We start from the raw sequence: 72,089 nt of genomic DNA, 5'->3' as shown, positions 1-72,089 counted from the left end.
TCGTGCCTCAGGAACTGCGGAAATCAGTTTTCCGCCTCAGTAGTACTGGCACTGGGCCTACGACACATTGGTGACAGTGAGCGCCGACAAAGGGAAGGCGAGCGACGAGTACCGTAGAGTTGTCACTGTGGTGCTGGTATGTCATCAGCAGCGTAGACTTCCGATGGTGGTCGTTAAGGCATACGGAAAGGTAGGAAGCCGGAGCTGGGTGGTCGCGGGGTGCCCACGAAGGCCGGCAAGCACCGGCGGCAGATGCGCGCTACATATCCCGGGGTACCGCAAGCATAGCATATTGGGCGGTTGTCAGCAGTGCGCCAAGGATTTGTACCCTGGTGCTGTGCACTGAAAAAGGGAGCCGCCGGCTGGCAGACGAGCAGACGAGATGCCCGTACCCCGGCAGGCGAGGTGCCCGTACAATGGCTTCAGCGTACGTCAGGGGCGCGGTCACGGGAGCCAGCTGACACGGAGGTGGAAGAGCTTCGGTCACTTGCTCTTGAATTATTTGTCGGATCGCTGTAGCGAAATATTGACAAGGCTTCTCCATGGTCGGCAAAATCGAGAGCTGTCGCGCGACCTCCTCGTGCACAAATTCTTTTATTTGCGTCAGCAAAGTTGTGTGGTTGTCGCCAATAACCAATGCTGCTAACGAATCTTCCGTAGGTGATGGGCACTGAGCTATGACGCGTTGTTTCCGTAGCTCGTCAAAACTTTGGCACAGATTGATAACTTCCGCCACGGTACGCGGATCCTTAGCTAAGAACATTTGAAAGGCGTCCTCATCAATGCCTTTCATAACGTGTTTTATCTTGTCCTGTTCTGCCATCGACGGATTCACGCGCTTACACAGGTCAATGACATCGTCGATGTGACTTGTGAAAGTTTCACCGTGATGTTGAGCACGCCCCCGTAAGCGTTGTTCTGCGCGAAGTTTGCGCACAGCGGGGCACCCGGACACTTCTGCGAAACTTGTTTTGAAAGCGCTCCATGTTGTGAAATCGTGTTTGTAGTTTCTGAACAAAAGGTTCACGACGCCGGTTAAGTAAAACAGCACGTTGTGCAACTTGGTGACGTCGTCCCACTTGTTATGCTGTCTCAACCGTTCGTAAGATGACAACCAATCCTCCACGTCATGATCATCGGTGCCGCTAAAGATGGCAGGATCACGCTGGCGCAACGCACCAGAAACGACGACTGACGGGGGCTGTGGTGCATCTTCCTGGGTGGTTTTGTCAGGCATGGTCGCAGCAGTCGGTACGGCCCGGCTTCGGAGTCCCAGTTTCCGAGGCTACCCAGCAGCTCCACCAAATAAAATGGGATTTATTGCAACTCGTTCGAGATATCGCAAGTAGCTCTTGATGACGAGTCCTAGCCCTTCGCCTCAGCAGCCCGAGCCCGAGTCTCGCGTCGCACGCAGCCGTGGCAGTCCGCACAGCGCCACATGCATATTACCCACTACAATAATATGCATATATATATATATATATATATATATATATATATATATATATATATATATATATATATATATATATATATATATATATATATATGCATACAGAGATATTGAGTGACCCAGCCAGTAGCCACATGAGGGTAGGCAACGAAAGCTTGCCTTTGATAGCAAAATCGGCAGATAGGCCTCCGGTAAATTTAATATCTCTTGTATTGCGGCTCGCCTTTGATACGAAGGTTCAGCTCACAAAGCCGAAAGCAGCGGAACCACGAGAGGTTTAAGCTTATTGTTCGGACATTGAAGACCTGTCGGATGCTTCGAGACGCAAAGAACGCCGTGTTCCCACCCAAGAAAACTCGTACTCATGCCTGCGAGTTGGGGGGGGGGGGGGGAATGCAGTAAGCAGCGAGCCTGCTTTTAGTGAGCGACGCGTCGTGGATCAAGGTACCAGCTGAGCGGAGGCAAGAATGCTGCGAGCCAAGACGCGAAGCGCGCTTCAACCGACTGCGGAATCCCTCTGCTGTCGGCGAAGGATTTCTCGAAAAAAAAAATACGGTGCGTCCGTAGGTTGAGAGACCTGGACCGAATGCTGGTCGATAGGTTGCGCTACCCTAGGGATTGATGGGCCCCTGCCAACGGAATCGTTATCTGGAGACGCTGTAACTTGTCGGCCACTATTTTCATTTTGATAAATACCGCGTTAGTCGGGAAGCTTCGTGAAGCACAAACCAAAGCACACGCACACGCCCACATACATACGCACAATAAAATGCCCCCATGAAGATATATCTCCCTGCAGAAAGCAAAAGCAAATGTAAAGTTAACAACTTCATGTGAAACCAGACAACTGAAAAACAAAATTTACACAGTAATATAATATTCTAGGATAATTAAATGAGCGACTTTAGCGAAGAATCACTCAAAGGCACCTGTGCTTACATTTGGGTGCACGATAAAAGACTCCAGATAGTTCAAATAATCATTAGCGTTCCACTATGGCGTCTATCATAAGTACAGTGTTGCTATAGGCCCGTTAGGCCCCGTGAACCAATCAGAATAGACCCTCTTTCACCGTCTGATATGCGCATGAAAGTTTCAGACGTGAAGAGTTAAAAATATCCAGCGAGAAACGCCAAACATGCTTCTGCCACGCATTGGCATTATTACTTTAACGCACTGTGACCAGCGGTGAATATAAATAAAACCTACTTCTTGACTCCCCTGAGGAAACCAGGAAAAGAAATAAAGCGGCAATGCTGCCTTTCATATCTGGAAAACAGAAACATATAGAACAGATTGAGTGATGCGTAAGACAGCTGCAGAGCGACGTTGTTTGAGTACAATTTTTCACAATGTGCGATCCTGCGCAATGACGCCAACATGATCGAGCATTTGAGAAATTGCGCTCCAGTAATAAGGAGATAAGGGCAGCTTTTTTTAAGAGACTCCTTCTTAGTTCCTTGCTGCGGTTTTGTAGGTATCTGTCACCCAAACCCTATCGACTGCGCGAGGGCACGTTGACGTGAAAATGCCGCGCTCTCAGAACTGTTTAATAATAATATTATTTGGGGTTTTACGTGCCAAAACCACTTTCTGATTATGAGGCACGCCGTAGTGGAGGACTCCGGAAATTTTTACCACCTGGGGTTCTTTAACGTGCACCTAAATCTAAGTACACGGGTGTTTGCGCATTTCGCCCCCATCGAAATGCGGCCGCCGTGGCCGGGATTCGATCCCGCGACCTCGTGCTCAGCAGCCCAACACCATAGCCACTGAGCAACCACGGCGGGTCTCAGAACTGTTTGAACACTTGCCACAGTATATGTGCTCTTGTGGCAACTTATATATATAATGTCTGATTCGGACCACACATTCTGCACCCTTTTCACACCCTTAACTTTCCTGATTATCTAATCAGCCCCGGTCGACCGTGGCGTTTGACTTAAGGCTGCGCGCTAGGTGCGCTCTTATTCACTCACCTGATTTATAACGTAGGCGCTTAGTAATAAGCCATTTAAACGGTCAGAAATCCCCAGTTCGAGGTCGTTCGACTGTAGAAAAAGCAATGGCACTTCGCAAATGACTGGGGGAAATGTACTGCGGACTACTAATCGACCAGAAATAGCCAATTGACGTCATATAACCTGTATAAAATACGGAGGACCCTTTCTTTCTCTTGTGGATGGCGTCCCTTCGAGAGATCAGACAGCTGCTGATCATGAAGAAAAGAAACGTCCACCAAGAATGGACACTTCATAACCCCTTAATGAAGGTAACTGCGCATTGTACAGTGCTTACGGAATGAAACGCGTCTATTTAGGGCTAACTAATGCGCATACTTTCGTTTCCACCAGCTGCAGTTCCTATCGCATCGACATAATTTTGGCACATGCACTTAGATCGAAGTCCGCGTCACCTTTGGTGACCAGATTCATGGTGACATGACATTGTACTCTCGAGTGCTTTGCACATATCCGGGGTTATACTAAAGGCTGCCTGTCGCATTTCATTGCTCAGCACTATACATGCGATGTGTTCTGTTTTATTCGACCGGTTGACAAACAAAAGAGAAAAAAAAACTTCGTTTACATAGCTACCCATCAGGGATGTGTTCTTCATGAACAGCATCGGAGCAATACTGCCAGAAATTATTGAAACCCTTGCTGTACTTTTCCCTTAAGCATAGGGAAGTTGTAAAAGAACAGAACAACCATGTCGTGCTTTATGTCCACCCAGGCCAAGTCATGTGTGCACAAGATGAGCAACTTCTTTCGTATGGAGGTCACGCGTTTATTAGAAGCAGGTTCTCCACGTGTTGCCGTAGCCGTACTTTCAGAACAGATGAAAAAGTGCATCGTGTTTTACAGTTTACGCGTATTTACAGAAGAATTCTCAGAGCAAGAAGAAGGAAGTCGTGGGTATACATTACATTTACTCTCTATACAGTACTTAAGGAAGACGCCTTACTTAAGAAAGTAGGGAGTCGATACGGAGTCAACGCTGCGTTTATGGCCCATAAGTTTGGAAAGATTTGCGTCGCCATGCAGAGAAAAAAAGACCAGTTGAACAGGAAGGAAAGACTTGATAGGTGCACTGCAGTTTATGCCAGCAAGTTCACAGAATGCCGTACGGGCGCAGTCTATGGTTCCTTTTAAGGGGGGATGGTAGGCAGAGCAGATAGTTTTGTAATTTTCTCAAGGTCCACTGAATGCCACTTTAAAACGTCTATTTGTTCAGTACACGCATTTGTGATTACGAACACTAAGCTTTGTTTGAGAATATTAAGAAGCATTCCAACTATAGCCTTTTATATTTACCCATATTACTACTTTCGTTAGCGAACATTCAACTATGACAAAAGCAATCAGTGCGCTGAAATTATTGCCAAAAATTGCTTACAATGTGAGTTTTTACTGAATTAAACAAATAACATTCGCATTGTAATTCACTTGAAAACAAGATTTCTAACCTTGATAATTTGGCAAGAAAATTATATTTATTTAACATAATAGACTTCAGGTGACAAGATCGATTTAGTTAAGTAGATACCTAAGACAAAATTCAACAAGTGAGCAAAATCTCCGGCTGAAAATTTAGTTGATTACGGAGATAATGTTCCATTCGTCTGCGAAAACAGTGTTTTCCAGAAATCGCGTTTAAGTGTTCCGTCGTGAAGCGTCAAGCCCAAAATTCAACATTGTCATAATTCGCCACATCATTTATCAGTCATTGCTTTGCAAAATACTTCCTGGCAATTACTCTAGCTTTTCTCTTTGGATTGCTTTAAAGTAGTTGAGCGAGACACCAGCGATCTTCATGTAGCTCGCCCATGTAACCAGTGTTGCCATATTTTTTTTAACCGTGTCGCAAAATTGAGACAAAGAAGTCGCTAAATTTCGACTAAATCCTGTAAAGCCGCTAAAATTGCTCGACATATATTCTACTGCGAGGAAAGAGGATAAGGCAAACCATCGCCACTCTGCGTTCAACAAACTTGTTCTGACGATTAAGAGAAACGTTCCTTGGTTTTATCACCTTGTTAACGTGCGAGCGGATACGCGTTAGCTTATTCCTTGCCGTGAGTTTCACGTCAACGTCGTACATAGTTGCAATATTTTTCAAATTATGTGTCAGCTTGTGAACATAAGGGATGAATGCCATTTTTCTTCCCCTTTCATTTGGCAGTTGCTTCAGGGCGTTGCACCAACAAGAGGTTTACTCTTCCAGCTTCACTGACGCACCGGTACGTCCTCGCGTTTCTGTCCCGCCATGTTCCCATGTTCGCCATGTTTCTATGGTCGGATAAGAATGTGAGGACCTCACCGAGAGAATTTCCCATTATCCGTGTAATTTTTTTTTCGTTCTTGCGTAACCAAATATAATTCGTTGTGTTCGTTTTATACAATAGCAGAAAAAAAAAGGAACCCGACGCTAAAGATGCGTCACCTCAAGAAAAAAAAAGACATAAAGCTTCATTAACAGGTAGAACATGTACACCCTTTCGTTAGGCTTTCGCGATTTCAAATGCACTGCCGAAATTTCAGACAATGTAGTCGTTAGTTGTGTTTATACATAAAAACGAAAAATCGCATCGTATGGTTGAGACATGGCATATAATTATTAGAGGCAGCAGATCTGTGAGTCAGCCCTGAATTATGTTGCACAAAGAGAAATTGTCATGCCTAAGCGGTTATCGCTCACTGAGGCTTAGGCACATACTTGTAAAGACTTACAGCAAGGTGCCGCCTTCTTTTTTTTTCGCTTCCTTCGTTTCTGCCACTATGCGACAGTTCAGTTGATAGTCGGTCTTTGGGTTGTCTTACACGCCGTGCTTGCTTAGTGGCTATGGTGTTGGGCTGCGAAGCACGAGGTCGCGGGATCGAATCCCGGCCAAGGCGCCCGTATTTCGATGGAGGTGAAAACACCCGTAAAGGACCCCAGGTGGCCAAAACTAATTGGGAGTCCCCCCTACGGCGTCCCCCATAAAGATATCGAGGTTTTGGTTCGTAAAACCCCGTAATATATTTTTTTAAAAACCATAACGACTTTCACAACACGATGTGGTTGTCGCGGCGAAGACCAATCCCGGATGGCTCTTACGTGAGAAAGTTTTAGAAGCATATGCCTAGCTTTTTACGTGATAAATTATAAGGAGGAGTTCTATAAGGAACAGTTCCTTTTAAAATTAAACAGACTAAAAAATAAAAGAATTCGCTTGTTATACATAACGTAATGTTGCCTGACATATTAAAAACAAACGTTAGTGCACTGCGGCACTTATAGAGGCTTACTGATGAGGCCGACATTACTTGCATGAAAGATGAAAATAAGTAATTAGCCAATCACCAAGCTTCTGCTAATTATACTTTTACTTGCTTGGTAAATCAATAGCTTTAGTAGTCAACATGACATTGTGAGTAGTTCTCGGCGCAAGTCCAGTTAGTAGAAGATCAGGGGTTAATGCCAGTTTCAAAGTGCCTATCTTCATAACTACGTCAAAATTTGTAACGCCCCATTTATTTGCCCCCAAACCCATTTATTTTCCCAGTGGGTCAAAGCCGGGCGCAACTGCTTTGCATTTCAGGGGAAACGTTGCACGTCGATGCCTGGTAATCGCGGATTACTCAGGATTCCTGCTAGGCAAATCACGTCGGGGATTTACTAGATTTAGTTCTGAACTTCTAACACGTACCTTAGCGTCAATAACTAAATGTTAATGAGTGATAACTGTTAATTAAGTAACATAAGCTTGTGATTATCACTGCAAGTAAAGTCTGCCTAATGTATGATCAAGCCGATGTTGTGAAATTGTGTTAGCTGTGACAGACGATTGAAAAAAAAATTTATTGAAGCGTAGGATAGTGAAGGTCATGAATTATTGGTTTGGGAAAATCGGTAAAGAGATTCTTATAATCCTCCAACTCTTCCTTCTTGTTTTGTGACAGATACGAAAGCACATCTACAGGAGCTACACAGACCTTTAATACTGCTTTAATACTACAAGGTACGGCTGTAACTTGCTCAGTCTACATTGCGAGTGCTGCTTGAGAACATTCTATTTAGCGACGTACTCACCCGAATATCTACTGCTGAACCAGCGGGCGTATGAGTGTGTTGATCACTGGACAATGCTGTTAGCAAACGTTGAAACAGTTGTGCTGCGCCATTTAGCAGCTGTTTCTTGTCTCGAGTGAGAAAAAGAAGACTACATTTCCTGTCAGTCCATTTATATTATACGATAATTTGTAAGGCAAATAGCGGCTGCACAGAGAACGAATGAAAGCGTTTCGGGAATTGCGCAACGTTAAAGGAAAATACGAAGCGTGCATGCCGTCTTATTGGTGAAGACATTCCTACAAGATTAGGGTAGAGGGCCGAGTTTTGTAGCAAGCATTCAACATCGTCAGAGACAACGGGGATGCAATATTGAGAACAATGTTGAAAAAAAAATGTAAAACACCGCCCTTGCACCCCGTACAGATCGTAAACAAACGAAGTTGAAATGTGCGGCCCCGTTGCTTATGTTGACGTCGACGTTGTCGCTACTCATCCTAGCGGGACCGAACCACCGGATCCACGGCCGACGCCGCCGCTGGCGGCCACACGGCGGCCACACGATCCGGCGGCCTCACGAGCCGCCGGATCGACCCGACATTGCCACTTGCGCTCCGCATCGCGGGTCCGAGCTTCTGCCGGGGCGTTGGTCCGACGCCGACGAGATCTCCCCCGCTCTTGCTCTCGGCCCTGTTGTTCGTAGGCCAGCTGCTCCTTGGGAGAACGAGGGATGCGCGACCGTCCCATTGCGAAGTCGGAGACTGCTGCGCGTGCGCTCTGCTGCGAGGGAGAAACGACGTCACTATCGGCGCAGCCAATGGCGCGCCGTACCTTCCGACGGAGGGTTTTTGTGGTCGGACCGTGAGCGTTTCGCCAAGGCATGCACAGCTTCGGTGTAGAAGGATTGCACTCGTCGTTGCTTCTGTACATGTAGTTGAAACAAGGAATTGACCGTTCAAGCTGCGCAAAGCCCTGCTGTTGTAATGTGACACTGCGACGGATAGCTACAAATTTAGTTATAAGCAGGATGATAAAGAAAACGTAAATGGTTCCATCTTATTGTATTAGCTAACCTTTGGCGTTTGCTTATTCTTATAAGCCATACTTGAAAAGGAAATTTTAGTTCGCTTCCTACCACTCGTGGTGAACAAAAACTGAAAAAAAGATGACACGGACACAAGAGACGTAGTCAAGCATTATCTTCCCGCACTTCACAAACACCCAGTCTCTTCCTGTGTCCGTAATTTAAGCAGTGTTTTTTCCGCCATAACTTCGCACAATCTCGCTGAGCTATCAGTATTAGTAAGTTTCTTTGCGTGCTGCAACTTTATTGATTTTATGCATGGCCAGCTGCTTCAGGGCCAAGAAGCTTTCCTCCACGCATACGGTTTTTTTACCTTACATATGCAAAAAATAACGCCATAAGACAAGATAGGGATGCGACAGAGAATCGCTCAATAAATTTAGTGGCTGTGAAGAGCAGGAATTTTATAGGAATGCTGGCTGCGTTTCCGAGTGGACTGTCATGGTGCGTGCAGCACGAGCTCCTGCACTACGCTTCTGTTGGCTGGTCTTTGTGTGTTCGTAACAGCATTTGGTATACGCAATTTTCTACACGGATGTAATCCTCAGTAAAATTTTGTATTTTAGAGAACGTCGCCATTGTTATGTAAAGTTTGCCATTCGCCGTATTTAGAATGTACCAGAAACAGTGCGGTTCACGCTGTGGACAAGCACGGAAATCTTAGAATGCTCTAAGCTCCTTTTGGTGCTAGATTTGAATTTTATTGCAGGGGTAATTTAAAGCGCATATACACAAATGCAATTTGCGAGACCCAAGAAGATTAAACGATAGGCGTTGAGGTCGGCAAAGTGAGTTATAGGAGAACCAATAGCTCCCCTATATTTCACCTCTCTCTCGTAATGGTAAGATAGAGAGAACCATAAGCTCACCTATAAGTCACCTATCTCTCACTATGGCACGCGAAGACAAACACTTCGACATTGACGAGTTTCACATGTACATGTTCCATATTCGGGGCCCGTGTTCACGAAACGTCCCTTTCTCAAAAGCGCTTTCTCGTAATCCTTTTGCCGTTAACGATAAAGACCGGTGCGATAAACAATCGCTCGCTGTGGCCAATTGCTGTCGATACTTACGAAAGGCAACTCTCCTGACGAGAGGTACTGAATATATTCCGTGAAATACCAGGCTTAGAGTAGTTGTCAAAGTGCAGCGAAACGTTTGGTGGTGCCGCCATATGTACACTGTACCATGCACATTGACTGAGTAAAACTATGGGTGGACGTCACGTGAGTGCATGTGGCATTTTTGACTCAGCAAATGGAAAACAATGGTTGGAATAGCAAACAGGCGGGATAGCAACCGTCATGCAGGCACGAACAAGTGCAAAGATTTGTTGAATTTGATTTGAACACTGCGTACGACCGTCCCTTATCGTGTGACCGTATTAACCTGTGGCAAATGTGACATCTCAATGAACGCCAAATGCGTGCACATCTCTCATCCTGCAAGAAGACGTTTTCGGACGCATCGTCACCCCTTGTAAGATTCTCAATTCTGAGTCGATCTGCAAGTGCACAACGTGAATAATGAAACATGAGAAGGATCACTACATAGAAATCAACGAGGCTTTTCAAATTGCAGAAAAATAAGCCCGTGCCCGCGAATGCACTGTCGAGCTTAACCATGTAGAAGAGTATAATATCGGATACCATACTTCCCACTTCGTGGAGCATCCTGAGAAAACTTAGCAGAGAACGACGTTTTCGCTTTCTTCGGCTCAATCTAATTGACTTCTTAAGGTAAAAAGTCACGGCGTACTATAATAATGCAGCTCTTTTGTTAGTTCGTGTTTATCCTTGTGACATATTCAGCGCACATCTAAGATGCACTCTCTGTTTTTATGAAAAGCGTTACGTTCCCAATTCAATGACACTCGCCAATCAATATGCAGGTGAAGTATAAGATTACGCAAGGACCAAGCAAATTTTAGGTACGTGTGCGTGTGTGTGTGTGTGTGTGTGTGTGTGTGTGTGTGTGTGTGTGTGTGTGTGTGTGTGCGTGTGTGTGTGTGTGTGTGTGTGTGTGTGTGTGCGTCTGTGTGTGTGTATGTGTGTGTGATGAAGTTTCATCACACCTCAGCAACGAAAGAACTCGTTCAATACAATGTTTAGACCAGGCTACGGATTTGCCCACCGAGGAAAGCGCCACGTATTTCGAGTCTTGGGGTGAGGCATTTTTCTCTCTTAGCGGTGGAAGTGAAAAGTTTATAAGGTCAATGCGACGGGTCACTGGGCGCCACACGAGTCGACTTTCCGCGTCCGCGTTTGCGCGCTGTGGGGTCCCGAAAACAAAAATTTTGAACAAGAAAAACAAGGAAAGCTCCCAGCCGAATGCCCTGCTTTTGCTGTGCAGTATCACTTTCTGCTCCCCGCTGTTTCGTTTGCTTTTCTTTTTTTAGGAAGGTGAAAGCGATTCCCAAACGCGACCTCTGCTGAAAGAAAAATGCATCGTTTAACGCGAGTCAGTGCACGCACTAAGTCATCGACTCTCCAGCACGAAGGTCAAAATGCCAGCAACATTTTAAAAACTCCGATTTGGTCGAAGGCAACCCAGTATGAACGCTTCAGCAGACATCAGATAGGCCGTGAAATGTCAGGGATATATGCGGAATAATTTTTGTAGTCCCGTTTCTTACTCTTTCCAGAATCGCTCTAGACACTTCTTATCCGCTTCAGTTTTTCCTTTCCGTCTGGCACCGTCTTGTTCCCATGATACGACAGGGCGTAAACAAGTGCTGGCACAAGCGGAACAGCAAGTTGTTACAGGAAACGAGTGGCTAAAGCTGATGGAATTGGCATGGTGTGCTAAGCCTGATAATGTTGGCTTTTTGTTTAAGTTTCGTTTAAGCACAGCGCACAGTATTTTCAATGCACGACCACTCTGACAAAATAAACATGGATAACATGAATGAAGTGAAGAGACAAGAACCAGGGGTATTGTATCCTGTATTTGTGTCACCTTTCGCAGAAGGCGACTTAACGTTGGCATGTGATTGGCGAGAGAAGAACCTCAAGCTATTTACCCCACTGTCGACGTTGCAGTGCCGTTGCTCTATAAGAAGAGGCGATTTGTTGCTTTATCCTCGTGCGAAATATTTCGAACCAAAATGGTGAATTGCCATGAATCATTTTTAATATGATTAGTATTTTTCGGGAACTTCACCCTGTTTGCCGTACGTACCTGACCTTTTTCACGTGTCCAGGGACTCAGTTTGTCTACTAGCTTGGCCCACTAGGTATGTGTGGACCGCTCCCGTGAACCACTGGGTATGTGTCCGAATAAACAACTTGCTGCTGGGTGGCTGGATCATTTCCTCGCACCCACAGGAGTCGCACACCGGGCTCTCGGCCATTCCCAAACGATAGGAGTAGGCGTTCGTGAACGCCACTCCCAGCCACAAATGGCACAGCAAGGTTGTTTCGCCGCGAGAAAGGCTAGATGGCAGTTGTAGCAGTAGCATGGGGTCCAGTTTATGTAATCGGCAATTGAAGGCACCTGAACTCCAGAGATATTGTGACTTTTTGCGTACAAGTAGGACGATGTACAACGCCTCTCTCTGCGGGGCAATTTTAGACCAACTGGACAGTTCACCGAGTAAACAATACTCGGACCGTGGCCACACCCGTCACTGGCACGGAAAGCGATTCGTGCGCTAGTACAATACTTGAAGTGCACCGGCTTAACAGACCGTTTATAGTTTCCCTGTGTATAGTTTCCCCTCCCACACGCACTCAGTGCTTATTCTCCCACTTCTTTCCTCCTTCTATTCCCCTTTGCCCCAACCCCAGTGTAGGGTAGCAAACCGGGTGCTCGTCTAGTTGACCTCCCTGCCTTTCCTGTCCTTGCTCTCTCTCTCTGCTGCTGCTGCTGGCTGCTGTGTGGCATTGCAGACAACAACTTCGACACAGCCTATACGATACTGGTATGCGGTCGTTGTTGTTCAATCCCCCAGATTAGGTGTATCAAAGTGACACAAGGAGCATCAGTCTTAAATGTATTGAAGCGAAAGCACCCCGTCTGCAACAAACACTTCCGCGTCAAGCGCGGACGCTTGATGGATCGGCATTGCAACGAAGTTGCAGCCAGCATCCAAGATACTAGTCATAGTGGAGGCGACTGCGAAGTCTCAACTTGGGTGCAATGATTATAAGACGATCGTTCGGCGTTGTGGTTGGCAGCGAGATTGGTAATTCGTGTGCCTCCGATATTGCCATAAGGTTTTGTGAGTTGCGGATGGCGTGGGGGTACAATAGTCGTCATAACGTATGAAACATACCAACCATTAGACACCTATCGTAAGAGAAAGTGCGAATCGCATTAGCGTCGTCGATAATTTTCACAGAATGAATGCGCCAGCGCTTTTTCTTTAAACTAACTAAGAAGCGATAACGTCAAATCTCTGAAGTAAAGTCGTATGCATGTGGAACAATGTGGAAGTGGTTTAGGCGGATCCTCGGCGTCAGGTTTTGGGAGAACTGACAATTTGTTCTAGACTGTTGTGTTGGCAAAGATTACGAAAATCATCGGTGATTGGCGTTTTGAATACAGCGAGTGGACACGACAATTGGGACTGTACTATCGACACGACAACTTACCAGGTGCGATTACCGCTTCATCATAGGGGAGTTTAAGGAAAGAAAAGCGCTTTTTTTATCAAAAGGAGCATGAAAAAACAATTATACTTACTCGACTTACAAAAAGTTGCTGCCTTCTGCCTCATAATCATGACATTTAAAGAAAAAGTAAGCTTCTTCACTTTCTTAATATTCCATTTGTTGCTATGAGCTACCTGATAGTTGCTGCCCTGAAGAAGACTATTCTTCTTTTTGAAAAAAATTAGCTTCAAAGATATCTTTTTTAGGACCATTGTTGATCAGTGATTACGTCCCTCACTCTGAGGTGTCTTTGTTTCTGAGGAGATAATGCTTTTACCAGTAATAAGCCCTAAGACATTGCTGCCGTGTGGCCATTTGTAGAATTCTGCTTATTGAGAGTTGAACGCCGTTGGAGATACATAATTTTTATACCTTTCCACACTGATGTGCCTTTTCTTTTATTGTCTTGACAAACAAATGAGCTATTAACTTTCGTACCAGATTATTGAAGGGAAATGACTGGTGTATTTTATTAGGATTCTCTACTTCCTGTGTTGAAACGAGTCATTTTTCCCATGGCCGCGAGAATGATTAACTAGGCTACGGAGACCCGAAGCTTAGGAAGCGTTTTGGGCACACCCATTTCAGAGCATTCAGAAGAAAATCGCTTGAGTTGTCTGGAGTATGCCGCTCCAGGAAGTATAGGGAGCCAATAACCCTGTATTTTAGAACGCTCCTCCACTCAAACTTCCCCTCGACTCGATGACGATGATGATGATTTATTGGCATCCCCTTAGAAACGGGATGGCGACAGTCACCTAGCCTGTTTAAGAATCCGGTCTTAAAGATCTCCGTTTATTTTCCAACAACACTCTGAACGTCTCTTGCTTGTCCGCATTGTTGACCGGTTAAGGCTTTCATCCACATTAAATCATCCACATTAAAAGGTGTAAGTTTCTAGCAGGCATCGCTGGAAGCACTGAATGGCATTTGCGAACGATACCGCTGGCACCATTACTGATCTCCAGATTCGCCGCACCACCTCATACTTATGGTAGCCCCAAAGTACTCCATGTTTCGTTATTGCTGCATTCCGAATTCTATTTCACTTTCAGATTATCTTGGTGCGTGCTTGAGTACGTACGTCCGTCGTTTCTGTATACGACCAGTTTACGTCATTTTTGGTGAGTGGTATCGGCGGCTTTTTCGTTTTTCAGTTTTACTTTCGAACAAGTATCTTTTAGCAAGCCTCTCGGGCTGCGTCCCCTCGTATTTTAAAATGAGAAATTTTGCTCGGAGGCTGCCCTGTATTTACAATATTTGAAAATAGGTTTTTGACGCTGTCCGAAATTTGGTTGCACTTGGCTTTAATTGTATCCGTGAAGGTGGGCTTACCCGGCCCAGCCTATCATTCGCTCGGCAAGACAGTCTAAAACTTGCATAAGTTTGGAGATTCCCACCCTAGAAATTGTTTCTACTGGAGTTTGTTGGGTTTATGTAAACGTGTGTTCGAGAATGGTGCATTTCAATTGAACATTGGTTGTCTTGCCTAGATGGTGGCTAGATGGCACCCAGGCAACAATTAGTGTTATTCAACATATATAATATGTTCGGCCATTTTGTTGTGATTTTAATAGGCAATCTTGCTAACAATGGAAAAGACATCGCACAGAAGTAAAACATAAAGTATTGATAGACTGTTCTTGCCGTGTACACGCCGCGAGGTTCAGGCTTCATAGTGCCGCTCTTGCTCAATAAGCATGCTGGGGTTTTTACGGGTGTGAGCGGCGACGTATCGAACGTCTGTTGTGCAAGAAACTGCAATCTTGATGCAACGCAAGCAGATCGACGCCACCGTAACAGCCTTAACATAGACCGCTTGCGTTCTGTGTGTCTACCACGGGATGCTCTTTTAAGAGATGCGCGCTTTGGGCGGGCAGTGATCATTGCGTAAACGAGCGAGAAAGGCGGAAAGGATGAAACAGGTTTTTACAGCGCTGTGCTAGTTGAGTACCGCGCGTTTGCACAATTGAGTGCAATAGCTACTTGTCAGAAGACAAGCTGCAATACAGCTTGGTTTGTATTTGCGTTCCTTGTGGTACTACACTGAACACAAATACAGATCATCCGGATTGAAGGAACCTGGTGCACACAAATAGCTGTTGTTCTGCGAATATTAATTTCTTGTGGCCACTTTGTTGCAAGCGACCAATTCGTGAGGGCCTTCAACAAATTCTAGTTGCAAGTCGGAGCCATCTTACACGAAAATAAAAAAAAGTAGAACGTAATTCTTCGTCGGGCCCAGTAAAAGCGTCTCTTTTCGTCGTTATTCCTTCGGACTATTAGTAAAGTGAACGGTATATAGGAGAATGTGTTTCTTCTTCCAACGGCACTGTACCTTTACAATGCGCCGTCGGCTTTAGCAGCTGTTGTCTTTTCGTGTTTGAAAAGTGAGAATGCGACGAGAACTTAACAGGTGGTACTGTTGCTTCTTAATGCTACAAACGAACTGGCTATCGTGGAGATCATATCTGGGGAAAGTGGAGCGCAACGCGGCTTGCAAGCTTTCGTAGTTCTTGTGGCTGCTCGCAATCGGGATGGCAGTGGCCGGCAGAACAACCGTACGAACGAGGAAGAGCGACAACGCCGCCTATAGCTACCATGCAGGACTGCCGTTATTTGTTCTGGGGCATCCGACCAGCACTTTCATTTTGATCGCTGGTCCGTTACCCGCGGTTATCTCTGTGGCGCCACGCCATCACTAGTTCCGCGCTGAGAATCATATGGGATATGTTTAATGGGTTGCTGGGTTGCATTGAAATTCAAAGAAGAATGCGGGGTTTAATTGCATGCTGAAGTGCGAGGGGGCGCAAGCGAACGGAATTCTAATGCTGTTCACTGCAGCCAGCACAGTCTTTGACAATCGTTATCGATATGTACGTGCTGTGGCGCGGAGTTGGAGGTGCTCGATTCCTCCTCTCACTCCTTCACAGCCTCCTCGCCCCACTACGCTATTTCCTTCACCATCCTTAGCACATTTATACTATAGCACTTCGTCGGAGCAGCCAGAATTTGGGAGCGCTTGCAGGAGACATTCACCGCTTGCCAGAGCCCTGCGGCAACTGGGCAACGAACAATCTAAATAGCGCTCGTTGCGTTTATATCGCATACTTGCCGCCGGCGTTCGTTCATCAGGACCTCATCGTCACCATAACAACCTGACCCGTTTTTAACCCACTGTATCAGCGCGGGCGGCCTCGGCGGAACACGCTTGCAGAATCTATGCCAAGCAGATGAAGTAACACGCTCTAGTGCTACTGCAGTGGATAAAGAGAGCGCCTTGGCACAGGCTGAAGAAGCTGCACGCGCACGATTTTCTGCGCAAGTCCTTCTAATGTCATTGCTACTCGCCACAATCGAGAAGGTCAACAGCGCTGCTTGTTCACGAGTTTTACTAGATTCAAGACTTTGGTTCTGTGTGCAGTGCCTGTAACAGCCTCCGGTTCAGGTCACATGTGTTCCTGTCGAGTCAAGAGCTTTTATCAAAATAGAGCTCTATTCAAATGTGACAGAGTGTCGCTTCACCACACCAAGATAAAAGACTTGCCATAATTTATTTTGCATTACATGTGCTGATATAGCACTACCGCGATTACTTGCGTGCACTTACACGCTATTTGTCAGTGCCACAACACGTTTCTTTGAAACGAATCTCACAATTAAGAACAAGGGAAGCAGCTAAGGTGGAATACCTAGTGGCCATGTAATAATGGTAAATGGTACTCAGCTCAGAAACTCACCGTTCTAAGCTCACATTAGTTGCCCATTGTTTTCATGGGAAAACGTGCCGTGTAGAAAACGTGAATGCAGTAGGCAGAACCATGGCCTCTGGAACTGCGCGTTGGATGCATGTTCAAGGACCCCGGGTGGTCAAAATTAATCCGAAGCCCCGCACTACAGTGTGCCTCATAAACCTTATCGCGGTTTTCGAATATAGAAACCTGGAGTATAAATTAAATTTTTCTACGTGGCACAGCAGAATAATTGATAGGCCGGAAAGCGCACAAACTTGACATCACGCTTTGAAGGTGCGTCTGCACGCGGCATTCTACCCGTTGTAAATGTTTCGTGTATAACTCTCACAGTGAGGCTTAATTGATATACATTGAGTCGTAATGTCTTACAGCACTTCGTGACTTTAATGGGCACATTGTGCAGTGTCACCGAAAAACGATCGATTGCTAATGGGCTCAGTATTTGTCTACTTATCCTTATTTGCCTGAATTCTTGCACCACAAAGGCTACTTAAAAGCATCTGCACTGCAATTACAAAGTTTTCGGCTTAGTGGCAAAATAGTTTCCGCCAGTATGAGCTGCAGTGCATCAGTAGTGCGTACGATGACCAGTAGCAGCCCAAGCAGCAATGAAAACTTGCTTGCCTTATGTTTGAAAAATGCTTGATTAAGCCTTACTTTATTCTTATTATATTTTCTTTGCCAACTGAGGATGGGAGTTTCAAGTCTGCCTTTTTGCACTCGACTATCAGGGTGATACACGAGATTATAATAATAATAAATATAATAATGAACATAAAGAATAGTACCCTGTCTATGCGAGTACTGCTTCGGTGGTGGACTAAGCAGTGAGGCGTGGTAACGGGTACTTACTAGACCTGACAGGCGGCAATGTGGGAATAAGCCGCCGAAGAGACCTTGTATTTGGCATTTGGTGAGGGTGCTGCGATACTTATTAACAATTATTTACTAGTCAAATCTTTTTTTACTGAGCATTAACCCTTCCTACAACCGTACTACGCCATGCCATGCCATGCCATACCATATTATTTAATACAAAACCGTACAACACCATAACGCATCACGTGAACGCGCCGCGCTGACTCAGTGACTGAAGCGCCCTACTGCTGAGGACCATGTCCTTTCGTGGGTTCGTTTTCAGGCCCTTATGGTCCGTTTCAATCAGGATGAAATGCAAAAACACTCCTGCGATGCTGCTATACTTTAGGTTTCCGTTAAAGGAGCCCAGCTGGTGAAATATTAATCCGGAGCCAACGACTGTCACCAACTGTAACCGCTGTCTTGGAGGTGCTGCCGCTTCCCAGCCCACGGTAACCAGTTAGGCTCAGTCCTGGTTAACCTGGCATTTTTTAGTATTGCGACGACGCAGTGACAAGAAATTAGATAGCACAGGACATGCGGTCTTCTCGCCACAGGTTGCTTTTTCATTGAACACTAAACACATAAACACTGCTAGAGTTGGAAATAAAAATTACGAGTGAACTCATGTCACAATGCCTGTCGATAGTAATGCGAATAGCATTCGAGCAGTGTAGCGACAGACCCAACTAACCGAAGTCACGTTTATCTAACCAGTGTAGTGGCAGTTCTAACACTTTCGTTGCTTCGATTATATGCCACATACTCCGATATCGTCTCACTGTGCTATGGCAGCGCTTGCCAAGGTCTCCCATGAGCATGGTGGTATGAAGAGGACTGAATGATGTCGACGCAGTGACGATGGAATAACAATGAAGGAATGATGTCGATAGAACGACATGGGCGATATAACGACCGCGGTATGACGACAGTGAGCTGTGACGACTGTGTGAAGACAACGACTGTGTGGGACGACTGTATGGCGACGATGGCGAGACGACGACAATGGCACGAAAACATGGTAGGAAAGCATGTGCATGATAGCGTTGCCTGACGATGACGCAATTACGACGATGGCATTAAAAGCATGGCATAATCGCGTTTGAATGGTACGACAGAAACACGGTGCACAATAGGATAACGAACAAGGAAGGACGATAAATCGACGAAAGGGGTATGCCGGCGACTTGACGACGGCATGAGGACAACGAGATGACGACGACTGTATTGCGACGATGGCGAGACGACGACAATGGCACGAAAACATGGTAGGAAAGCATGTGCATGATAGCGTTGCCTGACGATGACGCAATTACGACGATGGCATTAAAAGCATGGCATAATCGCGTTTGAATGGTACGACAGAAACACGGTGCACAATAGGATAACGAACAAGGAAGGACGATGAATCGACGAAAGGGGTATGCCGGCGACTTGACGACGGCATGAGGACAACGAGATGACGACGACTGTATTGCGACGATGGCGAGACGACGACAATGGCACGAAAACATGGTAGGAAAGCATGTGCATGATAGCGTTGCCTGACGATGACGCAATTACGACGATGGCATTAAAAGCATGGCATAATCGCGTTTGAATGGTACGACAGAAACACGGTGCACAATAGGATAACGAACAAGGAAGGACGATAAATCGACGAAAGGGGTATGCCGGCGACTTGACGACGGCATGAGGACAACGAGATGACGACGACTGTATTGCGACGATGGCGAGACGACGACAATGGCACGAAAACATGGTAGGAAAGCATGTGCATGATAGCGTTGCCTGACGATGACGCAATTACGACGATGGCATTAAAAGCATGGCATAATCGCGTTTGAATGGTACGACAGAAACACGGTGCACAATAGGATAACGAACAAGGAAGGACGATAAATCGACGAAAGGGGTATGCCGGCGACTTCGTGATGACAATGGGATGACGTGGATCACCTGCCCCCTTACCTTAGTGGCTATGGCACTGCCCTGCTGAACTTGAGGTCACGGATTGTGCACCGGCTGCGGTGGTCACATTTATATTGGGCCGAAATGCAACAACGCTCGTGTCCTTAGGGAAAATCCCAGGTGGTCAAAATTAATTCGAAGTCCCCCACTAAAACGTGCCTCGTAATCATAATGCAGTTTTGGCACGTAAAACCGCAGAATTTAATTAAATTTTAACCTCCTTGTCGTTTAGTTATCTCCGACTCTCTTTAGGACGTTAAACCACACAAATCAATCAATCAGTTCCCCGCATCATATTGTATCGTGCCGTAAGACGCTTACACTTTTTCTACAAACTTCACTTACATCGCTGCATGCAATATGATGAACAGAGCACATCGCTGCTAGCAAGCACTTAACAGTGCTGTAAAGGCCTTGTAAGTTGCTAAACTATCTGCCTTCGTCGTGGCTTGTAGAGGCCGCCGCCATCGATGATCGCCGAGGATCCTTCCTATACGGATTTCAAGAGCGCGCTTCAAATTCTGGAGAAGCAGCCAGCGAAGCTCGTCGCATCTTCCTCCCTGACCTCGGACGACCCGAGGAAAAAAGAAAAAAGAGTTGAGATGCGGGCTCCGTGTGGCTGCGCTGCTTTCAAAGTCAACCAGCAGCGCCGTCTAACAGCGCCGAAAAAGGAAAGTAGCAGCCATCCGAAGCGCTCTACGCCCAGCAGCAATGGGAACCGCCAGTTGACCTAGACGGCCTCGGAGAGTACGAGTTAGGCGGTGCGTGGTTTTCACCGCTCACCCAGACGCTACGCGTACTTTACCAGCTATACGCAAAGGAGCGGGCGTACGCGTTAGCGTCTCTTACGTGCGTGTTAATAGCATGCGGGGTGTCACGTGCACGCAGGCTCGAGTGAGGCCCTCAGATACACCGTTTTAGAGTTCCCTACCGTAGCTGATTTCTCCTTCGCGGATTTTCGAACTTGCATGTAACCAGGTTGCTCCAGAGCGAATTTTCTTTCCTTGTTAACATGTTCACAAAAACTCGTTTGCCATACCCGAGAAGCAATGAGAAACGGATAGTCACTCAGCAGTAGTTAGTCATGGTAGGCATGCTGAAGCAGAAGCGAACCATGGATGCAAGACAGTATTGGTAAAGCCCATCTCGCAATGACTGTCGACGGTAATGATCTTAGCATTTCAAGCAATATAGCTACACAACTTGTTGCTACCGTGGAAACGCCTTATGTGTGAGGTGGGTACTGCAGCTCGACTCCCTTCGGGCGTCCCAATAATCACTCTACGCCATCTAGCGGCACCGCCAAGAAGCCTGCGCGTGGCCTTCGAAATGCACGTCGTGTCGTCGGTGCATCTGCTGAGGAAAGCATTGTGTGGCAGCCTGGCTCATCTCTCAGGCTCCTTTCTGGACACGCTGCGCCAACTAGTAGCGCTGCCGAGAAGTCTGAATCATGACCTCTTAGATGTGTGGCGCGCCTTTGTTCCCTCTCTGGCATCACACCCAAAGGCGCAAACATAGACAGGCTCATGCAGTGGCCCAACTTGGCTAGAGGTTATGAAAGAGCGGCATATACCCATTGAATTCATGGCGCAGTGCTCTAAAGCATTGACGTGAAAGACGATCATTCAAAAGCGGCACATGTCCAATGCATTTGTAACGCACCTTGCTAAAGCGTCGGGCTCCTGTCCTTAAGAAACCCACGTGAAGTGAGCTCGATTTGCGCAAAGAAATTTCCAACATTTTCTCATTTTCTAATGGTACACTCGGTTGGTCGAAGTCCCCGATCGTGAAATCGTCTGGTCTAAATGCAGAAGGACTCCTGTGCCGCTGCGCTGCTGTGACTGTACGCTGCTTTCCATTGGGGCGCACGCATGAGGTTCGCGCACTGTGCGTGTTCGATTCCTCCTAGGATCAGGGAAATTCAAAATTTCTAGACGAAATTAAAACTACCTAGTTGCTACACCTACTGGCAAGTACCCAGTGACCAAAGTTGGCATCAAAGAGAGAGAGAGAAAAACTTTATTGAATATGAATAAAACAAGGCACGATGGTTGGAGCCCCTATTCCAGGGCCCCACTGGCACGAGCGGCTCGCTGGGCTTGGTCCAGAAGAGCCAACTGGCTCTCCCGACCCTCGTCCGCAAGCCATGCCTCCCACTGCCTATTCCTCATTAGTGGATGTTGGTGTAATATGGGGCTGTCTATGTGCGGAGGCCTCTTGGGGCACTCCCATGTGAAGTGCTTTAGTGTGGGTGTGTCTGTGCACCACGGGCACTCGTAAGTGATCCTCGTGGGGTGTATTCTGTGTAGGTGGCGCAGGTTGGGGTATGTATTCGTATGAATACGATGCTAGTCCCTTTCCTGTTGACTGTTTAAATAGGAGTGAGGATGTCCAAAACGTCTCCGGTGCTGCCTTTGCTGTAGGAGGATGTCACGAGAATTCGGTGGAAGAGCGTCGCTAGGCCATGCCATTGCTCGGACGTTTAGTCCTCGAGCAATACGGTCTACCCTCGCGTTTCCTTCCAGTCGCTCGTGTGCAGGACACCATACGATAGTGTGGTGCCCCTCTAGTTGAGTGCCTAAAATTTTGATTATTGATTTGGGTGCCGTTCCATGTAGAAACCGGGGGCAATCCGCTTGTGAGTCGGATAACATGACAGCCGAATTGGTTTGGCGCTCGGCGTCCTGAATGGCCAAGGCGATGGCTGCAGCCTCTGCCACGCATGCCGAGGCGGTTTTGAAGGATGCCGTTTTTATGTTGTTCTTGCATGTAGAGACTATGGAGAAAGTGTTTGAGCTGGCTAGACTGGCATCCGTGTAATACACCCCCGGTACCATGCCAAAACGTTTGTGAAGAGTTTTTACCCTCGTTCTGCCTCGTCCGGGATGGTACTTCGGGTGCATGTTTTTGGGAATTGGGGCCACCGCGATGTGCGATCGAACGTAGCGGTCTATCTGTGCCGTTTCCTCTCCGCAATACTGGGGCTCAGGGGAAAGCCTAACCTCGCCAATACTTCCCTGCCCTGAGTTGAAGAACAAAGTCGTTCTTTCTGAGCGTATAACGTCGCGACTGCGTACTCGTCAAAAGTATTGTGCAGGCCCAGTCCCTCGAATCTCTCTGTGCTAGTACATTCGGGAAGACCAAGGGTGGCTTGGACGGCTTTTCTTATTATTGTGTTTGCCTGTATATTTTCTTGGTTTGTCAAGGCCTGATACGGAAGGGCATATGTGATTCGGCAGCAGAGGCCAGTTGGGGCCCGCAGAGTGCTACAAGTCACCGCGAAAGAGACTCACTGAACTAACAGTGGCACGCACCTTTGCCACATACCGCATCCCCAGCAACCCATGTCGGCGTCGAAGATGTTCGTAGAAGTGTGGCCCATAGGTACAGAGCGCCACATACCTAGTGACACAAGTTGTTTCGACGGTTGGTTTCGAACACAGTTCTCTCAGCACAGTAGCCCGACACACTACCCATTCGACGATCGACTACCCAGACACCCAGGGTAGCGGTAAAGCCTTCAGACAGACAGACAGACAGACAGACAGACAGACAGACAGACAGACAGACAGACAGACAGACAGACAGACAGACAGACAGACAGACAGACAGACAGACAGACAGACAGACAGACAGACAGACAGACAGACAGACAGACAGACAGACAGACAGACAGACAGACAGACAGACAGACAGACAGACAGACAGACAGACAGACAGACAGACAGACAGACAGACAGACAGACAGACAGACAGACAGACAGACAGACAGACAGACAGACAGACAGACAGACAGACAGACAGACAGACAGACAGACAGACAGACAGACGGACGGACGGACGGACGGACGGACGGACGGACGGACGGACGGACGGACGGACGGACGGACGGACAGACAGACAGACAGACAGACAGACAGACGGACGGACGGACGGACGGACGGACGGACGGACGGACGGACGGACGGACGGACAGACAGACAGACAGACAGACAGACAGACAGGGAGCCTCCGTAAAGTACGTGAAAATATCCTAGGAATACTAATCGCATTAAAAGGCCACAACACTACATAAGTCTGCAAACAGCAGTGTTCGAACGCTAAGAAGGGAGTTTACGTTTTCACATTTTTCATTCCTATTTCTTCACGAAGTCAAAGTGGCAAGGTGTAGTCTTCAATTGTGAAAAGTGTTGAGGCTTTGTAAGCTTGGCTTATCAGCGCGCCGACGAGATGGTGTCCGCGTCTTTTAAAAGGTAGTGAACACCTTTTCGGTGATGTGTTCACTACCTTTCCTTGTTCACTACGATATCCTTTCGACGTGGATTACTTCAAGTTCCGCCTGAAGTACAGAATATTTCTTTCATGGGGACATCATATCCAGGTTGCCGAATTGAACCCGAACAGAGCCAATATTTTTGGAGCGATATTTTTGAACACGAAACGAACCTTAACCGAAACGAATAACGGTTCTCGGTTCGGCACGAAATGGTTCAAGCGTTTAAGGCGACCATGGGTGCTCAATGTTTTGCATGATTCTTCGAATAATTACTACTTCTTCAATAGGCGCACCCTGCTAGCAGAGTATTACGACTCACGAGCTGCGTTGTGCACGAAGATGGGGATAGATGATGGGTATGTGCTGCCAACTACAGACTCCTCAGCAGAGACGCTTGTACTACGGTGTCCGCCATGTCAGTTGTGTTCCGCAGCCGAAGAGTTGTTTCACGGGCTCCACGGATTCAATGTTGTCAGCGACGCTTCTAATTTGGCTGTTAGGTTAACTTGTTACTACAACTGGATTAACTATTAATGACCACTGACAGCGAGAAAAACGATGTCCTCGAGGAGGGACATCAACGAGTTCAACTGTACGACTTCTTGTAACCATAACACTGCGGTCGCTAATGAACAGTGGCGTAGCTAGGTCGTCTGGCACCCGGGGCCCATAGGTCTTCTGTCACCTCCCCCCCCCCCCCTCCCGGGTGTAGCCGGCGGAAAGAGGGGTGTCTTCAGACGTATATGACACCCCCCCCACCCCCTCCACAGGCACCTTGCACCCGGGGCCCACGGCCCCCCGGCCCCCCCTATTGCTATGCCACTGCTAATGGATATCGTCGCCTTCTCCCTGATTGGTAACCACGGCTCTAAACGGAAGGCAAAATCAGCTTTTTTTTTTTTACAAGTCATGACTCAATGCACGTTTGGTGCTCAGCCAAGCAGAGTACAACCCTTTTATAGTGGTAAAAATTATTCGTGGGGCCCAATGTGTGCGCTTTTGGTCATGGGTCGGCAATGTCCCTCATTGGTAGAATCAATAAGAGTTAGAGTAATCTGTGAGTCCGAGTTTGAGTGAGCTAGGTTGAGTACAATATCGGTGAGCTTGAGTTCCAATGAGCCCGGCTGAGGGGAATTTTGGCCAACAGGAGTTCGATTGAGTTCGTTTGAGTAGAATTTTGGCGAGTCTGAATCCGAGTGGCCATCAGACTGAGCAGAATTTTGCTGAGTATAAGTTCAACTGAGCGCTAAGCAAAAAAAAAAATATATGTATAATTTGTGAGCGAGTCTGAGTGAGATGCGTGTATTTCTCGGACCTATGCTTTTGCCATCTTAGTCCACGCTTAGCCAGCGTAAGACTACGCGCAACTTGAAGATGCGTAAGAAAGCTCGACAAACCGTCTTAGTTCATAATTCAGAAACATCAATGTACTCACTTGCTTCTATAAAAAAGCAGCAAACTGAGCGGGATGTAAAATTCTGGCTTCTTTCCTCGCTACAGATTGGCAGTTTGAAGTGGTAATTTATGTAATACGTTGTGAATTCACACTGTCTTCTACACCATAGCTCGCATGCCGCAGTTCATTTACCACGAGTCCGCTTGTAAAAAAACCGAAGCAAAATAAAAACTGGCTGACTCTGCGGCGGTCAAAGTAACGAGTGTGAAAGCTACGCAGACCTTATGATGACGCAGGAATTCTGACTAATTATGTCTGTCTTAAACATGTACAGAAAAATTCCCCTATATCTGTGTAATCCATTCGTAAATTTCTCCTTCCTCTTGATGAAATCTGCGCATGCGCTACGCGGATGAGTCCACAGTACTGTGCAGCATATCGCCGTGGGCAGCATAAAATGACCTGCGCTTTAGCGGTTCACGAACCCATGTAAATATTTATTTCGCCGAACCGTAAGTGAACCGGAACGAAATCGGAGCACGTTGAATCCGAAGCTCAAGTGAAGCGTTATTTTTTAGATCGCAGCTTTGAGGCGCCCGCTCCTGAGTTGAGCGTTGGCGTCCTCGTCGCAACCAAGCGAACGAGCACAGCAAAGGATGTAAGAGAGAATGTGGGGAGCAGCGGTGCATGAAAGACGGTGATAGTGAAGAGAGCGCGAAAAGGAAAACGGAGGAGTGTATAGTGGAACCATGAGGCGGAAAGTGGAGGAGGAGGGTATGGCGAAAGCAGGAGATGAAATCGCCGCGAAAGACGGCCTCTGCGGTGACGACCGGTACAAGATGGTGCCAGAGTAGCGCGCCATATAGGGTTCGTGAATGCTTCCTGAATGGCGAGGGAGACACCATTCAGGCCCCCTAGCACCATCGTCGGTTCACCGATGACGTCATCGATGGGTCGAGCGCGTCCACCGATACCATATATGAAAACAAAGCGCTGCATGAGCGGAGGTCTGTCTGCGGCGGCTGCTATGAATTGCGTCCACGCGTCACCCGCGCGCTGCCTTTCGCTATCTTCCGATTCGCGAGGCAGTCGTGCCACGCTTCGCTCCGTTTGCAACGTGCCTCACGAGACAGATTGTCCGTGGCAGACAATATATCGCCAAATGAAAACATGTACAGAGATGCGCTGGAATTTCGCCCTACAGATTATCGTAATAGTCGGTGATTTTTTTCGGTTCTATGCCCCCATCATACCATCATCCTTCTTTAATTAGATAAAATACATATGAGTGGAATATTGGCCGAGATTATCGCGACAGTATGAAATTATATATGTATACCAAGGTGAAGCGAAAACGTTTTGTGTACTGGGAATAAAGAAAGAAAGTTGCCTCGTTTTCAGTTTTCTTCGTTTAAATATAGTAAACGAATTTTTTTTTCAAAATTTGTGCACTCGTTATCAACGCGTAAGGTTGCGCAACGTTGTAACTTCGCAGGCAATTCCGATTCTATAAACTGGCATTTAGTAAATAGCACATTTAAACATTAAAAAAAACACGCGCCAATATTCAGCAAACTTAAGAGACTTACGCTATTTTATCCTAATGCCTTCCCCATTGTGCATCCCTCTTTTATCATCATAATCCCCCATCACAATTTTACGTCCCCGTTCGTGCTCTCCCTGCGCTAGCTCAGGCCAACGTCTCTGCCTGCTTAAAAAAAAAATGGCTGTGGCTTAGGTAAGGTTAAGCCCAGGTTGCGAAGCATATTAGCCTTTATTTTAGTTGTTGAACCACTGTTTAGCTTGGTGAACTGCTGTTGCTTGGCTATATTCGGTTCGGCTAGACGAAGAAACAACTCATGCGTTACTCTGCTTCGCCTTGGACGCCCCGCATTGGACGCGGTGAGCGTCGAGCAACGCAGCGTTCGGCGCGGCAACGAAATGTGCGCCTGAGCAAGCGACGCACGCCTGAGCCTTAGAAACAGCTCGTTTCTAAGGCAACACCGCATTCACTAGAGGCGCTTTTGTACCGCTTTGAAGCATCGTACTCGTGGCTCAGTGGTAGCGTCTCCGTCTCACAATCCGGAGACCCTGGTTCGATTCCCACCCAGCCCATCTTGCAAGAGTTGAGCCAAAGCCACTTCCCCTATGTCGTGACGTCACGGTGTCACGTGGTATTCAAGGCGACACCGCCGCGCCTGAGGAGCTGGGTTGAGTGAGCTCTCGTAATATGCTTCGCATAAAAAAACGATCTCTTCATTTTTGCGATCACCATAATTTTCTAAATATTACCTTCATTGGAGTCGCCCCACTTCATGGAATAATTTTGGAGGCAACCAACTGAACTCAACTTGAGGTAATGGGTATCTGGTGTGGGGTTTCTGGCTCTCGCGGCGTTTTCAGGCTCTCGCGATGGCTGTGAGGAGGCCATTACGTTGTATTGCCGAGGGGGCTCTGTGTCCCTCTCCTCCCTGCCTGGACGGGGTGGCAGCGGGTCATAAAACACTGTCGCTCTGCTGTCACCCCGCCCACGCGAAGGTCAACAGGCTTTGCCTATTGGCCGACATTTTGGCGGGATTCGGGCCCCGCTTGCGTGCACTCCGGGTAAGCGCGCGCAAGAGGGGCGCCCGGGGAGACCACATCGGGGCGTCGGAAGGTGCGTACGTGTTCCTTCTCTGCCGGCGGCGGCCCCCTTTGTCCGCCGCCGGCCGATGGTTACTCCGGCTCGTCGGGGTCCCGGCCTCGGCGGGCGTGCGCGCACTCTTCCGTCGTCTCGATGTCCTGAGGCAGCGTCTGCCGATCGTGCCCCCGTCTGTTCGTCTGTCGTTTCTCTCTATTTCCCTTTTCTCTGCTGTGGGGCGCACGATGGCAGGCGCTGACCGAAGGATAGGCAAATTCTTCTGCTAGGGGTTCTTTGTTCTTTGTTTCTCTCTCTGTCGCGGTGCGCCGTTAGCGGCCACCGGCGACCATTCGGCCATGTTTTGTGTGATTCATATTCGGAAGTTATGTTAAAACGTGTGTTTGTATTGAGTCCCAGGTTAATAAATGTTCTTTGTTGTTTCTTGAGAGCTTTGCCTAGGGTCTCCCTTGCTGCGCGCGCGCGGTCTCGCCTTCCCCTAAGCTGTGGGGCCGGCGGGGCGCGTACGCGCGCAGCTGCGCGTCGGCACACGGAGCGGGCCGGAGCAGGCGCGGGCGCGCGGTGCCCTGCACGCGTGGCGGTTCGAAGTGCTCGAACCTGCGGTGGGTCTATCGCCGTGCGCCGTCGTGCCGCGTCGTGGGGCTCCACTTCTCGGGGGCCACTTGGCGACGCCGTGCGCGGAAACGTACGGTGCGCGCGCAGCAAGGGAGACCCTAGGCTGTGGGGCCGGCGGGGCGCGTACGCGCGCAGCTGCGCGTCGGCACACGGAGCGGGCTGGAGTAGGCGCGGACGCGCGGTGCCCTGCGCGCGCGGCGGCTCGGAGTGCTCGAACCCGCGGTGGTGGTCGTCCGGCGCGCCGTGAGCGTCGCGGGTGAACACCACAAAATGGCGCCCAACGTGGGGCCAGAGGCCTAATCAGCCTCTGGCCGCCGAGTGTCCGGGCCGCTGCGTTGCTGAGGTTGCGTTGCGAACGCGCTTTGTTAACCGAGCCATGTCTCTCCCCCGTGTGCCGAATTCCTCTATTTTCCTCTCGCTCTTTCTGTCATACCTTGCCTCAGTAAAAGTAGCGTGGTAAGCGCATTGGACAACCGCTTCGAAGTTCCGTGCTGCGAAGCGCGGACGAGGAAAGGAGTCAAGTGGCCGCCAAGATGCTGCAGTCGTCTTCGATTGTGGAGACCATGCGGGGCCGGAGGTCTCACCGATTCGTACCGGGAGGGCTGACTTTTCCGTCCTTCCATCTGCTCAACGATTCGGTGAGTCCGACGGATTTTCGTGGGTCTCTAGCATCATTACCATTCTGGCGGCTGCTAATTGCGCGGACTGCTCGGGTACAGTGCCTCTAAGGCCGGCTAACTCTGCAGAAGTTCGCGGTTTTGCTATTGTTGGCGAGGCTCAGTGGCTTGCCCGGCAGTTCTCAGTTGATGCGCGCCTTTCCTCGCAAAATTCAAGCCGTTATAGCTGACGCACTATTAATATGCCCTCTGTCACCTTTAGGAAGACCGGTTAGTGGTGGTGCTTTCTGCCCCACCAATTGAGGGCAAAGCTGGCAGCGCATAGCCGAGCGGAGACAAAGGCCACGAAACAGGCCCGCTCCGCGAAGAGGCAAGCGCCCCGGACATCCCTCCGTCGCGCGCGCAGAAGGGGACGCTCCCCCGCTACCCCGCGGCGATGACGGGGAGGACAGCCCGGGTGGAAAGCCAGCCGGGGGAACGAAACCCGCCACCCCCACCAAAGGGTGTCGGAGATGTCGTTTTCTATTTTTTTTTAAACGGCCCGAAGAGCGCGGAAGGGACCGCAGAGTGACCCGTTTGTAAATAATTGTAAATAGTTCTTCGACGGCCTCAGGGAGGCGGAGCGCCGGAACGTGGCTGGTATTGCACGGGCGCGGGCGCCGTAGCTTTGCTGGTATTGCAACGGGCGCGCGGGGCCGGATACAGCGTGTGTCGCTGTTGCCCCGGGTGGGTTCACTCTGCGGGGTCACAACGAGCTCGGCCAATGAAGATCGCGCGCCACCCGCTAACACTGCAATGTGTAAGCTGCGTTTAAGGTGGTAACCCCCGGCGCCGGAGAAACGCGATTTAGCACCACTCCGGCAAGTATCGCACGGTCATCACAGCGCCAAGGTTTTCGTTAAAATCGATTCGCGCTGTGACTTGGCCCGGCGTGGAGCGACTCTTCGTCTATCGCCGAACCTTCCACGTCTGTTCATCACATAGACATCGCGTATTCGAAGACAATCTTGATTGGTGTCGCGGGTGGACAGTGTGCGTCCGTGGAAGGAATTTCCGCTAGCGTCGAAGTCGTATGTCATCGCGCTAGTGAAGACCATGTTTACTGTGTCCGGCTGAACTCAGACGGAGTAACCATCTATACTGAGATGAGGCATGCCTATGCGGATCCACAACTTTGGATCAGCCACCCACTTCTCTTCAAAAAAAGCTCTCAGCTATCCTCTTCGCTGCAATCAGGCAGGCGACTATCCGTCTTTCTCTGTCCTTGTTTTCCCTTTGTTCAGTGTTTCTTCGTTAGGCTACTTGTTTCTCTGTGTCTTACCTAGCCGTCTTTGTTTTGCTTTTGTGTATGAGTATCCTTAGGTATGGTTCGTGTTGCTTTTGTGTTAGTCATTTATTCGTATCTATGTGTTTTGCGTCTCGAGAATGTTTCGCGTGTGTTTTCGCTGCCGTGTTGCGTCGATGGGTGATGTCGACCTGGATCGAAGCCTGGCTACGGCGGGGCTGTGGATCGGGCTGTGCGGTCACGACAATTGGCACGGACCATGGCTGTACCATGGAGCGGACACCGCCAGAGGCACCGGACCCAGAGGCCGTTGCCGGACGCTGTTAGAGCAGCTTGGAGTCGCACGCGTGGCATGTGGGCTTGGTGTTTGGACTCCCCGGCGATTTATCGCGTGGCATGCGGGCTTTGTTCGTGCTCGCCGGAGATATTTAACGCGGACATTCTCTGTACATTTCCTTGGCCATCTGTTGTTCTCTTGTGTTTTGATTGATTGTGTGGGCCAACGTTTTGTCGTTTCCCTTGTCCGCGTTTGTGTCTGGGTATCGTTGTGTCTCTGAGAGTTTGTCTTTTGTTGTTGCTCTTGCCTTTTCTTCAGTGGATGCTTTTGTTTTGCATGTTCGCGTTGGGGCGTGGGTTCGTGTGGACTTTCTTTTGTGTTGGTGTTGTGCAGCTCAGACGTCCCTATTTGATTTGTTCTAGTAGCTTGCTTTTCTTCCTTTGATGTTTTTTGGTTATGTTTTGGGGGGCTGGTGATTTTGGGTTCGGACTGCCAATGGGTGGCTCCGGTATTGGCAATGTAATTACTATTTCTTTGTTCTTTGTTTTCTTTTCTTCTTTGGCTGACATCGGAGCCACCAGCCTTGCATTGGTAGGGAGCATTTAAGGAGGGAGGGATGTGGGGTTTCTGGCTCTCGCAGCGTTTTCAGGCTCTCGCGATGGCTGTGAGGAGGCCATTACGTTGTATTGCCGAGGGGGCTCCGTGTCTCTCTCCTCCTTGCCTGGACGGGGTGGCAGCGGGTCATAAAACACTGTCGCTCTGCTGTCACCCCGCCCACGCGAAGGTCAACAGGCTTTGCCTATTGGCCGACATTTTGGCGGGATTCGGGCCCCGCTTGCGTGCACTCCGGGTAAGCGCGCGCAAGAGGGGCGCCCGGGGAGACCACATCGGGGCGTCGGAAGGTGCGTACGTGTTCCTTCTCTGCCGGCGGCGGCCCCCTTTGTCCGCCGCCGGCCGATGGTTACTCCAGCTCGTCGGGGTCCCGGCCTCGGCGGGCGTGCGCGCACTCTTCCGTCGTCTCGATGTCCTGAGGCAGCGTCTGCCGATCGTGCCCCCGTCTGTTCGTCTGTCGTTTCTCTCTATTTCCCTTTTCTCTGCTGTGGGGCGCACGATGGCAGGCGCTGACCGAAGGATAGGCAAATTCTTCTGCTGGGGGTTCTTTGTTCTTTGTTTCTCTCTCTGTCGCGGTGCGCCGTTAGCGGCCACCGGCGACCATTCGGCCATGTTTTGTGTGATTCATATTCGGAAGTTATGTTAAAACGTGTGTTTGTATTGAGTCCCAGGTTAATAAATGTTCTTTGTTGTTTCTTGAGAGCTTTGCCTAGGGTCTCCCTTGCTGCGCGCGCGCGGTCTCGCCTTCCCCTAAGCTGTGGGGCCGGCGGGGCGCGTACGCGCGCAGCTGCGCGTCGGCACACGGATCGGGCTGGAGTAGGCGCGGACGCGCGGTGCCCTGCGCACGCGGCGGCTCGGAGTGCTCGAACCCGCGGTGGTGGTCGTCCGGCGCGCCGTGAGCGTCGCGGGTGAGCACCACACTGGTTAGACATTTCTGCATTTTACTTGTATTCGGGTAAGATGACTCGAGGGAAGCTTCCTGTCGTTTGCGCCATATAAAAGTGTATTGTGTGACGAGTGGAGACGAATCTGCTGAGTTGGTGGTAGGTGCTTGCGGGGCCGGCTTTATGACGTTGTCCTGGACATCGGAGGTAATCCTATGACAAAGATAACGTCACAGAAGGACATGCGCTCCCTTTTGACGCCGTGTCAAGAACCCCTCAGGAGAAGGCATACTCAATGGAAAAAAAATGCGAGAAAGCACATTCACTGCAGAACAGACACTATGAGATGAAGACTACGAGCCGAGAACTCGGACCTCGGAAAGCAGTCCCCAAAGCTTCCCGGAACGAGAGCGTGCAATGAAACATCGTCGTTACCAAAGACAGTTTCCGCCTTCCACTAAGCCAGACACAAGCCTGGCAAGCCGTCGATATTGCTGAGTGGCCGGACAGGCTACAACAAACAAGTTCAAAGGGAGGGAATAATCTAAAATAACTTTTTGGAAACGAAAGGGCCTATAGGCAACTCACGCGGATTTACAGAAGCAATGTGTTTTGCGGACAGAGGCATTGTCATGCCGGCCAGAGAGCACGTGCACGTACAAGAGCATGTGCACAGTTCCATCCAATCTCAAAGGCGTGCTAGTGCATAAGAGAGACTTGCATACGAATACATTAACCTATGAAAACCCGTAAAGTTAAGATGTTACCGCCCTTCACATGAGTCGGGACACACTTTCCGAACAGCTGCGTACACTGTATGCGTTGAATAGTTCTAGAGCGTTCGCCTGTGTTATTGCTTGTGTATGTTGTGCCATCGGGCGTGTTCGTTGTGCCGCCTCCGCACCTGAACTTCGCGGCACAACGTTCTGAAAGGGGTGAGGGGGGGGGGACGTGGAGAGTTGACTACGGCGAGCGGAGACGAGTCTGCTGGTTGAACATAGTGAACGAAGAGGGAGTGTGCGTGAGGGAGCGCGTGGCACTTGAGGAGGGCGCGCGCTGCGTTTCGGATTCGGAGGTGTCGGCTGAACGAACGCGGAACAGCGACGACCTGGTGGGATGTGTTTCAGTGGTGACCCAGGCGGCTACCGGTCCGGTCCATCTTGGTGCCTGTTCTTGGAGCACAGCCGGGCCAGCCCCCGGCTCGGGCAACCATCCGAGGCTCATCGGGACTAGGGAATGACTCCGGCGGCCAGCGGTCCACCCTTGTGGCCGCGCCTGTGGTCCTGCCTGATACCCGCCGCCGAAACCGCAGCTGGCGTGGCCGTCAGCAGTGCTGCCGGCCCCGTTATGCTGGCAGGAACCAGGCGAGCTCGCCGCCAACGGGCCTGTCCTCTCCTCAAGCCGAGAGCGGTGAGAGTATTCCCTCCCCGCCCCCTTTCAGGTGCGGGGTCATTCCGAGTACCGTGAGGGCACTGCCGTGGTACTGCGCATGTAGGGTTAGAGCGGACACTTGAAGACTGCGAACCATACTGTTGTTGTGCCCGGCGGTCCTTCAGATCGGGGAATGCCACCCCAGCGACATGCAGTTGTCCCGCCTCATCATTAACTTCAAGGCAGCTCGCTTGTGGTACCCGGCGGTCCTTCAGAGCGGGGGATGCCACCCCAGCGACATGCAGTTGTCGCGCCTCATCATTCACTTCAAGGCAGCTCGCCTGTGGCACCCGGTGGTCCTTCAGAGCGGGGGATGGCACCCAAGCGACATGCAGTTGCCCCGAGTCATCATTCACTTCAAGGCAGCTCGCTTGTGGTACCCGGCGGTCTTTCAGAGCGGGGGATGCCACCCCAGCGACAGGCAGTTGTTCCGCCTCATCATTCACTGCAAGGGAGCTCGCTTGTGGTACCCGGCGATCCTTCAGAGCGGGGGATGGCACCCAAGTGACATGCAGTTGTCCCGCCTCATCATTCACTTCACGGCAGCTCGCTTGTGGTACCCGGCGGTCCTTCAGAACGGGGCATGCCACCCCAGCGGCATACAGTTGTCCCGCCTCATCATTCACTTCAAGGCAGCTCGCTTCTGGCACCCGGCGGTCCTCCAGAGCGGGGGATGCCACCCCAGCGACATGCAGTTGTCACGCCTCATAATTCGTTTCAAGGCAGCTCGCTTGAAGATAGTAACGTTGTTTCTCCTGACCGTCACGAAGAGCCCATCAAGGCCGTTATGGTGGCCGTTTACACCACGACAAAACTACGGTCATGGATAAAGCAATAATGGGAAATGAGCCGTCGGCCTCGTCAAATGGGATGTTGGATGTCCACGCCGGAGATGAGGTCCATGAAAAGCTACAATTCTTCCCACCTGTAAGCCACACAAATTGGTACGACCACGGCGGAGATGGAGTCAATGTACGATCCCAGTTTCCCTGTTTGTGCCCAATGATGTGCGTGTGTTTCGACTAAACTCCCGTCGGAGAGAAAGGGCAACAATTGCCTGGATTGGTGGGACCTGAGGTCATCGGTCTCCTGACATCGGTCTCATGTGCCAGCCCCCTACCCTCCTCCACCTTCTCCCTTGTGCTCGAAAATGTGCATGCACTAAAATAGGGGAAAAATTATTGGGTTTAACGTGCCAAAACCACTTTCTGATCATGAGGTAGGCCGTGGCGGAGGACTCCAGAAATTTCGACCACCTGGGGTTCTTTAACGTGCACCTAAATCTAAGTACACGGGTGTTTTCGCATTTCGCCCCCATCGAGAATGTGGGATATCTGGCACTAGCGCGTTCGCGCGGTGGCGCCGAGGGGCTCCAACAAGCCAGCTGGGGAAGAAGACGACGACGCTGGATCCAATCGCGATGATTATTCTTTTGTGTTAACACACGGACACGATCCTGGGGAATGTAGTCCTTAACAGCTTCGCTGTAAAAACGATAACCCCTGCCCTACCAGAAAGAGGGGTGCACGCGAAGCTCGGGATCCGGGGCTCTTCGCTGTCGTAACGCCTCGGCTTCGCGCCCTCCTCACGGCGAGGTCGGCACGCCGACGACGATCCTTTTCTCGAGCGACTTCCCGGCTGCATTCATCAAATGTCGCCTGTTCTTCGACTGAACGCACGGTGCGCGACCCGCTCCCGCTGCTGTTCCTTCAATGTGGCCTGCTTTTCGGCAGAAGGAACCAAACGTGGCCTTCCTTAACTGACTGCTGGGCCTGGTGGCGGAAAACGACGGGCGCGAGGCGAGCGAACACGCGATCACACCCTTTCCCTCATCCAGAGAGAGGGGACGCCTGTGATTGGCTCGCGCCTTGCACTGCGTCTGCTACTTCATGCATATAAAACCCCGCTGTAAAGGGCGCGCATGATGAACCGACAGTGACTACTCACAACTGGTGAATGTAGCGTTGGATGCTACTGTGATAAATACCATAAAAAAAGAAAAAAGAAAAACCGACAGTGGCTGAATTGGTTAGCGTGGTGGACTCGCAACCGGACAAGCAATTTTTATTTTCGTGGCTTGGTTTTTTTTTTTTTGTACGGCAACACCGACACCGACAAGAGTAGAGGCAACACAAGCTTCGTTTGAAAATGGAAGGAAAACAAGGGACGCACATGTGGTTGCTTTAGAGACCTCTTTATTGCAGGTGGCCCGAGCTGATGAAACGGGCAATGAAAGGTTATAGAAAACAAAGAGAAAAGAGAGAGGCTTTGGATCGGGCTGATGGCTCAAAGACTTTATGCGCCTGAGCAGATGCGTGACAAGTCAGTTTTAACAGAGTTGTGAGTCGAAATGTGATGCAATGTAAAAAAATAAAAATTTTGACAGCTAGAAAGGGTAAAGCGGAATTTCTTAGAGATAGTCTGAAAGAAAAAAAAATGTGCTGTTTTAAGTGCGAAAACCACAACATGATTATGAGCTACGTTGTAGTGGGGGACTCCGGAAAAATTTTTTTAGCCCATGCGGTTCTTCAACGTGCCACTAAATCTGAGTACATGGACGTTATTGCATTGCGCTCCCATCGAAATGCGGCCACCGCAGCCGGGATACGAGCCCGCGCGACTTCGTACTTAGCGGCGCAATGCCACGGCCACTAAGCCAACACGATGGGTAAAATATGCGAATCTATTGTAAATTAAATAAGAGCTAGCAAACTCTTTTGTTTTATTGTTGTGCTTGCTCCAATGAAACGATGACGTACTGTGCAATCCAAATTTAGGTATTATGCGCATGCTATCAGAAAAATTTGCGCGCAGCAGCATCGAGATGTTGAGAGTTCAGTATCGTCCTCATATGATTGTTTATATGTTTTATAAGAGGAATCTACTCAAAACATGAACTCTTGCGTAGTTTAGGCAGCGTAAAAACAAGTTCCAACTTCCTTTTTAGATCCCGAGGATTACAAATACGCGACGGAGGTTGATTGATTTGAGCGAAAGGAAGGAAATATACAGTCAGAGCACAATATATTTTCTAGGACAAAACAAAAACAAGAAAAATGAAAGATAAAACATTGTCTCAATATTGTCGTAAGCATTTTTTAAACTTAAGCAAAAGTTGTGGTTGCCTACGTAATTTACTATCAAACAGCCACATTAATTCGTCGCCAATCATTCGCGATCACTCATGCTCACTTCGGGGGGAATATTCACAGTGGAATGTTTGGGCCTATAAACAAAACGCCAGCCAATATTATACATCAGTTTTCCATATGGCGACGTTGTATTGTGATGTAATTGTAATTACCATCGTCGTTGTTGTTGTGGTTGTCATCATAATCATCTCATTACCGTCGACCTATCCATGTATGTCCACTGCAGATTCTCCGCTGCCTCGAATTACCCGTCGCGCATAAAATATTCCTTCGTTTCACCTTACACTTTCAAATTTACTAATCTCTTTAGAGCACCGAATCCCCTGGGGATAAGGGTGCCTGCTGTGAATTTAGTAGAGAGAAAAAGACGACACAAGCTAACACTCCCCACCCCTTCAGAGCATCGATGAGCCATTTGATGGAGTGGTAAGAGCAGAAAAAGTGGTAAAGGAATGAATATATCGCCGTTGTTCGAAATTTCAGTAGTGTTTACAGTACCACCGAGGCGGCCTCAAGCGCATGCTTCTTCTATTTCTCCTTTTTATGAAAGACGCGTTATTTGGGTCCCACAATTTTATAAAGTGCTGGAACCGTTTCTTTAGAGCGTGTCTTGCACGGACACAAAGAGGCAAAGCGTTAGTACGTGTCTGGCACGTGTATTCATAAGGCGACAGCGTTTCGAGTAATGCTTAGAGCGCGCGTGAAATTACTTAGAAATAAGGTCGAACCTCCGTGTAGTTTTGAGCACGTATTTTACGCAACATTTTTTTCTGGTTATTTCTTTAGTGCGGGTCCTTTGTGCACAAAAGAAAGGAAAAGTAAGTGTGCGAGTCTTATTTGGAACATGTGGATTCTTTTGCGAGGAAATTCCTGTCGTGAAATTACTTAGAAATAAGGTCGAACCTCCGTGTAGTTTCGAGCTCGTATTTTACGCAACATTTTTTTTCTGGTTATTTCTTTAGTGCGGGTCCTTTGTGCACAAAAGAAAGGAAAAGTAAGTGTGCGAGTCTTATTTGGAACATGTGGATTCTTTTGCGAGGAAATTCCTGTCCTCACGGCCTTTGCTTGTCTCGCCAGACTTTTGCAGAGAATTCAGTCTCCATTGTGACGTCCGCAGCCGTTGTCCAGGTGTCGTCCTTGACCAACCCAATGAAAGCGCTGAACAACACCCCGTGCTGTACCTCAGTCGAAAACTGACACCGCAAGAAGAGGTGTTTAGCATCTCGGAGAAAGAGTGTATGTCCATAGTATGAGCCATTTAAAAGCTGGGATGCTATATCCAAGGTATGAAATGCACGCTCGAGCGCGATCATTGCCCTCATCTCGCATGACTGAAGCAAATGTCAGGAAAAAAACGGAAGACTGCTGAGACGGAGTCTCACTTTGTAGGAATACAACTTCGAGGTCAAGTTTAGGAAAGGGAGTCAGAATAAGAATGCAGATGGTCTGAGCCGGGGATTCTAGGCAACGAACTCAGCGTATTTTTTAGGAACGTGCTTTCTGCGTACCGCTATCGATGTTATCGAGATAGGCAGCCTATTTCTGCCTTGCAGAGAGCTGTCCACGACAAATGAAATAGAGAGAGACACAGACAGAGAGAGGGGTAGAACCTTGCAAAGCGATGCGGCGATCATAACGTCCTGTAGGCGTGTCGCTCGGGAACGCCTAAAGTGTGTGCGTGTGCTTATGCATATCCAGGAAGAAGGCCACGACGAATCGAGGGCTGTACCCTCGACCTGCAGTGTGACATCAGCCATCACTTCTAGAACAATCCCTTAGGTCGCGATCGAACATTGACGCTTCGGGCAACCTGACAGCTTGCCATCCTCAGGTCGAATCTCTTGGTGGTGGAGGTGTCTGTTACCTCTCAACCCGACCTAGGCCATTAATTAGATGTTTGCCACGAGGCAACTTCACCCATTCATCAGCGCCTGTCCAGAACTCAACGCATTGCTGACACCGACTGCTGACGGGTCCACAAAAGGCCCCTCTACCTGTACCTGATAATGATGAAAAGGGCCAACGTCGAGTGCGACCGGAGAAGGTGCCCGATTTTGGATTCCCCGGTTTATTTATGGTCACCTGTTCCATGCCAGCGGCTGCAGAGTTCGGCGGATAGGCGTGAAATCCTGCGCAGGATATGGTGCCTGAGTCGACGATTGTGTTTAGCCGTGATACAGTCATCAGGTTCTCTAGTATAGTCGCCTAGGGAAGACGACTGGATAAAAATCGGAGTCCTTTCATGCGGAGAGGGCTGCCGTGTCCTTATGTGAAGTCATACGTTTAATATGCTTTCGCCTGGAGTGGGCTTGCGCATCTGGGGCCAGTGTAAATAATGCAAAATAAATCTTTTTTTTCCCCCTTCATTCCTACTACCGGACGTAGACGATGGGCTTGGTGGATTCCTGGCCCAAGCGCCACCTCGAGCCGCAACACTGGCTGCCGCCAAGAGCGATGGTTCAAACAGAGAAGTTTTAATGACGGCGCAGAAAGAAAACAGGCTGACCATTGCAACTCCATCTGAGTCTATTTGTTTTCGTAGTGCGATCAATTACCCCCGCTTTTTTCTCGGATTGCAATGGCTGAACGGGACGCATTTCCCTCTGTAATTCCTGTACATATTCGGCCTACAGGCGCACACCTCGTGTCCTGCATGGCACTTTGGGCTGTCAGCATCCGGACAAGTTGCCTCTGGATAGAAGTCTGTACGAGTACAGCGAATCCTGTGCGTTGTTGGCAAGCATCCTAGAATGGAAGAACACAAGAACAGTTGCGCAGGGCATTGGCTCACAAAGCTGTTCCCAAGCATGGTAATAAAGAATTTTTATGAATTATAGAAATAATTTATTTTCCTCAGAATACGGCTCGAAGGAATTGACTGACTTTTTAGTTCTGTGGCCGCGTAATGCAGTGCATTATTACATGCAAGATATTTACTTTCGCTGATGGCATTTACAAAATGTGAACAATTATCATGAAATACACGGTGACTTTCTCGTGCGATTATTCTTTATGGAACTCACTCTAATAAATGTTACAATATGGCTGGAGATCGTTCATAATTATCACTCATGTATAGATGAGCAGTTATATTCGTCGTACACTGTTTTGTTCTCCTAAAATGTTTCGTTCTTTTTCAGAATGCAGCTCTTAGGCGCCCATTCCTGCGACCAGCGTCGGCGTTGTCCCTCGTAGCCGAGCGAACGAGCGCAGCGAAAGATGAAAACGAGCGCGGAGAGCAGCGGGAGATGAAGTCATAGAGAGCGAGGAGGAAAACGGAAGAGGATGCTACAGTGAAAGCATGAGGCGGAAAGCGGAGAAGGAGGGTATGAAGAAAGGGCGAGGAGGAAAGCAGAGTGCCGCACGAGACTACGAGATGGTGCCGTAACATTTGCAATCTGATTGCATGCGTGATGCGAATTGTGTAGCGCTTTCTCGAAGTCACCCGGGAACAAGCGATGACACCGAACCTTCGACGAGTCATGTATGAAAGCCGACGCGCTTGACCCGCAGATCAGATTTTCGACGATCGCCGACTCTGCTCGCCGCTATCGTTGGGCTTGAGTGCTACTTGTTTTGCAACGCTTCGCTCTGTTAGCAACGTGCCGCACGAGAGATACTGTCCGCGCCAGCCAATATATCGCGAAATGAAAACACGTATAGAAATGCGCTCAAATTTCGCATTAGGCAATATTGTAATCGTCGGTGAATTTTTTTTATTGTGAAACATTCTCATTGCTTCTTTCTTCCTCTTTGCTCCTCAACAGTGGTTTGTTCTATTTGCGATTTCTATATATCGGCTCTTTTTAGGCAATATTTTAATTTTGTCGGAATTATTAAATCACAAGAAACATACGCGTCATGAAAACCACGTACAAGGCCTTTGCAAGCTCATTTATTTGCAATAATAATAATAATATTTGGGGTTTTACGTGCCAAAACCACTTTCTGATTATGAGGCACGCCGTAGTGGAGGACTCCGGAAATTTTGACCACCTGGGGTTCTTTAACGTGCACCTAAATCTAAGCACACGGGTGTTTTCGCATTTCGCCCCCATCGAAATGCGGCCGCCGTGGCCGGGATTCGATCCCGCGACCTCGTGCTCAGCAGCCCAACGCCATAGCCACTGAGCAACCACGGCGGGTCATTTATTTGCAAAGCTCGCGTCGAAGTCAAGTGACCATAATAACCATAATGGCATAAGCAGCGAAAGTGGCAATGAAGAGGCGAAAATTTGGTAATGCTTGACTGGAAACGCTTGCGTCTGGTTACCCTTCAAATGGGAAGGGGAGCAACGGGCAGAAAAATAAGAGCCTGATGGAGAAGACCCGCTGAAGCGTGATAAAAAAAAAATGGGCAAGCTGCTCACTACGTCGAACTAAAAACTTCGCCGCAATAAAATTACCCGAAGATACTTCTAAGCGTTACAATGCGGTAATGTCCAAGAGGTCTAATTGGCTGCAAATGTGACTGAGAACAGTAAAGGCCCGACCACATGGGATATGCATAGCATAACACCTTTGAATCTGCACGCGTGTGACTAAGGCAAGCCCAACACGATACGCTCACAAGTATGCGCTTCTATGTACGTAGCACAGTGTTGGCTAGATAATCCTAAGAAGAAATGTTCTAGTTTAGTTTGGCTTTGAGAAAAGTTTATTTTATAGCGCAGCTGTTAGGCTACAGTTGCTGCGGCGAGCATCGGCGTTGTCCTTCGGCGTAACCGAGCGAACGAAAACAGGGAAATGTGAAAACGTACGCGGAGCGCAGCGTGAGAAGAAAAGCGTACCAGCGCGCAAGACTTGCGGCGACCGCTACGAGATGGCGCCAGATAAGCGCGCCGTCTAAAATCCCTTGATAATTTGAAAGTAGCGACACTCTTTGAACTCTGCCGCCGCCGCGCGACCTCCTCGCCTCCTCCGCGCCCGTCGCGCGTTCCCCCGCGGCAACCAGTTTTGCCCCCGTTTTTCTGCACGACGATTGGTCTCCTTGCCGTTGCCTTCGGGAACGCGCGGTTCTTGAGTTTTGCTTGTGTTTTTCTTTTTCTTTGGCGCCATTTTCCTCCTGAGCACGGCTGGCTCGGCGCTTTAGCTCGGCGTAGCGAACGTTGTACGCTGTGTTTCCTGCTCTATGTGCTAGCGCTATGCCGGGCTGTTGCGCATATAAGTGCCGCAAGAAGCCTGAAGATGGTTATGCCGTTTTTATGATACCACAAGGAAAGCGTGACGGCTTGTGCAGCAAGCAGTGGCTGCATGACATTGGCCGAAAGAACTTTGTTCTGACAAAGAACAGCGTTGTTTGCGAGCTGAAGCGTCTTTCTTATAGCTCGTAGCAAAGCATACCGTAATGCTGCATTTTTTTTTCATTCTTCCAGCCTGCTCACCAGCGTTATTGTTGCGATTGTCCTCAGTATGCTTAATATGCGGGGCGGCTCGATCACCTCGCAGGTCGCTAACTGTTGTTATTCAGTCGGAAGTGCAGCATTATAGATTCTACTTCGCGCCCTGAAAAAAATCAGTGGCAAGTATACCCGTGGTATTGCAGGTGATGAGCGTTAGCTAGTCAACATTGAGTTTTTTTAAGTTTTAAGCTGAAAGCCTTTAGATCTCTATGTTTCAAGGTTGCGTTGTAAACTGGAAGTATCAAGGGACCCAAGGAGGGCGAGAGGTGATCCAAAGCATGTCCACCCCTGTGTAAGAGAATGATTAGCCAAGTTAATGAATCATTAGTGATTGACATAAGGTGGATTAGAGAGGATTAGGGTTGATTGGAGGGTATTAAAGAAGATTAAGGTGGATTAGAGTGCATTAAGAACGATTAAGATGCATGAATAAAGATTAAGGTGGGTGGAGGAGAATTAAGGCGGATTATGGTGGATTATGGTGAAGGGTTGATGAAAGGGTATTAAGAGCGATTAGGGTGGATTATGGTGCGTGAACGAGGATTAAGGAGGATTAAGTTGGATAAAGAAATGTTAAGGTCGAATAATGTGGATTAAGGTGAATTAGGGTTGATAAAGGAGGATTAAAACTTATTAGGGTGGATTAGGGACCATGGAGCTGGATTAGGTCCGATAGAGGTGGATTAGGGTGTATTAGGGTAGATTGGAACTATTAGGCAGGATTAAGTTGGATTATTGTGCACGATTAAGGATTAAGGTGGATGAAGGCGGATTATGATGAATTAGGATTGATAAATGAGGATTAAGACCATATAGGGTAGGCTAAGGTGCATTAGGGGCGATGTAGGTTGATTGGTTTGTATTAGGTTGGATTGGGAGTATTAGGCTGGATTAAGGTGGATGAAGGAGCATTAAAGTGAATTAGGGTGGACCAAAGTGAATAAGAGTTCATTGAGTATTAAGCCCGGTTAGTCTAATATAATCCTCTTAATGCACATTAATCCACCAAATCTCCATTCATCGATCTTAATCTACATTCATTCACTTTAATTCACCATAATCCACGATACTCCTCCTTAATGCACCCTAATCCACCTTCAATGACCTTAATCTACTCTAACGCTCCTTAATGCACTTTAATTCTCCTTAATCAATCCTAATACTGCTTCGCTCACTTTAATCCACCCTAATCCACTATAATCGTCCTTAATTCACCATAATCCACCCGAATCCACATTCATCTACCTTAGCCCACCCTAATCCTCCTTCATTCACTCTAATTCACCCTAGCCGACCATAATCCTCCTTAATGCACCTTAATCCGTGTTAATCCACCCTTATCCATCTTCATGCACTTTATTCTACCCTAATCCGCTATAATCGTCGTTAATGCACCTCAACGCACCCTCATTCACCTTAATGCACCTTCATCGACCTTTATCCAACCTAGCCCTCCTTTATGCACCTTAATCCACCTTCATTCACCCTAATGCACCTTCATCGACTTTAATCCACCTTAACCCTCCTCAATGCACCCGAATTCATCTTAATCAAATCACTAATCAATCATTACTTTGCTAATCATTAAGCATCTCTTATACGCGGCTGCACATGCTATGGTTCGCTTCCCGCCTTCGGTCACGTGATATTTTCTGTAGCTCACAACGGCACCTTGAAACAGAGGTCTAAAGCCTTCGCTTAATAAGCCACACACAAAGGGATGTGTCACAAGCAATACTATATCAGACGCACGAAGTAAAGCATCTGATCATGAGGCAGAAAAATTGTCTGGAGTATAGAACTCGCCTCAAAGCTCCCTTTACATCGGTATACCCCATTCATACAGCTTTAAGAAAAAACCAACCTCCTCATAAACGTTGCCTCCAGCATTATCGATGCTGGTATTAGTATTTCTAAAAATTTTCAACCCCACTCGGGCGCGAAACTGGCCCAAAATAACACGCCTCCATAGAATCCTGCGGCCCGTCCGCGGAAGCCCAGGAGGAAAAGCGTGCCGTGCGCAGCCGGCGGGTGAGGAGAATTGAGGAGGAAAGCGCCGTGAGGAGGAGAGTGTCGCTACTTTCAAATTATCAAGGGGCTTTAGCGCCGTCTGGCGCCGTCGTCTGTTCATCGATGGCATGCGGCGAGCGCCTCGCACGATACCAAACATGAAAACAACGCGCTGCATGATCGGAGGTCTGTCTGCGGCGACTGCTGTGAATCGCGCCCTCGCGTCAACTACTCGCTGCCTGTCGTAATCTCCCGATTAGCGAGGCAGTCGCGTTATTCTTCGCTACGTTTGCAAGGTCCCGCCCGAGAGAGATTCTCAGCGCCAGCCAATTTATATCGAGAAATGAAAACACGTGTAGAGCTGTGCTCAACTTTTGCATTAAGGAGTATCGTAATCGCCGGCCAATTTTTAACTTCTTTATGCCACTTTCTTTGTTTATCAATATTAGAGTGGTACTACATTGTTTTTTAAATAGAGAAACAAGCACCATTTGTGTGTGTACAAATATTTCACCTGTGCTGGAAGTTTACATGCCAGTTACGTCATGCCGGCGCACAGCCCACTTGTGTCTCGTACGCTCAGAATCAGGCATTGCCTGGCGACCGCGCCTCCAGGGCGTCTCCCCTCGATTATAGACGCGTGGGACAGGCGGACACGTCTTCGCGGACGCGTGACGCGTAGAGAGGCGCCTGCGATTAGGCCCGCGTAGTTGGGCCTTAACAGGCATTCCTCGTGCTGTCCGTACTGTGTCTCGCATATACACGCAGTATCTGCGCTTTCCGAAGTACTCGGTGTTTATTGCCGTACTCTTGACAGCTATGATGAATGGCCGAGTAAAACTGCGAAATGTTAACAAATTTGGGACTACATTTGATGACGTCATCGCTGCCGCAGCTTCTGCAACTTGGTACCTGTCATTTGTCTGAGCGGATTGATAACTAATTACTTGGGAAGAAATGCTGCCAGTTCCCAACAAGGAGTGCAACAGTGTGTCTGACTTGGCGTTACAATTTATAATCTGGTCTGCGTCTTCTCATGCTCTCAGTACTTTCGCTGAAACTAATATACACTTATCAAATTATCCCAAAAGAAAAGAAGTATTTTGAAACTGGTATCTTTGAAGTACTTTAGCTTTCCTAATTGTAGCATGTACTAATTACCAATGTGTTCCAATATGAAGAATCACTGTGAAAAAAAGCCATCTGCGAAACGAAACTAACCTTTAACGCCAGGGGAAAGCACACATAGTCCGGCTGCGATAATCAGAAGCTGTGCAATGCTCATTCTTCATTAATATGTTTCCACCTAGCAACAAAAGTACATCGGGTTAATGACACTCATTCCATGAAATCGCAAAATATTAGACGTGACGTCTAATTAATTGCGCATTCAGTTAACGAGAATCGGTCATCAATATTCAGGCATGCATCAGACGTGAAGAGCGCATAGACTGTCAATAAGTGGAGCCTCAGGCAAAAAATTTCTGCATGGAATAATCCATAGTTGCATAAAATTTGGTCCTCGTTGCTTTCTTCAATGTCTTGAAATGTTCACTGAGAGAGAGAGAGAGAAAGAGAAAGAAAGGGCCATCATTGCTGACTTCGCTAGCAAGTTGCAGGCTACATGCATTCCGAATACTGTCCCGTAGTGGCAGCGGTGCACAGGAAGCCGAAGTGACGCGTCGTAAAGCAATAGAGTGATGTAGCTTATTGAGCGAGCTTATGCCCGCGAAAACAGCGAAAAGGAAACTCGGCAGCGGGGCAAACAGCCAACTCGAAAGTCCAGTGTCGAATCGAGCCCGTGAATGCCCGTGCGGTCAGCCGTTCGTTCTTCATGACATGTCCCAAGAACCTTGGAGCATGCGCGTCACGCATATCTGATGTTCCCGTCTATCGAGAGTTTCAGGAGGCACCAGCAGTCTGATATCGTTGCGGTATTGTAGCGCTGCAACAAAAACGCGGTAAGCAGGCGGCGCCGAAGGTTGGCGAAATGTCGTTGCCGCTGATGAGGGGACATCTGCCTTTCTGGACTTCAATGCCTGCACGCGAACAGTCGGAGTGGGTGGCAACGTTTATAAATCGGTCTGTAATCGTGTTTAAACATTCGACAATGAAATCTAAATGACATGACATTATCGTGTTCGTAATAAATTTCTGGAGGCTGCTCGTACACCACAGTTAACTAAGTTTAGCGCATGTTGTGATTGTTGTGTACAGGGTATTTCCCTTAACTCGGGCCAAACTTTAAAAAACATGCAAACATCTGGACAGAACCGACGTACTGCTGTTTTCCGTCCCTTGGAGATACTGAGATAAATTTTTGTATTCCACCTAATTAGACAATTAGTCTTAATAAATGGCTCACCTTACGATCAGATGAAAAGTGTCCGTGAGAAAATTATATAACAACTTGAGAAACTCCCTATACAGTTTCTGTTGCTCAATACGCGCTACATAAGGGCGTTTTTCTGAGCGTGAAACATGCCCGCGAATACACGCAAAGTGCCTCGAGCGGGCAGTCACGAGACAGTGTTGCGTGTATTCGCGGGTATCTTTCGCGCACGGGAAAGCACTCTTATGTAGCACGTATCGAGCAACAAAAAGCTATACCAGGAGTTTCTCATGTTACCTTCAATTTTCTCATTTACACTTTTCATCTAGTTGCAATAATCGAGATGTTTGTTAATTGATTAAGACGAATTATCTAATTAGGCGAAATTGAAAAACTAATCTGAGTGTCTCCAAGTGACGGCAAACAACCTTACCTTGGTTCTGTCCAGCGACGTAGCATATGCATATTTCTAAACTTTGGCCCAAGGTAGGTCAAACACTCTGTATGCATTTTTTTCCTATCTTGTCAATCGTATACGTTACGAAAGAACCTTTACCGGGGAAATTGCAAGAGTAAGTGTTGTCAAAGATCATCAAAATGGGCACAAAAATGCTGAACGGTTGTCCAGTACCTGTCCTGTACTAAATTCGCGGCCAGGATTAAAGCAACTACCAAACAAATCTCTGCATCATACTTGAGCATGGGTGATAACCCGTCTCTGTGATAGGCTCTTCAGCCTATGGATAACTTTCCCCCATGTCCTACTTATTATTCACCTCGTCATCCCTATTAAGTTTCTTTCTCTCAGCTCTACCGGAGCACCGCATAACTGCCTGTACTGATGTAAGAGTCAGAACGCAATGATTATACATTTTCTACGGGTGCGTGCGTAGTGCGCAGTCTTCCTGAATGTCACAAAAGCTACTAAACAAAAGCTATCGTCTGCCCCTTACTTTTCTGAGTCGGACATTTTTAAACATCGCTTTCTTACCAAATTCGCGGATGTGAGAAGACACGCATGAAAATTCAATAGAAAGTGTGGGATGACCTGTACCGCATGTGCAGTATGTTGGAAACGGGAAAGTTGTGCTCGTATGATATATAAGCTTGCGAACTCTGGAATGGACGAAGTGAGGAAGGGGGTAGAGGAAGGGGGGGAGGGGGGGGGGGGTACTGGCGATCATCAAGCCTTTGACTGCCGGGAGCCGCCAGTCCCTACGTTCAATGCGCAGTAGTTGCCTGGCTAACAATGGCTACCAATACAAATATAGGTACCGTGAATCGTTAGAGCTTACAATGGGACTATCGTGCTTAGAAGGGTTTGGGTGCGAACCCTAGTTGGTACGAGTCACTCACAATAAACAACACCAAAAACACACGGACAAGGAAGAGTACAGACAACGCTGGACCTGTGCTCTTTCTTGTTCGTGTGTTTTTTGGCGCTGCTTAAAACGAATCAACTATAGTACCACAACCTTAATGTTTACAACAATGAAACAGGATGCAAAAGAGTAAGCTGCAACCGAGCTCTCATGATTTATAAAAAGAAAATCTGGCGTAATTATTGACTACTATTCTGTGAAAAAAGAAGGATGGGTTGGCGAATTCGGCCGTCTCGGCTGGATCCAGTGGAGCCTTGGAACACTAGCTAAAAATTCGGGATTTCCCGCCACGTGTGCGACGTTTGGTAACCCTAACTACATGTCGTCCGCTAGAGAAACTGATTATGGCGCTATGCACGAGAATAATAACAGTTTAAGCAAGCGAATTTGACTACAAATTTACTTTCAAGCGTTTACAAGTAATCCAATTGAGCTGCAATGTATTACCTGAATTGTGATGCTCCGAGATGCAGCGGGCACCTTTGTCAACCATAGGCAGTTAAATGAGATCGTCGAAAATGTATTTATTTCATTTTTTTCTAGATCGTTCTTACATTAAACTTTCGCGCACAAAGCAAGGCAACACGTGCGTGTTGCTAACGGCTTAGCAAAGAAAAAAAAAATACAATAGGCCAGTGGAAATAAAATCGAAGCGAAGTGTTCTGCCAGACGCAGTTGTATAGTTGCTCTCGCGTAATTACAAAAGAACACATTTTCATCATCGCTAGGCGAACTCCTTGCGAGTTATCGTTATGAGGAAAAGCGCGTCTACGTGGTTGAGATAATTTAAGTCAATCATAATATGATCGATCAATCGGTTGATCAGACGGAAATTCGTCGTATCCGCCGTTGGCGTTTTTCATTTGACTCTCCTGCATGCTGTAGGCGCTTCGCTTCAGCTGCGGGCAGCCGAACGAGCCTTACAGGCTTCCTCTGATTCGGCCTGTCGTCGCCGTCGCGGTGCCTCGGCATACATTCGGCGACGCTCTATGCCACTTGTTGGCGGCAACGCATACATTTAAACGAAGGGAAGTGACGGTGGAATGAACATATGCGCACGAGTCCAGCGTCGTACGCCTAAGAAAGCCAGTGAAGCTCGCTAACGAAAGCAGACAGATGGCGCCATCTTGTGAAAAGAAACGCTAGCATTAAGACCTTGAGAACGAAATACGCTCACTTGGTGGCAGCACCAACTAAAATGGGAAGCTTGGAGGGAAACGGACTAGTTTTAAACGGGCAGATTTCTCGTAAGTTTATCCCATGGTTTATCCGGACGTTCCGAGATCTCAAGTCTCAAAGCATTTATTTAAAGCAGCCATGAAACGAAAATTTTAAACTTTAATTATGCATTGCATATTAAACCGTAGCGTTTCAGGGCAAGCTGGTAAATTTTGAGCGCATTCGGTGTAGTAGCAAATAATTTCGTTAACCTCTCTCTACCTCTCACTTGTTGTTTCCCAACTCATTCTTTTCTTCTAGTTGAATTTCTTTTATGTCGTAGTTGAACCCTAAAGCAGCCTGGCGACACTGAGCGGTGATGAAATTAATTATGATATGGCGCCCCCGGAAATGGCTCCCTCCCTCCAGTAGCAGAAGCCGATTACAAATGTCATGTACTGCAGAACACCGAAAATCGGCCTTTTCGATTATCCATCCTTTACAGCATAGGCGGAAAGCTTTCATTCTTCCGGGGGGGGGGGGGGGGGAGGCTCAGCCAGCTTTCCTAACCACATTTAATACATATAGAGTTGGGGGCACCCTGTATAATTCACTCAGTAACCGCAATGAAGACCAGCTATATATATATATATATATATATATATATATATATATATATATATATATATATATATATATATATATATATATATATATATATATATATATATATATATATATTTCTTTCACTTTCAAGAAACTTCGTGTGACCTCGAAGCATTGTTCACTGAAGTGACAGCCTTATATGAGAATTTACAAAACCTCATAGTAGAAGACAGTTCAATTTCACAGCCTGAGTCTCACTCGACGGCAGACATCCGTTATCTGTGCCCTGAACTAATCTGACGTCCGTCTCTATCATGTAAGCACTATCTTACACATAAACTCAAATAAATTGAGTGGAGACAGGTCAGGTGACCTGGCCGGCCAAATTACAGGCCCGTGCCTTCCGATCTGTTGCGCATGAAAAGTCGCATCCAACCACTTTCGTGCTTGGCTGCTGCTGTGTGCTGGTGGCCCACTTTGCTGATACCACAGAAACGGAGAACATGATAGCGGGACCTCTCTGTGAAACTCATCCACCACTCCTTCAAGGATTTCGTCCACCTAATGCTGTCCAGTCAGTGAGTGATTGAAGATGGGAACGATCATAGCACCGGCGTAAATTTAGAGAAAGGCATGGCGACTGGGACGAAACAAAACGTACATTAACATTTGCACTGACGTTGTCAATTCACTTTTAGGGTACCAGGTTTTGTGGTAAAAGAATAACAACAACCGTCCGTGCACTTTATCTAGGCTAAGACAACAGCTATCACAGTTTGTTTCCAACTAACAGCAAACGCGTCGTGTTACTTCGGCCGAGGCCCGGCAGATAAGGCACTAGCTCGATCACGATGTTTTACAGTGAAGCTGTATATGGCTAGCCGATTCGTCCGTCCATCCGTCGTCGCCTGTACGCCTTAAACCCCTCCGGTGCAACCCCACGCGAATGCACGAAAAAAAAAGCGAGAAAGAGGCACGCAATTGGTTGCGCCAGTAGTGACGTCGTTGCCCTCCGTCGCAGCCGAGCGGGCGCGCAGCCGTTTATCTCCGGCTACATAAATGGGGAGGCCACGCGTCATACGTACTCCTGAGGAGCAGGCAGCTTTCGATCAGCAACCCCACGAGTAGAACCGGGAATGAGCTCGTCTGCGCCGCCCCAATGCTGCAGCCCGGGCACGAGAACAGGCTCGTACAGGCCAGCGCAAGCAGCAACTGCGTACCGAGGATCCGGCCGCCTACCAAGCCGTTGTTTAATGAACCATCGGAATTAACCTAGTGATAAACACCGTGGCGCACGTTTAATCTTCGCTAGTTAACCGTCTGCACGGAGTGCTTGGGCGGTGCATTTTCTTTCTTTGTTTACTCCATTCCGTTCGGCCTAACCCAGAAGGAGCCTGTTCGAGGGCGCTGCTTTATGATGCGGGCGGGAGCGCAGTCATGTGGTGCTCGCCATATTTCGCAGGGTTTATTTATCAGTTGGAAAAAATAGTATGTAATCAGTACTTAGCTGAATATACCGCAGTTAGATATCCCTTGGCTGTGCCTACGGATGTCTCATTGGCACATTGATAATTACGATAGTACGTCTCGAGGAGGAGGAGGAGGAGGAGGAAAGAACTTTATTGTGTGCCCTGCGAGTTGGTGGGGAGGGCCAAAGGCCCCGCCTAGATGACGGCCAGGAGTTCGTCGGTCCTGGCGGCATCCTCGGCCCGCTGGACGGCCCATACTCTCGAGGTAGATAATTAATCACAATTACCTAATAAATCTCAGTAACGAAAAAATTACTGGCAGCTACTCCACTATATTGGAAACAATATGCAGTAGGTTTTCTTCGAGTAACGCAGTGCTTTTTTAAAAATCTTGGTGAATGATAGATAATTGGAACATCCTGTATATATTTATGACCTCTGCATGCAAGTGACGACGTTTCCCTCCCTAATAAATGTTACAAATTATTAGAAGGGTTTTTTAGTGAGTCGTTAACTTTGCTTACTGGAAATGGAAGTGAGACTGAGACACGTACATATCTATCACATGCATTTCACACGCCGTTGATAAATGGCTCTACCGAAGGGGTCACTAAAGTTTGCAGGTTTTTTTTTCAGGGTGAGAAAACCACGCAAAGCATCTTGAAGCGAGGTGAACATACACGAACATATTCATTCTCTAGGCATCAGCTATCCATAACTTTAAAAATAATTTTTAATTGGCTACCTCCTTCTCTTTAAAAACATAATAAACATTTTCCTGTGTGCTTACTTAAATATATTGTATATGCGCATGGTGTTTACAGTGGAAATTTAAAACAATGTTGAAGTGAGAAAGAAGGGATACGTCAGCAGTCATAGCGATCACCAAGTGTTATTATTTGCATCAAATTTTGTAGTTATGCCTGCTGACACCTAAAATTTGTTTCTCGACATGGCCTATGAGCCACATCAAATTAAGCATATAGGGAAACCAAAAAAAGCTGTTTTATCCGTTTTTCATTTAAACGTCAGATCCTTAACAAAGAAAGAAGATGACTTAGCTGTTCTACTAGATACTTTCGGTGTGTCACTTACAGCGATCATGTTAACTGAAACCTGGTACACACCAGCATCAGTTGTATTTCACCGTCCTGGCTATCAGTGCTTCTATCAACACCGGGTAGATAAAAGGGGAGGCGGCGTCGCGCTTCTGCTTAGAGAAACATTATCGTGCGAAATAGTCGTAGAATACACGACGACAACTGGTGATTACGAAGTGCTCACTCTACGAAGTTCCAACAAACTTTTCTGTATTATTTACAGGCAACCATATGGTGCCATTAATCGCTTTTTTGAATTTCTTGAAACAATTTTTAGCAATGCATCTGATCAATCGATAGATATGGTTCTAAACGAAATTATGGGGTTTTACGTGGTAAAACCACTTTCTGATTATGAGGCACGCCGTAGTGGAGGACTCCGGAAATTTTGACCACCTGGGGTTCTTTAACGTGCACCTAAATCTAAGTAGACGGGTGTTTTCGCATTTCGCCCCCATCAAAATGCGGCCGCCATGGCCGGGATTCGATACCGCGACCTCGTGCTCAGCAGCCTAACACCATAGCCACTGAGCAACCACAGCGGGTTGATATGGTTCTAGGTGGCGATATTAACATAAATATGCTTTCATTGAGTCAATCTCAAAAAGAACTTCAGTATTTAATTGCTTCTAATGGTTTTTGTAGCGTAATAACGAAGCCGACACGAGGGGCTTTAGAAAGTGAATCTTTATTAGATGTATTCATTACAAATACTGACAGTAATTTAGTAACTGCAGACGTAGTTTATACCAATATTAGTGATCATCTTGGAATTGTCATGGTAGCTGATAAGGCTGTTCATGTTAATTACAAAAGGCAAATAATTTATACACAATGTATAACGAAAAACAAAATCTTGAAGCCTTTCTTTCAGCGATTAGCCAACAGACCTGGAACCACGTTTTAGAGGCAGATAGTAGTGATACCGCTTAGCTTAACTTCATCACTACATTCAAGGCTATATATGATGCGCATTTTCCTCTAAGAAAGACAGCCACACCATCAAAAGCACGGAAACCCTGGATGACGTCCGACTTGCTCCAAATGATGAAGCATAAGAACCGATTGTACGCTCAATTTTTACAATCAGAAGATGAAGAGTTGCTTCGGCAATTCAAAACGTACAGAAATAATCTAACATCAAAACTAAAAATGGCTCGAGACGCCTATTTCACAAATGTATTTTGGAGCCCTGAAGAACAGTGATCGGATGTAATCTGGCGAAAACTGAATTGCTTATTGCAACAAAATACCCGTGATACTTCCGAAAACTTTCAGCATGAAGGGAAACGAATTGATGGGACCTGTTTAGCTGACGTTTTCAACAATTTCTTTATTTTACAGGCATCCCAGAGTCAGGTAGAGTGCAGCCAAAATTACGTTGAATCCATGAAGCGAAGCAGCTGTTCACCATCTCTTTTCGTTGCGCCCACGAACTACACAGAAGTTTTCTCGTGCATAAGTAGTATTAAAAATAGCAAGTCAGTAGATGCAACTGGTCTCCAAAAAGAGCCCATTAAATATGTTCTTCACCTAATGTGCACCGCTGTTACATTTACAATTTCATATTACCTACCTCTCTATTTCCAAGGGCACTCCAAATGGCTCGAGTGACACCGGTTTTTAAAAGCGGCGACAAGAATTTGATAAGTTACTATCGTCCAATTTCTATACTGCCGGTGTTCTCGAAGGGTGTAGAAAAATTAGTGCATGGTAGGGTACTATCTTTTTTTGAAAAACATAACCTGCTCCTTGACTTTCAGCACGGGTTTCGAAAGAATCGATCCACTGAAACAGCATTACTGACCTAAAAGAAATCATACTAGATATGTTTCAAAATGAGGAAATAGGTACAGGCATATATATACAGATTTTACTAAGGCTTTTGTCTTGATAAACCACAGAATTATGCTACATAAACTGCCAAACTATGGTGTCAAAGGAAAAGCTCACGATCTTATGAAATCTTATTTGTCGAACAGAACACACTATGTAGACTTTAAAAATTCGTTGTCTTCAATACAAAATATTTGTGCAGGAGTCCCCCAAGGAAGTATCTTGGGACCGCTCTTATTATTAATCTATATAAAAGATATTGTGCAATGTGTAACTGATGGAAAGATTGTATCCTACGCTGATGACACTTCGGTGTTCATATCCGGGAGATCAGAAAGTGACATTGAATAGAAAGCGACCAACACACTGAATGAATTAAATACATGGGAAAAATCAAACTGTTTGAAGGTTAATTCTAAAAAGACAAAAATAACACTGCACTTTCCAAATGGAAAGATAATTTCTAGGCCGTTGAACGTATTCTTAAGCTCTGATACTGTTGAAATTGCAGATTCTGTTAAAATCCTTGGTGTTATATTTTCAAAGCATTTGACTTGGAATGATCATGTTGACTATATCAGATCGAAAGTGTCTTCAGCTGTCGGTGTCATGTTTCGCCTGCGCGGTATTCTTCCTGTCCAGGTTAGGCTATTGTTATACAACTCATTAGTTCTCTCTCTTTTGCAATATTGTTGTACCCTTTGGGGCATTACGATTGTCACAAATTTATCCAAGCTTCACCTTCTTCAAAAAAGAGCTATAAGATGCATTGCTGGTCTTCTTTATTGTTCCCCCACACATGACTTGTTTTTAAAATATGAAATCCTGCCAATCTATAGTTTATACAATTAGAGAATTTTAATGATCTATAAACGCTCTTCACAAAGTGATGAACATTATATTTGTTATCTGGCAAAACTTAAGAAAAACACCTATATCCTGCAGACTAGACATAAACAAATTTGGTTAGTGCCGACGCCTAGGGCACATTATACCGAGCAGTCTCTTTCTTATACTCTTCCAGTATTATTAAATAAATTAAACAAAGAATTGTTTGACCCTTTTCAGCATTCAAGTGATGTTATTAAGCGATTTTTCCTTAGCAAGATTACGTAATATTGCACTGAGTTTAAAGCCATACCTATTATTTTTTTTCGTTTCCCCATGACGTGTTATTTGTTTTTCTAATACCTATATTTGTGCTGCAATGCATAGCGCTGCTTTTTACAAAGTGTTTTGTTATTTTGTTTCAGTGTTTATTTTGAAAATTGAAACTCTCTGCCTGTGTACTGTACTGCCAAATTGATAAAGGGGTCATGACCTCTGTCAAGCTTACGAGCTTTTAGTCCTGTCTCCTTCTCTGTCCACGAGAAAAATAAAGACTGAATTGAATTGAATTGAAAATACGGATGAGGCTGCCGCCGCTGGAAGTTCTAATGCGCTTGTTCTCCTATTGTCAGGATTTGCAGAAGTAAAGCGAAGTGGGAATTAAAAGCTGTGCACGTTCGCGCCGACAATGATGCAGTAAGCTATTAGCGCCAATAAAATTTTAAATGAGAAGGTCGAGGCAAGTCAAACGAATGCTCAAATGATGGGGGTGACAAAACTCTGGGAATGATACGTTAGGTGGGTGTAAGGTTGTTGTGAATGTTCGGCTTGGTGAAGCTCATATGTGCATTATTTTCGTTGCTTAAGTGCGTCCTTCCCCGACTTCTGTGGGGCCCACTCTGTTTTTGTATATGTGTTGTATGGCAATGTTGTGCTGTTGGCTCGCACCCTGGCCGCTTCCAGGAAGTGCCTGCTTTGGGAAGACGGTGGCCGGACGCTGTTCGGCGAAAAAGGGAGCGGCAGTGGTTCTCGAGCACTGGGTCTGGCGAGTGCCATAAATCGCGCAGTGAGCCGTCGTAGCGACATCTGGAGAAGGGTGTCTTTGGGGAGTGTTTTGCGTCGGGCCGAGGCGCCGCGGGGGGGGGGGGGGGGGGGGGGGGCTCGAGCGGCGGCCACCGCCGGTGCGAGTTACGCAGCCCGGGGACATGGTCCCGCGGCTGGCTGGGGGGTGATAATGTGTGCGGCTGAGCGGGGGAGTGTGAGCTGAGGCCTGAGAGACGACGGACCGTTCTCGTCAGGTGCCCGATCGGAGCGACGGACTGCTCCGAGGCCTTGCTCAGCCGCATTCGTAAATGTGAAGCCGTTTCCTTGTTTGCTTGTAACTCCTTGTACTCCATATACTCCTTGTAACCGCTACTATCTGCCTGTAAATAAATCAGTTCGAATTATTGACATCAGCATCGTTAGTGCCGAGATACCGAAGCAGAGAGCAGGGCATCGGCTCAGGAAGAGCCGAGAGCGAACAACAACCACAAAGAAAGAAGAACCCGGCGGAAGAAGAAGAAGAGAAGAAGCAAAAACTTTACTGGCGCAGCCGACAGGATATCTGTTCTCGGTAAGCCTTCGGTGGACGGCAGTGGCAGATAGGCGGTAACCGATCGGAACTCACGAAGGTGACAGAACTGCGACGACGTCACAGAACTGCGACGACTTCATCACTGTGCCTGGGTCAGGCGAAGAAACGGATAGCGAGGCTGCTGCTCACGTGAAGGCGAGTAGCGAAGACAAGCGTCGACGGGCCAACGGACCGAGCCCGAACAGTGCGTCGACGGACTGACGCACGGGAAGCGCTCACTAATGGACTTGTGAGTGCGCATCGGACAGTGCAGCCCACTGATGGACTAGTGGCCGAACTGCATCGCCCTCTGATGGACTAGAGGAAACCCGTGGAGAGCTGCGTGGTGGTGACGACCGGGAACAGCGACTCCTTTCATCTGCCTCCAGGGACTGGAAACAAGGTGGGTGACTTCCCTGCATAGTTCACAGAGACCACTAGCTGTAATCGAGGACTAGTGGGTGCTGATCATGAGTAGTGACGGGGAAGCTGCGGGGCCGAGTGCTGGGGTAGGGTCGGGCACAGGCGCAGACAGGCAAGAGCTCGAATTTCAACATGAGGCTCGGATAGCTTCAATGGAATTGGAGCGTTTGAAGCTTCAGTTGCAAATTGAGCAGCAGAGAACGCGGCAGCTCGAAATGCGAGAAAGTATAGATGACAGAGCACCAAACAGGCATCCGGAATCCCGCGAGGAGACCCTAGGGCGCTTTTCCAAAATGCTAAGAAGCCTTCTAACTCCAATCCCATCGGATCCAGAGGTACCGGTGTGGTTGGAGGGCATAGAGGGCGTCTTTCGGTCGTACGGAGTGCCCGAGAGCATCAAAAGTCACCTGGTACTGCCGCTGATCGCAGGGAGGATTCGGCACATTTTTTCTAAGCTCTCGACTGACGAACTGAACAGCTACGCTAAAGTAAAGGAGACCATTTTGTCCGAGCTGAGGCTGTCACCGGGCGATTATCTCAGACAGTTCCGGTTTGCAACACCGATGCGAGACGAGACCTGGCAGCACTTTGCGTCTAGGCTGGAGAGCTATTATACCTTCTATACGGCGGCGCGAGGCGTAAAAACTTTCAAAGATCTGTTTGCGCTTCAAGTCGCTGACCAAATTAAACAAACATTGAGCCAGGAAGCGTGGAAGCATGTTAAGCGTGAAGAGGGTAACGGGTGGGCAACGCCACACGAAATTGCAAAGTTCGTTGAAGCTTACGAAGACATCGAGGGTAAGGGGTCTGCGCGGAGGCAGATGACAACGTCGAAAACGGCGGGAGAATACGGGCGCACGGCGAGCACAACGAATTACGCGAGGGTTGTTGCACCTTGTGTGCCATCGGTGAACAGGGGAGCCGCTCCGCAGAAAACGCAGGTCGCGTGTTTTGTATGCAGTGGACCGCACTTCGCGCGAAACTGCCCCAACAAAGCGGCGACCCAGGTAAAAACCGTGAACCGGGTCGGCAAAGACCGGAAATCGGAGGTGGTGCCCGATTGTGAGCAGGCGGTGTCATTCGAAAGCAGCAAGCTTTGGCCCCCCTGCGGTGGCATATCAACCAGAATTAAGAGAGAACGCGATATACCTGCTGTGGAGTATGTCAGATTAAGGTGCGGCGATGCTTCAATTAAGGCACTGGTTGACACGGGTGCGGAGATTACGGTGCTCAGAGAAAGTGCCGTGCCCGAAAGCGCGAAACATGAGATGGGAAATGTGACGCTGGTGGCGGCTTTCGGCGCAAAAGTTGTGGCGAAGTTAGCGAGCGTTGAGCTGGGCCTGGATACGGGCGAGAGTGTCCACCTAGCTAGGGAAGTAGCTGTAATCTGCGCGTTTACTGAGGAGTTAGCGACAGACGAGGCTGACTGCCTGCTCTCGGCGGAGGCATGGCACATGATTAAAGAAGCGTGTGCCGGTATTGAAAGCGGGCGAGTGATTGAGGCTGGTTTGAACCTGACCTCCAATATTTGTGGAGACGAGGAGAGCTTAGGCGACCCTGCTACGTGCGCAGATGTAGACCAAGCTGCCAAAGTGCGAGTGATCGAGGCTGGTTTGGACCGGACCTCCGATATTTTGGGAGAGGAGGAGAGCTTAGGCGACCATGCTACGCGCGCAGATGTAAGCCAAGCTGCCAAAGTTGGCTCAGTGGTGCAGGGAGAGGCGAGCTTTGACTCTAATAGACCGGAGCAAAATCAGGCCTTTCGGGAGGCGCAGAGAGCAGATCTGAGCCTTGTCGATGCATGGAAACAAGGTTACGCAAGCAGGCGCGACGGACTGCTTTTGCACAAGGACAAAAGTGCAGCCAGGGTCTATGAGCAGCTAGTTCTGCCTGGTGAGAGAGTAAAGGAGGCTCTGCTCCTTGCTCATGAGTCACCATGGAGTGAACACCTCGAGCATGTTCTAATCGCAAAGCGCGAGGCAAGCTTCACAGCCAGTCTGCAGAAATGCCAGGTCGCGGCGCATCATATAAAATGCCTGGGACGTGTCGTAGGCTCAGGGCAACATGGTGACGACGCTGAAAAAGTTAGGGCCATCAAGGAGCTACAGAGACCACGAACAGGGCGCGAACTCAGGAGCGTTTTGGGTCTCTGTTTATATTACCGAAATTATTTAAGAGATTACGCGGAAATTGCTAAACCACTAACTGAAGTGACAGGGAGAAAGGTGCCGAATCAAATCCCCTGGGGCGTGGAGGCGGACCGGGCATCTAGCGAGTTGCAGGAAGCCCTGTGTAGGGCGGCGATGTTTTTGACTCTGGATTCCTCTGAGCCGTACTGGCTGTTTACGGATGCGCTCGCAAACGCCGCAGCCGCTGGCTTGGCTCAAATGACCGAATCGAGTAAAGAGCGGCCCATATCATTTGCGGGCCATCGCTTTAACGGGCCGCAGATGAGATGGGCAACAATAGAAAAGGAGGCGTTTGGTGTAGTCTGGGTCATTCGTAAATTCGACACATGGGTCTACGACGCCCTGAGAAATATCGTGTGTGATCACAACCCTCTAACCTACTTAACTACGACGCACTCCGCGGGCGCGAAGCTTGTCCTCTGGGCGGTGGCACTACAACGGTACAACATGGTACAACGTCACCGTCAGCCACAGAAAGGGCACGGAGCACGTGAATGCCGATGCGTTATCGCGTCTCACGAGAGCCGATTGGGTGTCCGGGGAAAGGTGTGCAGGGGACGAGATGCAAGAGTAGTTCCCCCTGTGGTCTCTGGGGGCTGAGCCCGGGAGTCACCCGGAGAGACTATATGTGCTTTGACATGGAATGTACATACTTGGCAGTGCTTGATATTATGTCATTACGGTGTGTTCCAGTGTTTAGGCAACGGCGCGTATATATGCCATATTCAATGCCGTGTTTTGTGTGTGATGCCGAACCTTTTTCGTGCGCCCAAGAGTGTTTTCACGTAACCAATTCGTCACTTCTAAGTTAATTTTTCCCTTATGTGGTATTGTTTCCACTTGTGTGTATGTATCATTCACGACGACACCTTGAGTAAATCGTGCATTACAACCAGTAAGATTGTAATAACGATCTTGGGTGCGGGGTGTAAGGTCGTTGTGAATGTTCGGCTTGGTGAAGCTCATATGTGCATTATTTTCGTTGCTTAAGTGCGTCCTTCCCCGACTTCTGTGGGGCCCACTCTGTTTTTGTCTATGTGTTGTATGGCAATGTTGTGCTGTTGGCTCGCACCCTGGCCGCTTCCAGGAAGTGCCTGCTTTGGGAAGACGGTGGCCGGACGCTGTTCGGCGAAAAAGGGAGCGGCAGTGGTTCTCGAGCACTGGGTCTGGCGAGTGCCATAAATCGCGCAGTGAGCCGTCGTAGCGACATCTGGAGAAGGGTGTCTTTGGGGAGTGTTTTGCGTCGGGCCGAGGCGCCGCGGGGGGGGGGGCTCGAGCGGCGGCCACCGCCGGTGCGAGTTACGCAGCCCGGGGACATGGTCCCGCGGCTGGCTGGGGGGTGATAATGTGTGCGGCTGAGCGGGGGAGTGTGAGCTGAGGCCTGAGAGACGACGGACCGTTCTCGTCAGGTGCCCGATCGGAGCGACGGACTGCTCCGAGGCCTTGCTCAGCCGCATTCGTAAATGTGAAGCCGTTTCCTTGTTTGCTTGTAACTCCTTGTACTCCATATACTCCTTGTAACCGCTACTATCTGCCTGTAAATAAATCAGTTCGAATTATTGACATCAGCATCGTTAGTGCCGAGATACCGAAGCAGAGAGCAGGGCATCGGCTCAGGAAGAGCCGAGAGCGAACAACAACCACAAAGAAAGAAGAACCCGGCGGAAGAAGAAGAAGAGAAGAAGCAAAAACTTTACTGTGGGGGAGGGTAGGCTTCGGCATCACCGGGGCGCGGGGGGGGGGGGGGGGGGGGGCTCAGACTCTTCCGGAAAAGTCCGAAGGAGTCTCGGGCCCATGGAGTCTCTGTACGACACTGAGCTGCTCTAAACTCCAGCACGGCAGCATCATCGCAGTGGCTTGGGTCGGTGATTTATGGCTTTGACGCTCACAAAGAAGTTCATAGAGGTACACAGCCTTGTCGAAAAGTGCGTGAACTCGGACTTTGCGTTCCTCAGGGGTTTACCTGCAGCTCGCGGATGGCGTACTATTGGGATGTCACCGGGCACGGAGGAAGATGAACTTCATTGCAATGATCGAGCAGCTGGCAAGCCCAGTATCTTTCTCACCTTCACCATGTCCGAGCTCCAGAATGAACGCCCGAGAGTCAAAGAACTCGACGAGGCGAACCGCGCCAGGGTCGACGCCATAGCCACCTCCAAAACGCTTCGCATAACTTCGATTCCCACAGTACGGGGGACCTGCATAATTTTGTTTTCAGTTGCGTCAGCGCCATGACACCTGCTCTTATGTATTGTACTGCGCTGCGGGCATCAAAACGTGCGGCGTCTTTCACCCAAGTTCACCGGCCGCTAGCGTTGTTACCGAAGTTTTTCTTGCGTAGGGCTGCGTTACGAAGTCTGAAGAATGGAACAATGCAACAATGAGGTTCTCTTATGACTAATGGCTTTAACATTATGGGGTTGGAAGAAATTTGGAGGCGCATTTTTGACTTCCGTGATTGGAAACGTTAACATGCTGCTGTCGGAAAAAAAATATTGTGCATAAGGAATTCGTTTTGTTTTGCGCGATTGTCGCTCGAAAGTATCGACGTCTCTCTTTCTAGAGTAGGTTATGGGTTAGCTATAAGAAAGTTGCACAGTGCGGACTGACTGGCACTTGTTTATATGTTGCGAAACTTTATTCTGCTCTATTTTCATTGCCAGAGCGCTCCAAATGTAAGGAGTTTGAAACTGTTTTTTATTATCCTTGAGTATTGACGTGCAACGGCTGTAAAAATTATTTTCTTTTTACAGTTTTGATGGACATAACGATGATGCAACAGCGTTCTCAATGCGTGTGTTATTTCGCACACACTCTCGTGATATGTAGGGCTTGATCTTTATCTATTATGATGGAAAATTAACACGTTAAACCACATGAACAAACGACCACACAGGAAGAGAATGTCGGGGATATGTCTCTACCTTGAGCAACAATAAATATCATTTCTTGAAGTGAATGTTAGAATAAGCATGTATGTTAGCAATTTCAATTAAATAGTTAACTAGTCTAATTTCTGTGCGCAGATGTATCTCTGAAACCTGGTACCACTAATGTACACGAGCACAATACATCAACAACAGCATTTTGTGGAGCCCGCCAATTGCAAATACATGAGTCCGCTAACAGTCGAACCTAAGTTCGTTTTCTTCATGCACGGCATCATTTTAATTGTATAGCGCCAAACAGGAGATGAATGATGTGATATTAGAAGGCAAAGCACGTGGAATAGCAGATTTTTTTTATCATGTCTCTTGCCTCTTGCTTGGCGTAATACTGCAAAAAGAAAGAAACTTCGGAACATTGTTTTTGTACGCCTCCGTTGTTTGTGGTTTCCCTAATTTTTATACCACTAAATCTCCAATGGCCTTTTACTAGCCTCTGTTGTGGACATGTTAACTTTCCCCCTCCTATCCCTGAAACCGAGGCCGTCAAGGAGACCAGGGGAGCCTAAACCGAAGCTGAGTTTCCCTCGCTTTGCCGCTGAAAGCACATGCTTCTTGTTGCTTGGTGTAGCTCGTTTATAGCTGCACCGTCTAAGACATACTGATCTCCCTTTGAGCCTTTATGTCGCCGTTTCCCCCTCCCCCTTGGCAGAATAGCAGGCTAGAGCACGCTAGCTGGGTCCAACTTCTCTGCCTTCCTTCAAATAAATTCTCTCTCCCCTTTTAGTTATGATAAATTTATTCTTCTTTGATTTCATTTAAACCTCTTCAGTAGTTACTAATAGCAAGTTACTTTTCCATTGCCGCCCCCCAGGAGATGTGCGGCTTCATTTGTAGCCATCTCGTGAGCGCCCAGTGCAAGGCGTCCCACTGACCTATGGTTGCCATCGAGTGCTGATTGAGGCTCTGACTTCAAGCAAACAACCGCATTTCCAAATGTAAGTTTCCACAAATATTCCCACAAGTTTCCAAATGTAAGTTTCCTTTCCACATACCCCGGAGCACCTCGTACCCATTGTATCCCGATAGCGGTTTGTTTTTTGTTATGGCGGAATTTAAGTTTCCCTTGCTATTATTGTTTTTCCCTGTGTTTCCATATATCGATCTATTGCCCTCATTTATCTATATGCCATGGTATATGGATAAACGAGTATAAGGGTAAATATCATATATGGATAAATACCATATACCATAGTATTTCTATTTGTTTATCCGAAGTATTTACTCGCTTTGTATTGTCGCTGTCTGTTTACTCTTTTCATTGGATACCATATAAGACCTGATTTTTCAGCGCTAAATTTCAATCCTATAGAATCTCACTTTCCTGTCTACAGATATTAGCCAGACATTGCACATCACTTTGGTTGTTAGCAAGCAACCCAATGTCGTCCGCATAATACAAACCTTGGAGCTTCTGCTCTGCTATCGCGCCCGCCTGTTTGTGTGCGAGATTAAACCCAATATCCACTCCTTCAAGCGCCCTTTCCATCCGTACCGTGTACTTCATAAACAACAGCGGGGATAAAAGGCACTCTTGTTTTAAACATTCGGAAATGTCAGCTTTCTCATTGGCCCTCATCAAAGCAAACAAGCATACATTCGTAATGTAGTACTATTGAAGTTAGCCAGAGCATCAAATCTCGTAGGTCAAATTCAGTTGATACAGCCGTCTTTCAGCCTACCATGACCCAAAAAACTGGGAACGGATCTCGCAAACAGCGTCCAGTTGGCGCTAACAGTTGTAGTCGAAGCATCATTGCTTAAATCTGAAGCAAATATAGATATCTGCTGGGAATTATAGGACGAAAAAAACAGTGCAGGACGACGACTTGATAGACTCGAAGCGGTCGGCTGTCGCCTCGAAGGCGCAGCCACGTTTCCGTCTCGTGTGGTCTCTTGGACGATGATTCCGTTCCCACCGGCACGGCAGTCAGCGACCTGTGTGCAGACTGTTAGTGTCGGTGCAGCGTGACAGGGACGCCGATAGGACGGAAAACGCTGTCGCCGACAGTCGGCAGACCGAAACCGGTGTCGTGCTGGCCTTGTGCTATCGGGCCTTAACCGTTTCCCACCTAAAACATGGGTCGCTGGGTAGCCCATGCTCTAATGGTTAGATCATTGGGCTGCGGTGACGAGGGAACCGGGTTCCAAACCAATCGTCGGGTCAACATGGAACACGTGCATGTGACGTTGCTTGTATGCGCCGTCATCAGTCAACCCGTTTCACCTCAACTTGTGTCACTCGGTATGTGCCGCTGTTCACGTGCCATTTTTCAATAAACCTGTTTCACGCCAACTTGGATCAATGCGTATGTAATTTAAGCTCCTTCGCGCCAACTTGGGGAGGGGGGGGGGAGGGGAGTGCACTTCAATGACAATGAAACCATTGAAATTTCTCTGGTGGTGGACTGAGTCGAACCTCCAACGAAGGGCAGTCGCGCAGCCGAAACGTCAGTATATCACGCTATTTTTTCCTGCTTGCTTCTGTTCTTTCAACTATTTCGCTGCCGGATCCTGCGATTCCACGCTGCACTAATATGTACGCATGTTTTGTTCATTTACAGGGTGTCCCAGCTAACTTTAGCCTGAGTTTCAATATATGCAAATGCCACATAGCTGGAGAGAACAAAGGCAATGTTGTGAGCCTTCGTTTGGAGATGCTGACACAATACCTTTTCGTCTAATTAGATAATTAGCCTTAATTATTTAATCAACTTCTCAAATCTTATAGTTACATGAAAAGCGTCAACGAGAAAATTGCAAAGCGACACGAAAAACTCCCTATACGCAAAATTGCCGCGGGACTGGTGGCTCGAGGGGGTCGTAGGGCGTCACAATTAATGGCATACCTATTTTTAGAAATCCCGAAAAGCCCAGGTAACTTGAGATACTCATCATCGAAATCGAAGGAGAAATCGAGGCAATATCGAGACTGAAAGCTTACCGCTGCGCGTCAGACAGCAACACCTCGTAAAGAAGTGTGGGGAGAAGGTTGAATGATAGTACCTCGCGGCAAATCCTGACCCGAAACACAGCGGCACATGCTTGCCAGGCAAAGCGTGCGTTAGCAGTAGCTGGCGCGACTGGCCGAGACGTTCAGTTTCAAACTTCCTCGCCCTTGTCATCACGAAAGTCCCTAGATTCTCAGCTTTTTTTTTTTTTTAGGTAGTGACATCTACTTCCCCTCCCGCGCCCCTCTCATAGGCAGCCGGCGTGGGCCCTCATGTTCTTCCTAACCTCCTGGAGCGGAGTATCCGCGTGGAAGGCATCCGACCGTTAACGGCCGCTGCATCACCGCATAAGTCAAATACAGGTTTCCGGCATGGGGCAGACAATCAAATACGAACCAAAAAGCTGCTTAGTACTGCACTGTTGAGTCCCAACGCGAAATTTGTTGCCGTAGCTATGAAGCGTACTTATTCATGGTGCCCGTTCCCAGCTCATTCTTTCTGCGACCCCTTCCGCATTGTATTGAACCGCGCCGCAAAAGCTAGCGTTTTTCTGAGAGACGTTCGTACAATATAATGGCCCTATGTCATCGCTGTGTTTCGCATATAACAGGAACATGTGTTACATTCGCATCCGCCGCCTCGAAGATTTAAACAGCTATGCATGTGTATTGCGACAGCACGATTAAGCAACGTTTAGTCTGCGTATTCACTTGCAATGTCAAAAATATTGTCGCTTACGGATGCATGCTAATTACAGCCAAGACGTGAACGCCGTTCCTATACTTCGTTTTTTCCTACAGCTTACTGAGGCTGAAAAGCTCATCGTAACCAACATGATCAGTTTTTTTGCATGCATTTTGGTGGCTTTCTGTTGTGCCTCGTGCGGACCTGAAAGCTTTTCTTTCTAATGTAGTGTTTATGGTAACATGAGCAGCATATTTGCTTTGAAGTGCGCACCCCTTATAAGGTAGCTCTAAAGTTTGTGTGGTACTGCACTGCAAGCAATTTCTAATGCGGAACAGGCCTTCATTTGCCTTTACGAGCACCCGGTGGACGTTGTCGGTGCCTTTATTTCACAGTTACTATAGAACTAATTTGCATGTTTATAGGCCATTTTCATCACTAATATTTTACTACATGACAGCGCGCGAGCACCGCATATTGACTTTTAAACAGCGCGCTTTTTAAAGCTTTTGCCGTTGGGACAGAGATGGCGCCACTCCATTCACGTTTCAATGTCACTTGTTTGTTGCGGCTGCTATCGCCTTCAAGGCGCGATACACGATTGACCCGAAAGATGTTTATGGAAAGAAAGGTAAGTCTTGTCTTTATTTTGTTGATAGCATGGGTTAAGGTGTTGTATAAGTAGCTAATACTAAGCAACTAGAAATGAAGTGCTGCATTCAATTTGTACAAAATGCCGTGTCGTGAAGTTGTGGGTCATCTAGGGTGACCACTGTGCGTGACGGGTATATATATATATATTTTTTCTTGGGAACTCCAGCGGAGGAGTTTGTCGAAATACCATCGGACTGACAGCTTCGCAGGGGATGACGGCTCCAGTGACAGTGATTCTATGAAGCAAGTGATACAGCCGCAAGAACGAGCAAACAAAGACCTGGCGCGCGAAAAGCCATTACCACTGCGTGGGAGTCGTTCGATATAGACAGCGATATGTTCCTCTCATGAGTGCGAAGGCATCCATGAGGCGTCCTTCCTAGAAATGTCCCCACCGATGGACTTTTTATCATGCAGTGAAGTGCCACTTTCTATTCAGAACGTAGAGAAAAGAAGTCCTTGTGACATCTTCAGCTTGTTCTGGTCGCCGTCCTTGACGGAGCTGCTGGTATTTCAGAGAAATATTTACGCTCAGCAGCAGGAGAAGCCACATACACCAACTACGTTAGAAAAATGCGTTCCTTTCTGAAGCTGAATCTCCTAATGGGGACCAAAAGAAGGCCAAGTTACCGGGATTACTGGCACAGTGCACTTGACTCGCATGATCCCTTTATTTCGAAAGTTATGCCGGTCAACAAATTCGGCTGGCTGCTATCCCATCTGCATCTCAATGATAATATCCTGCAACCAGCAAGGGATCACGCCAACTACGACAAGTTGTATAAAGGCCGTCCTCTCCCCTATGAATTATCCAAAATGTTTGCGGAAACTTACTTCCTTAACGAGCTACTCGCCATCAGTGAATACGTGATCAAGTTCAAAGGAAGGAGTTCATAGGAGTTCATTGAAACAATACACTCCGAAGAATCTTGTGAAGCGTGACTCCACTGTTTAGGTTGCGTCGTGCCAGCAATTAAATGAACAGCAAATTTTATCAGAGGGAGCTAGGCGCACAAGTTATAAAAAATTTATGTCATGACCTTAAAGCTAACCAACATCGTGTTTTTTTTTTCAATAATTGCTTCACTAGCTAAAACCTCCTCAAAGACCTTTTGCAAGGTCGCATATTCGCATGTGGGAATGTGAATTCGAACAGAAAGAACTTGCCCTGCTTGCAGGCTGATATATTAATGAAAAAAGGTAACACAGACAGAAATATAAACGACTACAGTCTGTGTGCTGTCTCAAATGGAACGACAAGAGGACCGTTTATTTACTAACAAGATTTCATGACCCTTGCACAGATGTTGAAGTGGACAGAAAAAAAAAAAACAAGGATGGAACAGTGAGCAAGGAGTCTTGTTCAGCAGCTCCGCAAGACTGCAGCCATCATGTTAATTTTGTCGACAAATTTGGTTAGCGTAAAGGGCAATATGAAATTAACAGAAAGCCACAAAGTGGCGTTTCAACCTTCTGGATTGTTGTGTCGTCAATGCCTTTCTCGTATATTGCGAACTCGAATGAGTTGATTACTTCAGCATGAAAAACTTCCGCGGAAATATGATGATATATCTTACAGCCGAAGCTCAGGTATGTAAGAAGGACATGTTATCAGCACTAACTTAGTGCAGATAAATAAATCTAAGCCATGTAGATACGACCGTACGTCTACTTCACAGTAAGCACTAGAAAAGAAGATGAACGAAACGGAGGTGCCGTACGTGCAGCACAAAATCCCAAACTTCAAGAACGGCACGGATGTGTGAAACATGCGATGTCCCCTTGTGCCTGTGGGGAAACAAGGACTGTTCTGGCGGCCTTCCACCAGAAGTGATTGGTAGACACTTCCTGCATGGTCGATCACGTCATATCACGGCACCTCAGGCGATCACGTCATATCTTTTGAACTAAAAGTGCGAATCTTTTTTTCTTCTGAGAAAACCATTTTCTCACGAAAACTTCACTATTTTTCAATAAAAGACTATCCTTCCCAAAAAGAAGTTCTGTGCATGAAACATTTAAATGCTTAACAGATATCCAGCAGGACACTGCCATCAGTAATGCACCGCTCACAACTTAAAGGGGTTTGAAGTGACCTAACCTATAAATAAAACACTTAGGCCATTTTATTTGCCATACCCTCAGTAAGCGTGGTGCAAGATTACAGAAGACACAAAAGTGCAAAAAAGCAATGTAATGTACAAAATATTTTGGCTATACAATGTTACTTAGGTTGTCAGAAAGCAATGCGATATACAAGAGTTATTCATTAGTGTTATCTGAATAGCACAAGAAAGGACAATCATTAATAGCAACGATATCTGCCAGAAAGTGATTCCAATCGATGCATGTGGGCGGTAAAAATTCACAGGAACAGCAACAACCTGAAATCCTATTGAGCGTGAGCCATTTTTGATGAAGGGCCGCGAAGAAGCGCATAATAATACTAAAAACAGCATGAAGTTTCACGCAGTTTGGCCTTAACACCTGCAATTTATTTATTTAAACACACTGGCAACACCTATTGGGATTATAACATGATGTATGACGTGTACAGAAATGAATACATCCATATAAAAAGTATAAATACGGAAGATCATCCCGAAAACTGCACCGTTAAATCACAGCCTGGCATTCATCCTTGGTGTACTGGACACGAACTATTTCCAGCTTGAACACCATCAGTTAATTATCAGCATTTGCAGCTTCACGCATACCTGAACTTTTGTTGTCTCACCTAGGAGATTGTTTTTCTTCCAAAATCCGCTCGTTTAATTTGTTCTAAGACAAACGTATACAACAAACAATGTGCAAGTTTGTTCGGAACACTGATAGTCAAGTATGTCAATTGTCACCACCTTGGGAACGGTCTTCAGACTGTTACTGGGACGCGATCTTTCTGCATTGCTTCCCGCAATGGCTAGGTAGCCATTGGAAAATAATTTCGTGGCCTTTCTGTTTGACATCGTGGTGAAGTTTGACGATTTCGTATGTTAGCTGTTCGTGAGCTCCACGTCTGGGAATTGACTGCATGCTGTATAAAGCCAGTCTCGAGTCGGAAAACACGGTCCATGTACCAGGACTCCCCGTGTCAATAAATTGGAGCGCACTGCGCAGAGCAGTGAGTTCTGCAGCCGTGGCCGCCATGACATGTGACGTCTTGAATCGCAGTGTTACTTCTCTTGTCGGTATAAACACAGCACCCACAGAACTGGTCAATGTGGTCGATCCGTTAGTATAGATGTATGCGTGGCTACTGTATTTCTCGTACGACAGGAGTAAGCTCAATTGTTTTAGTCTACCACCACATCTACCACCACTTTGAAGTGGTGGTAGATCTTCTTCTGAAGTCCTGGAATTCTGAGGTGTACTTCAGGACGGCACAAACACCCCGGAGTAGACACGGACCTGATGTAAGCATGGCACGATATGCCCTGGCGGTTGTGCTAAATGATGTGCGGGGCCTTTCCAAGGTAAGTGCGGCGTGGTGATGGCAAGGGGTCCGGACAATGTGCCTAACATGTGCACGCATTGTGTCGACAGTGATGTGCGTCGTGATTGAATAATCTTGAGTAAAGGCAATAGTTTCAGCCGTTGACGCACTGCTTAGTAATCCAAGGCTTATCCTGAGAGCTTGGGCTTGAATGTTCTGAACTGTGCGCAAACTGGTTTTGCAGGTGTTGGACATAACAGGTGGGCTGTATCGGAGGAACCCAACAAACAACACCCTGTACAGCTTTAACCTTGGATTGCGTGGATACCCCCAGTTCTTTCCTGCAGGGAACCTGAACGGATGACATATAGCAATCAGTCGCTTTTTCATGTGTTCACGTGAGGACTCCAGGACAAATATGCGTCAATCACGACACTCAAGAATCTATGACTTCTCCTGGGCGATATCACTTGTCCGTTGATTGATATGGCGTATGCAGACATTGGCTTCCGGGTAAACGCCACCACTGCACACTTTTCCCACGTCACCTCCAGACCTTGTTGGCGAAGGTAACATGATGTCGATGAGGCCGCCTTCTGAAACCGAGCACGAAGCTGAAGCCTGTCACCCCCGCCGTAAAGATACAGGCATCGTCGGCGTAGATAGAGTTGAGCGGTGCTTGACAGCTCCTCGAGTAGTCCCATAAGGGCTAGAGTAAAGAGCGTTGGCCTTGGTACTCCGCCTTGGGGGAAGTCCGTGGCTACTGTAATACTGGAGCGTCGGGCCATCCCTGGTGAGCACGTAGGATGGTCGCATCCTTAGGCAGCTGCTAGCCCAGCGATATATCTTGCCACCAAGTCCTATAGCTTCTAACGCTTTAAGGATGGCGTCAATGGCAACGTTATCGTAAGCCCCTGTAACGTCTAGCCCTGTAACGAGCTATAAGAAAGGTACCTTACCTCGTAAACAGCACTGTTCTTTGTCGGAATAAAGTTCTTTTGGTCAGTGTTGGTGCAGCCACCGCTTCTGGAGCAAGTCGTCAGGCCTTCTTTGTGGTATCATAAAAAGTGCATAACAATCTTCAGGCTTCTTACTGCGCGGCATAGCGCTAGCACAACACCGCAGGAAATACAGCGCGCAACGTTCGCTGCGCCGAGTCAACCGAGCTAAGGCGAAAAATGGCGCCAACTAAACAGAAAAACACAAGCAAAACGCAAGAATCACGCGTTTCCGAGGGTAGCGTCAAAGAGACCAATCGTAGTGCAGAAAAAACGGCCGCCAAGCAGGTTCCCGTGGAGCGGAGGCGCAAGGGGCGAGGAGGAGGCGAGGAGGTCGCACGGCGGTGGCAGTGTGTTCAAAGGGTGACAGTACTTTCATATTATCAAGGAACTTTAGTCGTTTGTTCACCGAAGCGCTGTATCAGTGGAAGTCTACCTGCGGCATCTGCAGTGAATCGCGTCCACGCGTCAACCACGCGCTGCCTCTCGCCATCCCCCGATTAGCTCGCGCTACACTTCGCTCCGTTTGGAACGGGCCGCACGAGACAGATTGTCCGCGCCAACCAAGGTATCGCGAAATGAAAGCATGTATAGAGCTGCGCTACAATTTCTCATTAGGGAGTATCGAAATCGTTGGTGAAAATTTTAAAGACCGGTTGGTGCTTTCCAGCGCCACTTAGTCACGGATTTGACCGAGTTTTATCTATAAATGGTGTCGACGGCCGCTTTTGATCGCGATCGTACCCGATCCGGGTCGAACTTCTCGACCACGGTTGACTGGTTCCTGCAGCTTGTGCTAAGGAGTCAATGACAATCGAAATGCGACACCCATATAACTGCATGTGGCGAACTTATGCCCCGAGAAGAATTGCCAAAAGCGCGGCAAGCCTAGTCGGCGGTTGTGAAACTCTGACGTACGGGTAGATTGCGTTCATTATTTATACCTGATTCGTACATTATAGTACGTTTCAGAATGGGCACCACCACTGGCTTCGAGCATACAATCTGATCTGAATTGATTCGATGCAGAATCGGCAACAATATTTTGAACGGTTTCG

General features: G+C 47.7%; 2 long non-coding RNA genes across 2 annotated transcripts in view; both read right to left on the bottom strand.

Annotated features, from left to right (window-relative positions):
* Window positions 1-7,628, bottom strand: part of LOC135912834 (uncharacterized) — a 26,126-nt gene extending 18,498 nt beyond the window's left edge. Inside the window, exons 1-2 of the long non-coding RNA XR_010567797.2 lie at window positions 7,529-7,628; window positions 2,663-2,722 (exon numbers count right to left, since the gene is read on the bottom strand). This is a non-coding gene — a long non-coding RNA (uncharacterized lncRNA). The remainder of the gene's footprint in view (window positions 1-2,662; window positions 2,723-7,528) is intronic.
* A 31,841-nt stretch (window positions 7,629-39,469) lies between these two features.
* Window positions 39,470-48,728, bottom strand: LOC135912856 (uncharacterized). The gene is made up of 3 exons (XR_010567804.2): window positions 48,590-48,728; window positions 45,650-45,734; window positions 39,470-39,761 (listed from the first exon to the last, which is right to left on the bottom strand). It is a non-coding gene; the product is annotated as an uncharacterized lncRNA (long non-coding RNA).
* Window positions 48,729-72,089: the final 23,361 nt, after the last annotated feature.

The sequence above is a fragment of the Dermacentor albipictus genome, chromosome 3 (assembly GCF_038994185.2).
Source record: "Dermacentor albipictus isolate Rhodes 1998 colony chromosome 3, USDA_Dalb.pri_finalv2, whole genome shotgun sequence".
In the NCBI taxonomy this organism is placed as follows: domain Eukaryota; kingdom Metazoa; phylum Arthropoda; class Arachnida; order Ixodida; family Ixodidae; genus Dermacentor; species Dermacentor albipictus.
Note: the sequence above shows the minus strand (reverse complement) of the source record. Positions and strands in the feature narration are given on the sequence as shown.